The sequence below is a fragment of the Zea mays genome, chromosome 6, assembly GCF_902167145.1.
Source record: "Zea mays cultivar B73 chromosome 6, Zm-B73-REFERENCE-NAM-5.0, whole genome shotgun sequence".
NCBI lineage: Eukaryota > Viridiplantae > Streptophyta > Magnoliopsida > Poales > Poaceae > Zea > Zea mays.
The window spans coordinates 98,520,312-98,591,172 of NC_050101.1; the positions used below are offsets into that span (position 1 = coordinate 98,520,312).

A 70,861-nucleotide genomic window follows, 5' to 3' on the forward strand; every position below is an offset into this window, starting at 1 on the left:
TTTATCTATGGTAACTATTATAATTCAGTGCCATATGCATCTTCATGGTAATAGTCAAGTGTTCGTGCGTTGCAACGGCACATAAATTATTCGATAAAATGGTATTGTACAACGATTATATGAAAACAATCTTAATATCTTATAAATTCTTTGCTAAAAACCAATATCAAGATAATCTGAAACCTGACTGCTACCATAATTCCAGCAAAAAAAAGTGATAATGTAGTAGTCTTTATATCAAGATAATTATGTTTTAGCTAAACAATTACACAAACTATTATCTTTTTTATCTACTGCATAATACAATATAACTTGTTATAAAAAATATTTGGCGGTTAACAACCATATTGTTTGAATAGGTACCCTATATATTTTTATCATAACTTCAGGAAATTAAAAAAGATTGACAACACCCATAAGCTCATTTTATTCACCGAACTCATAGAAATCTGAAACCTGACTGCTACCATAATTCCAGCAAAAAAAAGTGCTTGCTGGCTCTTACCAATTCCCTCTAAAGCACCGATCTTAGACTTAATTTAAACTATAGTATTGGTGGACTTCACATCGAGTAGCACTGTTTTCATCATCCAAACATAGATCTGCAAAGACGATAAAAGAAACAGAAAACAATACTAAGTAACCTTCGGTCTCTCGTATAAAAATATATTGTGTCAAACTTTGCATTAAAAGAACACCAGAGTAAGAATGACGGTACATGTACAAAGCACAATAAAATAATAAAAACAAATACAGTAAGCACCACACATAAATCTTAATCCCTTTTGATATTACCCACTTAGCTTCACAATGTACAACAACGTTAGTACTTAGTACTCGAGCAACTCATACCACAATCCCATTTGATACTATAGCAATTACTACTAAGAATGCTGATGAAATCTTAGGGCTACTAAATGACTTCCAAGAACCAGTAAAAGTTGAGCCCTTAAACTGAAGTCTCACATAATCATTAACTACAAAAGTCGACAAAGCATCCTCCCTTTATTCTTTCAACTTAATCTCCTCTTCCCTGCTAGGCACCATCTCCAAGAGTTCGGTTCCAAGGCTCTCTGCCTGACCTGCTTCCAATAATGGTGAACAGTCAGAGGAAACTCGAGCAGCTTTGTAGGGATTCATGGTGCTCCCCGCAGCATCCTTCCTCTATGCACCTGACTTGAACTCAGCAAGGTACATGCCAAATCATCATGAGTAGAAATCAGATATCCAAGAGATACGTGTAGGGGGCGGGTAAAAAACATGGAACACAAATTTATATTTCAACCATGTACTACAGGAGACAGCACAGGATCATGCATCATACAGGCAAATTCATAGATAAGCAACCAACCTTACTAAAAACCAGCATCCTGTCACTCCCATTGTCTAGACAAATATCTACACACAGATCTTAAGTTTTGATCTCTACAAACCACAACTTGCATGGTCTAGATCTGCTAGCGATAACAGTATACCTGTGGTAGTCGCCCTTCATCTTGAGGTAGAATACCTTGGACTCGGTGACATTGGTTGAATGGAATCTATGGAACAGCAAAATCACAATGGAACACGTGCATATTGAGCCACATCCATTGAAAAATGAATGGGGGAGAAATGGCAAGAAGGATGATGACCTGAAAAATGAAGCATTACCTTTTGGTGATTTCTCTTGTGGGACTATCTCTGCAAGTTCAGACTTTGCAGGAGAGGCAGCTCTAAGGCTTTGTAAAGAGCACACCGCCGATGCTGAAAGTATATGGAACCGTTCAGTTGCGAGTGTCATAGGTTAAAGAGCACAATCTATCCAAAAAACACTGAAAAAGAACTCTAAAAAAGGAAACAAAACACACAAGAACCGAAGCCATGGTCCGAAGCACAAAAAAGGAATGTCAAATGGCACGAAGAAATTGAGGAGTATCTTGTGGAGATATCGTGTAGCCATGGTCCATATCATCAGAGGAGCCCATCCTGCGCTTGCCCGACCCACCAGCTAGCAGGCTGCCACCTGCCGCTGGCGTCGTCAGCCGGCAAGGGCACGGGCGGCGTGGAGCCATGAAATGACTTACAAAATATTAGCTTCAAAGAAAAGGACAAACTTCAAATATAAACATCACTGTGTGCTAAACACAAACTTCAAATATAAACTTGTATCAGTTTCTATTTTCTACTGAAGCTATGTTTGTGTTTAGAGAAACACAAACTTCAAATATTAACCTGTGGGAGGGGATGCGGAGCCTACCTGGAAATTGCCGTAGCAGAGGTTGGATCAATGGTGAAAATTTGACCTGATACAGCTTAAGCCAGAACCCTTTAGCTTCCTCTCACGCGGCTCTTCCAGATCCATGTGAGAAAAAAATGTGACAGGTCACATGCAAGTAAGGAAAAAACATACCATGTTTGGATGTGATTGAAGAGCACATTCCAATGCCACATGGGAAGCCTTGCGTCCCATCAAGCGAATAAAGTAGTAATACTATCATTTAGAGTAAAGACACAAGGCGGATCAGAAATTAGATTCAGTAATTAAAATTCATAAGAAAAAACTTTTGGTAGCATCTTCGGTAAAACTTGATTATATTTTTGCATATAAAACAGACATAAAACAATCACTTGATCATCGCTTCACAGTCATCATAGACTGCAGGGATAGACATGGGTTAGACACTACATTCTTACTTTTCCTAAACTATTAGGCATATCAACACAAATCTTACCGAAATAGGAGTCGCACCACATCGCCACTTGTTCACTGGATTCTTAAGATTTGTCACTGTAGTCATGTATCCGTTATCCGTTCAATCCGGCAGCTATGATGTGGTAGCACACATGCCCCAAAACCTGAGACCAATAACCCACGTGTTAAACCAACATCAATCAATATTCTTTATTAAATGAGCTGGTGAGGGACTTGCGTAGGCATAATCGCAATCAAACTTTGCAGGCAGTGCTCCCCTAGCTTGGTAGCCCAAGAAGTGACAGAATGCATTAAACTTCTTTCCTTTGTAAGTGTCCTCCTTCTGCAAAAATGGCTGAGAACATTATGAACTTACAGTGATAAAGATCTACTGTTTGCTTGTGTACAACAGAGTCCAAAGAAAGCATACCAAACGTCTGTTCATCTCAGTCTCAACTAACTGGGCTAGCAGCTTTTCAGTCTCAATCTGCACAAGTGCACAGAAAAAAAATCGAGGTCAACCAGAAGCAACAATTTAAAACAAAATTGATGGTTTACATTTCCATATTCTATTGTACCTAGGAAAGTTGAGCTGAATCATCAGATTCAGGATGTAGTAGTAGCTGCATTAGAGAAACAAAGATGTTGAAACAACTGAACTCTGATGTGAAGTACAAACATCCTAGAATTATCAAATGAAACAATACATACCTAATACTTAATTTTGTCATGCTCATGGTTGCTTGGATCTGATTATTTGAGACACTTGTGGAGAATATTCCTGAACTATATGCTCTGCTTTAGGTACGTTTACACGTCTTATGACTACCCATTTATAATTTTACTCACTGGAGCTATTTGTTTATAGGAAATCCATGGCTTCCATGGCAAAGGTGTTTCTGTTGAGAATATCTCTTCTCAGCTTTCACCATGCTTATATAGGATTTTCAAAAATGAACAAAAATAGAGCATGATCCTAATCTGATTTGATCCTTAAATTTTAGATCCCATTACGACCCCTACAAAAACTTAACCTTTGGTTTTAGGTGCAACACAATCTGATTGCTTGCTTCATCAAATTGGTTCTGTTCCTCTCTAGTTTTTTTAAGCTTCACTGTAGCAACTTTCAATTTAGTATTCACCTGTAATCTGAGTTTCAGAATCACTTTTAAAAACAAACCTCTCATGTAAACATTACCCTCTATGAATAAGTAAACCTAACTAACAAAGATTAATGTTCACAGCAAAATCTGTTGGTTGTCTCCACCCTGAACTGTTTAGCAAAAAAACAGCAATTTTGCCACTATGTAAGTTGCTGAAATATTTTGGAAGAAATATATTGAACGATAGATCTTCATGAAGGTGGAAATAGAGAGAATAGTATTGCCTTTTTCAGTTCTGCCTCGAGTTGATTCCTTTGCTCCTCAAGTCCAGAGATCTAAGCAACTAATTCCTTTTACAAAACTTAATTGATTAATCATCAATCAGACAGATTGCAGAAGCATAAAGGCAATTGCATGGACTAAGAATTGGAAAAGAAAAAACAATTGGAACAGCTTGCACATCCTGCTATTTTTTTTCTTTTGCAATTGCAATGATGGATATGAATGTCTTCCTTTTGTTTCAATGGGAAATCATGGGGTGTTGTATTTCTGTCAATATGGATGTAGAGTAAATCCTTGTTAACCCATTGACATATCATTTAGCTAATAAAAATTACTGTGGTGGTTTGCAGATGACAAGCTAGTAGCACAAAAATTACCTTTTCTATACCACTAACTTCATTTGTTTTGGTGACCCGGAAGATAAGAGATTCTTCCTTTTGTAGCCTGCATTGTAAAGCATAGACAATCAATTCACTTTAAGCAGAGAATGCTATTTCAAATGTTTTGAACCAAATAAATCAGTGGTTCTGAATTGAACAACAGCTTGTATTGCAAGAGTTAACAACATAACATATGTGTTTAATCGATATATAAGTATGCAAGCATGTTTATGACTGATACATGCTAAATTGCTGAGACTAAATACACAGCACAAAGAATGCTCAAGATATAAACCTATTTTCCATGATACGCTTTTCTACTTTTGCAGATGAATTTGCAAGGGATTTAGACAAAACCTTTAGTTTATCTGAAATTAGTGCATGGTGGGAATAAAAGGCTGCCAAAATCCCAAGGAAAAGGCGACAACACTTCAATGGGGGTGGTAATCTACACGTTTTGAAACATTTGGAAGGAAAGAAATAGGAGGATCTTCCAAAACAGCTCCATGGACGCAAGCCAGGTGGCCTCCAGAACCAAAGAAGACACTGATCTACATGGAAGGGTGCTTAGGTTTGGCGCCGAAGATGGAAGGGGATCTCCGAGGGGGCGCCGCGTGCAATGGAGCGGAGCCGGGGAAGGAGAGTGCGGGCGTCGTGGCGCCGTGCTGTTTGGGGAAGGGGCCGCGGCGACAGGGGGCTGCACCGGCGCGGGGAAAGGAGGCGGGCAACACGGTGACATACCAGAGTGCAGGGTGAGGGAGGTCGCTGTCCACGCCATGGGCGACGTCGGGGAGAATCGGTGCGTCGCTGATGAGGGAGCGGATGCGCGGACGGGACTGGGGTCTGGAGGGCAGCCATGGGGAGGAGGTGTTGGCTCGCCGCTAAGGGCTAGAGAAGGGAGGTCGCCGGTGGCCAGGAACGTGGACGGCTGTGGCTCGCCAGGGAAGGGGGCGCCGATGGTGGATCTCGCCGTGTAAGGAAGGGAAACTTGGCGGGTCTCGGGCGGGCGGGGGAGGAGGCGTAGGCACGGCGGAGATAGGGCGCATGGCGGCTGTCGCGGGGAAGCGCGAGCGCGGCGACGCTGCGGGACTGCGGGCGCGGCAGGACTGCTCGGCTGCGGGCGCGGATGCGAGGACTGCGGCGGGGACTGCGGGCGCGGGGATGGAGGCGGAGCGCGCGATGGCAGAACCAGGCGGTGTGCACGCCTACACTGCTAACATATAGAGTAGTAGAGATTTCCATCTATTACCTCATGAATTTAATATAAGCTTAAATATAAACTTTGAAAAGTTATGGAATGTCACATTTTAAAAAAATAGTCTACTTCATTACTTAGATTCCAATTCCTCAAAATGAAAAAAAACAAACGTGCCTTTATTGATTTCTTAGAAGCAGAGTAAACCTGCTTTTAAAAAAAACAGTGGAGCGTCTAGAATATCTTGTGGTCTGAGACAAATTCAAACATTTCGCTCCTTATATTTTTAGACGGAGCGAGCATGTTTTAGAAGTATATCATAAAATATACTTCATAGTGAATATTGTGGTATTTACTCGCTTGTTTCTAAATTATAAGCCGTTTTGTCTTCTCTAGATGCACAATATCTATGTATATACTAGAAAAACTTTAAAACATAAGGTATATAATAGAGAAAGTCATAATGGCTTACAACTTGAAGTCAAGGGGATATTATCGTAAACATCACTAGTGCTTCGTTTGGATGATGATATTGAAAGACATTGAATTGAATTGGATTTAATATCAAATCAGCCATAATATTAAAATGAGATTTAATTCTAATTATATTGTTTGGAATTACTGAATTAGAATTTAAAATTGTGTGGTCTAATTCCACACAATGCAGAGGGGTGATGCTCTGTAATGGGAGAGGAAGTTTTTAGTTTTAGTCTAATTCTAGGAAAATGGGTCTCCGATTACAAATCTTAATTCCATCTGCAACCAAACAACATAATTCTGGAAAAACTGATTTCAATTCCTAATTTTGTGATCTAATATCTACATCCAAACATGGTTTAATATTCCTTAAAACACTAGTTTAAATGAATAAGGTTTGACTTAGCATTATAACTAGAAGTGCGCCTTTTTTTATGAAAGGAATTAAGGAATTAACTTGTAAGATTTGTTTACTGTATTATGAGTATATAGAACCAATTTTGTATTTTTTAGGAGATATAGATACACCCGTAAAATGAATATACGTAGATGTGTAGTGTAGTCGTGTAGACAACAACGTTCTTTTTACAAAATTTTTACAAGATTATACCGCACTTCTAAAATTTTGTCAAGTCGTGACACTTTGCTTTGGAGCTCGCAAGTTTTTTTGGGTTACCATAATATTATCACTTAGATTTATTGAGATGCATGGGTCGAAAACGTGCTTTGCCTCCACATATAGCATAAGTGTCGGTGTTTCGGACCCGCGAGGACCGTCAATCGACTAGTGAATTTGTCGCTGCGTGTCCCTGCCCAGATGAGTTGATGCAAGATGGAACACAAGAAGGAGGATGGGGCTTATATTATCTTGCACCGGGGTGCTCGTAGTAGGGGTTACAAGCGTTGCGGGAGAGAGAGAGCCTAGCCCTGAGGTGAGCTGTCTGAGTTAGCCTCCACCGCGTCTCTCCTACTCTGCCTGCCTCTGCTCGCCCTGCCTCCTCTAGGAAGGCCCTGGACATCCCCTTTTATAGATACAAGTAGATGACCCAGCTGTACAATAGGGGTGTAGCTATGTGCTAACGTGGCCGGCGGAGAAGTGCCTGAGCCCTGTATATGTGTTAACGTGGCCGTCGGAGAAGTACTTAAGCCCTGTAGAAGCGTAGCTGACGGTGCGGCCCGAGGTCCTGCTGACGTTTCTTTGCTTTCGTAGAGAGTTGAGAACAACCAACGTCATGGACACACGCGGGGACCATCATTACCTGTTACCGAAGTAATCTAGATGGGACACTGGTCTTGTTCATTCGTAGCCTGAGGCAGCTAGCTAGGGATAGGGTAATGATGTATCCCCTGTGGCGTGGTCGGTCCGAGCCCGAGGCAGAGACTTCTCCTGGGGCCGAGGCTGAGGTCGGGCGAGGTTGTGACTCCTCCCGAGGCCGAGGCTGAAGCCGAGGCCCGTGGTCGAGCGAGGCGGAGACCTTCTTCCGGGGCTGAGGCTGAGGTCGAGGCCTAGGGTCGGGCGAGGCGGAGCTCCCTGTTGCGCCCGAGGCTGAACCCGGGGGAGGTCGTGACTTACTGTTGTCAGTTTTACCCTGGTGGTTGGCACAGTAGTCAGAACGGGGTGAATAGCGTTGTTTTCCTGTCAGAACGATCAGTAAAGGGGCGAAGTGACTGCGGTCACTTCGACCTTGCCGACTGACGCGCACGTGTCAGGATAAGGTGTCAGGCGATCCCCGCATTAAATGCGCATGCGATACGGTCGGTTGGTAAGGCGATTTGGCCGAGGTCGCTGCACGATAAAGTTTGCCCGAGCTTGGCTTCGGGTGAGCTGAGGGTGCGCCCACTGCCTGAGGAGGCCCTTGGGCGAGGCGTGAATCCGTCCGGGACTAATGTTCTTGCCCGAGGCTGGGCTCGGATGAGATCGCGTCCCTTGGTAGACGAGGCCTTGACTTGAACCGTGCCTGTCAGTCTTTACGGTTTGTTCTGAAGATGTTTTCCAGCCATGTTAAGGAGTATTAGGGGTACCCCTATTTACGGTACCCGACAGTAGCCCTCGAGCCTCGAAGGGAGTGTAGGTACTCGCTTGGAGGTTCTGCCAGATTTTTTGCAAGGGGATCAGCCTTTCTTGGTTATATTTTGTTCCGATGGGTGCGTGCGAGCGCACCCGTCGAGTGTAGCCCACGAGGCCTCGGAGGAGTGGTTTGACTCCTCTGAGGTCTTAATTCTTTTTGTGATGCCTCGGTCGGCCTTGTTGTTCCCTCATGCGGCCTGGTCGTAGCCCGGGTGCACGGTCAGGCTCCGAGTTTTTAAGCCGGTTTGTTGAAGTGGTCAACAGTTTGGCCATAGCCTGGTGCGAGAGCAGCCCCCGAGCCTCTGCACGGAGTGAGAGGACGATCAAGGACCGTCTCGACTTTTATTGTACGCCCCTTCGTCGCCTTTCCGCAAGGAGGAAGGGGGGAAAGCACCATGTTACCCTCGGAGGGCACCGAACACGGTGTTTCCAGTGAGTTGCTAACGGGTGATCCGAGTGGACGCCCGAGCCCCGTTCGATAAGGGTTGGCTAGTGGCCCAGAGGCGCGCTCCAAAAGTACCTGCAGGTGATTTGCTGGACCCGGACCCATTTGATAGGGTCCGAGGGCTCGGTGTCTCCCTCCGGTGGGATTCCATTACAAATCGTTCCCGCTGGTCTCGGAAATGTCCTAGGGTACCTCGGGAGCGTAGCCCGAGCCTCGGCCATGTAACGGACGTACCCAGGGTCATCCCTGACTCTGCGTGCTCTGGGGCGGCTGTCGAACCCTTCTGAGGGGCCAGCCTTCGAACCCCTGATCAGTAAAGGGCTTAGAGCCCGAGTGCTCTGGGGCGATTGCCGAACCCCGCAGGGCGCAACCTTCGAACCCCTGATCAGTTGGAGGGCTCGGGGCCCGTTTCCTTTGCTGAGAAGGATTTTTTTCGAAATATCCCCTTTCCCGATCCCTGTGGCAAGAGAGAGAGAGAGGAAAAGGATATGAATTTAAATAATGTGGCGCACCTTTTTTGACGCGGTCATCATGACAGAGGTGAAACGGCGCCCGCTTCACCTGCCAGAGGTGTCGCTTGCCCTGCCAATAAGTTAATGCGATGGGACGGGCGATTCGTGGGGCGTCTGTTGCGCGTGCGCGAGTCGTTCGAGGAACAGAAAAACCGTTTCACCTTCGAGTTTGAATTTCGCGACGGGTTCGGGCGAAGTTTTGGGTGGATCTCGCCCAAGCCTTTATATACCTGGAAGAGGGGCCGACGGTGGTTCTTTATCCTGCCATTTGCACTTGCCTTCTGCTTTTGTTTCCGCAACCTAAGAGAGTAGCCAGAAAAAATAAAACCGTCCACCTCATCCCCTCCGCCTCCACCACTTTCGTTCGACGATGGCCGACAAGGCGACCGTCGTTCCACCTCGCGACCCGTGGCCTTTCTCCACCGTTACTGTGGAGGATCTGGAGGCCCTTATTGCCGACGGTTTGCTCTGTCCTCTCTCCAGCGAGCCGCAGCCTGAGTGGATGTCCCCGGGGAGCGAGGCCGACCCGACTCCGCCGCCGGGGTACGTGGTCAGTTTCATCCCCTTTCATGAGCGAGGGTTTGGGATGCCGGCGAGCCGCTTCATGCGGGCGCTCCTGCACCACAACGGGGTGGAGCTGCATAACTTCAAACCCAACTCCATTGCGCAAGCGGCCATTTTCGTGGTGGTTGCAAGGGGTTTTTGGGGATTGACCCTCACTGGGACCTGTGGACCCATCTCTTCTCCGCGGAGTTCTTTGTCGCGTCGATGGATGTGAAGAAGGTCCACATAGCGGTGCGGGCCGGTGGCTGCACCCTCCAGCTGAGGTCGGGGCGTGCGCAGCAGTACATCCCTGCCTCCCTTGTATCTTCGAACAAGGGGTGGCAGAACCGGTGGTTTTATCTCCGGAACGACGACGGGATGCTTCCGTCGTTTTCTCAACGAGTGGTGATCGTCGCCGGCAATAACTAGCGCTGGGGGGCCACACACGAGAACCAGGAGAAGCTACAGGCTATTCTGTGTGCCTTGCAAAAGTTACGAGATGAGGGCCTTACCGCTGCGGGGGTCGTCGCCGCTATCCATCGCCGGAGGGTGCTCCCTTTGGCAGAGCGGTGGTTGCGGCTCTCGGAGATGAAGCCGGGGGTCGATTTGGAGGGCTCGTGGATGTCCTCAACCTCTCTCTCCACCGACGACCTCCTCAGGCGGGTAGCGGGTACGGTAGGGAGGCTGGATGCTGGCGTCCTTAGCCAGCCCTCGATGCGCCTCGACCATGGGTACGTGTCCCTGGTAAGTGTCCGATCCTTCTTCTGTATTGCGCTGAGTTTTTTACGTTTTTAGCTCTCACTGTTGGGATTTTCGTTCGTCCTCAAGGGTTGAGGAGTTTTAAGCTCTCCCTGCCACCGGTCCTGGAGGACGCGGCGGACCGAACCGCACGCAGACTCGCCGCGGAGAAGAAAAAGGAGAAGAAGGACGCGGAAAAGGCCCGGGCTCGCGAGCGGATGCGAGCTCGGGAAGCCTTGGAGAAGCGTCATCGGAGGCAAGCAAGGGATGGGCTCCCGTTGGAGCCGTCGCCGAAGACGCCTAACGACGATGATGATGACGACGATGATGATGATGAAGATGACGACATGGCGGCCCGACTTGGCCTCAGCTTGGACCCGAGGCTGGGCCAGGGGTCGCCAAGCCAGCCCCCAGGTGGGCTGACACCACCAGTGTTTGGGGCTGGGACACCAAGGTCCCGGTCCGAGGAGCGGAGGCAGGCCGAGGGGGTACTTGACCCCTTGGTCGAGATAATTGGGGTGACTCCGGGGGGTCAGGCCGAACCGCATGCCCCCCCCCCAAGAGCAGGTGCCCGCGCCGGCCGCACAGGAGGCCGGTCCCTCGGTCGTCGTGACGACGCCTGGGTAGGTTGCCCCCTCGGCGCCTCGGGCACCCAAGGTGGAAGCGGCGCCGAAGTCGGCAGCGGGGCAACCCTCAGCAGCGTCTGTGGAGACCGGGGCCCAAGGGGCCTCCCCGCAGGCACGATTGGCCTTGCCCCGGAGCGGGTAAGTATCTGAGGATACCTCTGTTTTGGTTTTTTCACTGTGTGTCTTGAATTGCCTTCTCTCTCTTTCAGCAAGCGAAGGCAGGGCTCGGCTGGTCTGGCCCCCACGAAGGCCCTTAAGACGTAGCTGGCTTCTGCAGCCGGTGCTGCGGCGTGCCACGCTGGATGGCTGGCCTCCGCACAAGGCGCTCTCCGGCGGGGGGCCCAGGCGTCGCGGGTTGCCCTGGGGCAAGCCTCCCAGGTTGACCCCCCTATTGGAGCGGCCATCATGCCGGGGGAGGCCGTTGACGCGGCCACGGCTCCGAGCCTGCCTGTCTTGTTGCCGACGCCGGCATCGATTCCCGCCAGGGCCATCGCCGATTCGCCCGCGGAGCCGCCCGTTGTCGTCGATGTCGGGATGGCTGAGGCGCCCCCGCCCCTGGTCATCCCCGACCTCCCCATTATCGACCATGAGGAGAGGACGACCGTCGTTGCCGAGGTCGGTGAGCGGAGGCCTACCACATTGGCCGAGGGGGCCCGGTACGTCGACTGCGGTGGTACCCGGTGCATCGACTGCAGGGGGACCCAACGCCTTGGTCGAGGGGCGCGCAGAACCGTGGCCCGTCTTGGGGAGCAGTGGCCTCATCCCCACGCAGCTTAATCCCAATGAGTGGTGTGGGCAGCCGCTCTCATTCTGGAGCCGCGACACCTCAGAGCCCCTCCTCTCCCTCAACGATGAGTTGGAGGAGCAGTCTCGGAATAATTTCCGTGAATATACCGAGGCGGCAATGAGGTCGCTGCGGTCGACCATGGAAATCCTTTCCAGGGACGTCCCCAGGGTTTTCTAGGTAAGGATTTAGACGTACACCTCGCGTGACCAGGGCATTCTTTGTGATATCCTATTTTCCTTCCTCAGGAACTTGCGGACATGAGCACCGCCAAGTCGTTGTTCATCCGCCGCAAGAGCAACGTCTGGGATTCGCTGCGGTCCCAGTGGGCCGCGCTTACCGAGGCCAATGAGCGCCTTGCCCAACGGAGCACCGAGGTGGCGGACCTTCGGCTGCTCTGTGATGAGCTAAAGTCGGAGGCAGCGGTGGCGCGGGCAGAGGTGGCGTCGGCACGAGCGGAGGCTTCATCGGCCTGGGAGCAGGCGGCTGCCCAGGCCGAGGAGATGCAGCAGCGGCAGCTGGAGCTTGGCCAGGTCATCGGCGAGCGGGACCAATCTCGGAGCCAAGCTGCCGAGGCCGTGAGCCGGGCTGAGGCCCTTAGGGGTCAGCTGGCTGAGGCTACGGAGCGGCTAGTCGAGGCGTCCGCTCGGGCCGGGACCCTTGCAGAGGGCTTGGCTGTGGCCGTCGGGTATGCCCAGTCCGCCCAAGCCATGGCCTCACAGCAGCGCGCCCGGGCCGAAGGTCTGTTCTATCCACTTTATGACTTTGTTTTTTGTCTCCATTCTTCACCTCGTGTCTGAAGAACATTGTCCGGCTGTCTGCAGGGTTCGAGACGGCTCTTAACGAGTCCGTCAAGAACTGCAAGGCGCTTGCCCGGACGACAGAGTAGAAGGAGGTCGACCGCACGGCCATGTCCGAGGCTGTCTCGGCTTTCTGTCGGGCCTTTGGCCTCGACGACGTCCCCTCGGGTAGCTCCCCCAGAGTCACCTGCTGGCCTTGGGCGACCATGTGCGCAGCAGACTCCACGGGGCGCTGCACCATGGCGTTAGGCGGGCCTTCGCCGTCCTCATTTCCCACTACGACGTGGATCTGGAGTGGGTCAGCGAGGGGTACTGCTTACCCGACGAAGAGGAGGCCACCTTAGCCGAGGTCTAGAGGCTTGACGCGGCTGTCGAGGGCCGAAGCGCGGCGTTGGCTTCCTCCTTTGAGGTGGAGATCCTTCCACCTGTGTCACCGTCCGAGGCCGGGCCAGATCCTGCTGAGGGTGGAAACGACGCCGAGGGTGCTGCTCCTCCCCCTGCCGATGTCTGAGCCTGCAGGAACAGTTTGTTTTAAGTATGCGTATGTTTTTTTGCGGCCGCTGAGGCCTAAACATTTTTATTGTGAGAGTATAAAGCTGTGTTTTCTTTCCTCTTGTTTCGTGTGTTAGGACTTGTTCGTCGGTAGCAGAATCACTTGTCCGAGCGTGAGTTACTTTTCGCGGAAGGTGATGAGTGAGGTATTTGTATCCCGGAGGCGTAGGAGTCTCTCGGCTCGGTCGGCCTTGCCGTTTAAGTGTTTCTCTCGTCGTTTTTAGGATTCCGTTATCGATATAGTCGAAAAGCACGAAAGTCGTTTTGGTAGAAAACTTTTCCGAGGAAAATTTTGACGCAGAGGGGGTTCCCCCCTTCTAGCCCCCGAGGGAGGTTCAGTTTTTGCTGAGGCAAGGCCGATCCTCCCTTGACGGTTAGACTTTATTTATACACGTAAAGAAAGCGAGATACATGAACGACTTGAAACATTTTAAGGGTAGAAGCGACATAGCTGTTGGATGTTCCAAGCGTTGCTGTAGACTTCGCCTCGATCGTTGGCCAGCTTGTATGTCCCGGGCTTCAAAATCTTGGCGATGATGAACGACCCTTCCCAAGGAGGAGTAAGCTTGTGGCGCCCTCGGGCGTCTTGTCGCAGCCGAAGTACCAAGTTTCCCACCTGGAAGCCTCGGGGCCGAACCCTTCGGGCGTGGTAGCGTCGCAGAGACTGCTGATACCGCGCCGAGTGTAGTAAGGCTACGTCCTGAGCCTCTTCCAGCTGGTCCAATGAATCCTCTCGACTGGTCGGGTTGTTTTGGTCGTCGTATGCCTTTGTCCTCGGGGAACCGTATTCTAAGTCCGTGGGTAGGACGGCCTCGGCCCCATAGACTAGAAAGAACTGCGAGAAACCCGTGGCCCGGCTCGGCGTCGTTCTCAGACTCCAAACCATCGAGGGTAGTTCTTTTATCCACCGCTTGCCGAACTTATTGAGGTCATTGTAGATCCTCGGTTTTAGTCCCTGCAAAATCATGCCATTGGCGCGCTCCACCTACCCATTCGTCATCGGGTGAGCCACGACGGCCCAGTCCACACGGATGTGGTGGCCTTTGCAAAAGTCCAAGGAACTTTTTCCTAGTGAACTACGTGCCATTGTCAGTGATGATGGAGTTTGGGACCCCAAAGCGATGGATGATATTTGTGAAGAAAGCCACCGCCTGCTCGGACCCGATGCTGGTTAAGGGTCGGACTTCGATCCACTTGGAGAATTTGTCGATGGCGACCAACAGGTGCGTGAAGCCCCCGGGTGCCTTCTGCAAGGGACCGACGAGGTCTAGACCCCATACGGCAAACGACCAAGTGATAGGTATTGTCTGCAGGGTCTGAGCAGGCAGGTGCGTCTGTCTCGCGTAGAATTGACACCCTCGGCAGGAGCGTACAATCCTAGTGGCATCGGCCACCGCGGTCGGCCAGTAGAAACCCTGTCGGAAAGTGTTTCCCACGAGGGCCCGAGGTGCTGCATGGTGACCGCAAGCCCTCGAGTGTATTTCTTGTAACAGCTCTTGTCCTTGGGCGACGGATATGCATCGTTGGAGAATGCCTGAGGGGCTGCGATGGTACAACTCTTTTTCATCACCTAGTAAAATGAATGACTTGGCGCGCCGAGCCAGTCGCTGAGCCTCGGCCTTGTCGAGGGGCAGTTCTCCTCGGAGGAGATATTCCAGGTATGGGGTCTGCCAGTTCAGGCTTGGCATAACCCCATTCTGCTCTCCCTCAACGCGCAGGGCCTCACCCTCGGCGGCTGAGGGTACCTCGGGCTGGGCCGAGGTCACCTCGGGTTCGGGCGCGTCGTCGAGTTTGACGGATGGTTGATATATGTCCCTGGAGAAGACTTCCGGGGGAACCGTCGTCCGTCCCGAGGCTATTTTAGCCAGCTCATCCGCAGTCTCGTTGTACCTTCGAGCGACATGGTTGAGTTCCAGCCCGTAGAACTTATCTTCCAAGCGCCGAACTTCGTCGCAATAGGCCTCCATTTTTCGATCGCGGCAGTGGGAGTTCTTCATGACTTGGTCAATAACGAGCTGTGAGTCGCCACGAACGTCGAGGCGCCGAACCCCTAGCTCGACGGCGATGCGCAACCCATTAACCAAAGCCTCGTACTCGGCCACGTTGTTTGACGCCGGAAAATGGAGGCATATCACGTAGCGCACATGTTTCCCGAGGGGTGAAATGAAGAGCAAGCCAGCACCCACTCCGGATTTCATAAGCGACCCATCGAAGTACATGGTCCAAAGTTCAGCCTGGATTGGAGTTGTCGGCAATTGGGTGTCGACCCATTCAGCCAGGAAGTCTGCCAAGACTAGAGATTTTATGGCCTTCCGAGGAGCGAATGAAAGTGCTTCGCCCATGAGTTCCACTGCCCATTTTGCTATCCTACTCGAGGCCTCTCGGCACTGGATGATCTCTCCCAGGGGGAAGGATGACACCACAGTCACTGGATGAGACTCGAAGTAGTGTCGCAACTTTCACCATGTCAGAATTACTGCGTACAGTAGCTTCTGGATTTGTGGGTAGCGGATCTTGGTCTCGGATAGCACCTCGCTGATGAAGTAGACCGACCTCTGGGTGAGCAGTGCATGCCCTTCTTCTCGTCTCTCGACTACGATCGCGGCGCTGACCACCTGAGTGGTTGCGGCTACGTAAATCAAGAGGGCTTCTCCCGCAGCGGGGGGTACCAAGATGGGCGCATTAGTAAGGAGTGCCTTTAAGTTTCCGAGGGCTTCTTCGGCCTTGGGGGTCCAAGTGAAGCGCTCGGCCTTCCTTAAGAGGCGGTACAAGGGCAATCCTTTCTCGCCAAGGCGTGAGATGAAGCGGCTTAGAGCCGCAAGGCATCCCATGACCCTCTGTACTCCTTTTAAATCTTTGATAGGTCCCATGTTGGTGATGGCTGCGATTTTCTCCGGGTTGGCCTCGATGCCTCGTTCGGAGACGATGAACCCGAGGAGCATGCCTCGGGGGACTCCGAAGACACACTTCTCGAGATTGAGTTTTACCGGTCAGAGAGGAGGTCAGAGGCTTTCCTTGTTTTGACAACGATGTCATCGACGTAAGCCTCGAGTTCTGCCGATGTGCTCTCCGTACACGTGGTTCATGCACCTTTGGTATGTTGCACCTGCATTCCTCAAGCCAAATGGCATAGTAGTATAACAATACATGCCAAAAGGTGTGATAAAAGAAGTCGCAAGCTGGTCGGACTCTTTCATCTTGATTTGGTGATAGCCTGAATAGGCATCGAGGAAAGACAGGGTTTCGCACCCAGCAGTGGAGTGCACAATTTGATCGATGCGGGGCAGAGGGTAGGGAACCTTTGGACATGCTTTATTTAACCCGGTGTAGTCCACGCACATCCTCCATTTCCCACCTTTTTTCTTTACAAGCATAGGGTTAGCTAACCATTCTGGATGGGATACCTCTTTGATGAACCCTGCAGCCATCAGCTTGTGGACCTCATCGCCTATGGCCCTGTGCTTTTCTTCATCAAAACAACGCAGGTGCTGCTTCACGGGTCGGGCACCGACTCGGATGTCCAGCGAGTGCTCGGCGACATCCCTCGGTATGCCGGGCATGTCCGAGGGACTCCACGCAAAAATTTCAGTGTTTGCGCGGAGAAAGTCGACGAGCACTGCTTCCTATTTGGGGTCGAGCTCGGAGCCGATTCTGACTTTCTTACCAGCGTCGTTGCCGGGGTTGAGAGGGACAGACTTAACCGCCTCGACCGGTTCGAAGTTGCCGGCGTGGCGCTTCACATCAGGTGCCTCCTTGGAGAGGCAATCCAGGTCGGCGATGAGGGCCTCGGACTCGACGATGGCCTCAGCGTACTCCACGCATTCCACGTCGCACTCATAAGCGTGGCGGTACCTGGATCCGACGGTGATGATTCCCTTGGGGCCTGGCATCTTGAGCTTGAGGTACGTGTAGTTGGGGACGACCATGAACTTGGCGTAGCACGGTCTTCCCAACACCACGTGATAGGTCCCCCAGAACCCGACCACCTCGAAAGTGAGGGTTTCCTTTCGGAAGTTGGAGGGAGTTCTGAAGCAGACTGGCAAATCGAGTTGCCTAAGGGGTAGGACACGCTTACCGGGGACGATCCCGTGAAAGGGTGCTGCACCGGCCCGGATCATGGACAGATCGACCCCCAAGAGCCCTAGGGTCTCGGCGTAGATGATGTTGAGGCTGCTACCTCCGTCCATGAGGACCTTGGTGAGCCTAGCGTTGCCGATGACGGGGTCGACGACAAGCGGGTACCTTCCTGGGCTCGGTACGCAGTCGGGGTGGTCGCCTTGGTCGAAGGTAATGGGTTTGTCAGACCAGTCTAGGTAGACTGGCGCTGCTACCTTCACCGAGCAAACCTCCCGGCGCTCCTGCTTGTGGTGTCGAGCCGAGGCATTCGCCACCTGCTCGTCGTAGATCATGAAGCAGTTGTGGACCTCCGGGAACTCCTCTTCCTTGTCGCCCCTTCTTGTTGTTGCCTTGGTCCTTGCCACCTTCTGCCGAGGGTCCCGCCTTATTGAAGTAACGACAGAGCATGTCGCACTCTTCAAGGGTGTGCTTGACGGGACCCCTGTGATAGGGGCACGACTCCTTGAGCATTTTGTCGAACATGTTGGCCCCTCCAGGAGGCTTCCAAGGATTCCTGTGCTCGGCAGCAACGACGAGATCCTCGTCAACAGCGTCGCATTTTGCTTGCGCCTTCTTCCTGGTCTTCTTCTTCGTGCCACACTGGACGGATGCCTCGGGGACGTCTTCCTTCTGTCTTCCTAGAGGCTGCTTGTCCTTCTGGAAGATGGCTTCAACCGCCTCCTGACCAGAGGCGAACTTGGTGGCTATGTCCATCAATTCGCTCGCATTGGTGGGAGTCTTCCGTCCCAGTTTGCTCACCAGGTCCCGGCAAGTGGTGCCGGCGAGGAATGCCCCGATGACGTCCGAGTCGGTGATGTTGGGCAAATCGGTGTGCTGCTTGGAAAACCGCTGGATGTACTCTCGCAGGGATTCCCTTGGTTGCTGGCGGCAGCTTCGGAGATCCCACGAGTTTGCAGGGCGCACGTACGCACCTTGGAAATTTCCAGCGAAAGCCTTGACCAGGTCATCCCAGTCGGAGATCTACGCAGGAGGCAGATGCTCCAGCCAGGCCCGGGCAGCGTCGGAGAGGAAAAGGGGGAGGTTGCGGATGATGAGGTTATCGTCGTTCGTCCCTCCCAACTAGCACGCCAGCCGGTAATCCGCGAGCCACAACTCCAGCCTTGTCTCCCCTGAGTACTTGGCAATGGTAGTTAGGGCTCGGAACCGGGCCGCGACGGCGCCCATCGTATGGCCTGGCTGAAGACTCGCAGACCTGGTGGTTCGGGCGAGGGGCTCCGAGCCTCCTCACTGTCGTAGCGTCCCCCGCGCCTGGGGTGGTAGCCTCGGTGCACCCTTTCCTCGAGGCGGGCTCGACGGTCGCGACAGTGTTGTTCGCTGCCGAGGCGGTCTGGGGCCGCAGGCGTCCCGTCCCGTGTGCGCTCAGTGTGGACCGGGGCCTCCCGCATGCGTCAAGAGGACATTGCGCGATGCTCCGAGGGGCACCCTTGCCTTCGGGAGGCAGAGCTTTCGGCTCGTCGGACGGCGGCATCTTCCAGGAGATCCTTGAGTTCGCCCTGGATACGTCGCCCCTCGGTGGTGGATGGCTCCGGCATTGTTCGAAGTAGCATCGTCGCTGCATCTAGGTTCTGGCCGGCCCCGCTGAAGGCCGGGGGCAGCCCTGCCCTGGCATCATCAATGATACGGCGCTGGACGTCCCAGGCCCGATGATGCGCTCCTCCGGCGAGTGCCTGGCCTGTCCACTCATGCTCGATGTTTTGTTGGAGCTGCACAAGCCGCCCCGTTTCTTCGTCGAGCTTGGCCTGCATCTCGCGGAGTTGCTCGAGCTGTGTGTCCTGACCCCTCGCAGGGACTCGGACCACAGCTAGCTCCTGCGGGATCTCAACATGAGACACAGGCACAGGGGCGTCGTCATCTTCTGGCATGCCGAGGTGGTCGTCTTCATCGTGATCCCCCTGATCGATGTGGAAACACTCGTGACTTGGGCCATAACCCTCATCGTCAAGGTTGTGGCCATCGTCAGAGCAACCGGAGAGGCAGTAGTCACATGCGGACATGAAGTCTCGCATGGCACTGGGATCACTGAGTCCGGAGAAGTCCCAACTGAAGTCGGGGTCGTCCTCTTCCTAGGAACCCGCGGGTCCGTAGGTTGAGATGGCCGTCAGTCGGTCCCAGGTTGACCACATATGGTACCCTGGAAGGTCAGGATATGCCCTCGCGAAAGCGCTCACCGCAGCGGGGTCGCTTGGTGGATCGAAGCTGAATATGAAGGGAACAAGGTGGAAAACTGATGTTACCTCCTGGTTGATGGACGGTGGTGAAGTCGCATTAAGGACGGAATGCACTGTTATCTCAGGTACGAGGCTAACGCCCAACAAGTCCTTCGTGAGGGTGCTGGCGTCATCAGTCCGCTTGGGGTTGGCACGTTGCTGGGAAGCGACACCCGTTGTTGTCTCAGGTGCGAGGACAACACCCGACATGTCCCCCGTAGGGGTGCCGGCGTCGTCGACTCGCTCTGGTCCGACAGCCGACGAGGTGCCGCCTCCTGCCTGGCCACGGTTGCCCTGTCTCCTCCTCCTCCGGCGAGGAGGGTGGCGGGGCAAACACGGGTGTTCCTCTTCCGCCACGGGGGGAAGTCGTCGTCGAGTTCGCCGCCGTCGGGCGGGCCGACGACCGTCGTTGTTGTCGTGCTGCGAGTGGAGGAGTACCATGTCGTAGGTGCCGTCGCGGGACATGAACTCAAGACTCCCGAAGCGGAGCACCGTCCCGGGCTGAAGAGGCTGCCGAAGATTGTCCATCTGGAACTTAACAGGAAGGTATTTGTCAACACGCAGCAGGCCCCTACCTGGCGCGCCAACTGTCGGCGTTTCGGACCCGCGAGGACCGTCAACCGACTAGTGAATTTGTCGCTGCGTGTCCCTGCCCAGATGGGTTGATGCAAGATGGAACACAAGAGGGAGGATGAGGCTTATATTATCTTGCATCGGGGTGCTCGTAGTAGGGGTTACAAGCGTTGCGGGAGAGAGAGAGAGAGAGAGAGCCTGGCCCTGAGGTGAGTTGTCTGAGTTAGCCTCCACCGCGTCTCTCCTACTCTGCCTACCTCTGCTCGCCCTGCCTCCTCTAGGAAGGCCCTGGACATCCCCTTTTATAGATACAAGGAGATGGCCCAGCTGTACAATGGGGGTGTAGCTATGTGCTAACGTGGCCGGCGGAGAAGTGCATGAGCCCTGTATATTTGCTAATGTGGCCATCGGAGAAGTGCTTGAGCCCTGTAGAAGCGTAGCTGACGGTGCGGCCCGGGGTCCTGCTGACGTTTCTTTGCTTTCGTAGAGAGTTGAGAACAACCGACGTCATGGACGCACGCGGGGAACTATCATTACCTATTACCGGAGTAATCTAGATGGGACACCGGTCTTGTTCCTTCGTAGCCTGAGGCAGCTAGCTAGGGGTAGGGTAATGATGTATCCCCTGTGGCGTGGTCGGTCCGAGCCCGAGGCAGAGACTTCTCCTGGGGCCGAGGCTGAGGTCGGGCGAGGTTGTGACTCCTCCCGAGGCCGAGGCCCGTGGTCGGACGAGGCGGAGACCTTCTTCCGGGGCCGAGGCTGAGGCCGAGGCCTGGGGTCGGGCGAGGTGGAGCTCCCTGTTGCGCCCGAGGCTGAACTCGGTGGAGGTCGTGACTTACTGTTGTCAGTTTTACCCTGGTGGTTGGTACAATGGCACAGTAGTCGGAACGGGGTGAATAGCGCTGTTTTCCTGTCAGAACGATCAGTAAAGGGGCGAAGTGACTGCGGTCACTTCGACCTTGCCGACTGAGGCGCGCGTGTCAGGATAAGGTGTTAGGCGATCCCTGCATTAAATGCGCATGCGATACGGTTGGTTGGTAAGGCGATTTGGCCGAGGTCGCTGCACGACAAAGTTTGCCCGAGCTTGGCTTTGGGCGAGCCGAGGGTGCGCCCACTGCCTGAGGAGGCCCTCGGGCGAGGCGTGAATCCGTCCAGGACTACTGTTCTTGCCCGAGGCTGGGCTCGGATGAGATCGCGTCTCTTGGTAGACGAGGCCTTGACTTGAACCGTGCCTGTCAGTCTTTACGGTTTGTTCTGAAGATGTTTTCCAGCCATGTTAAGGAGTATTAGAGGTACCTCTAATTACGGTACCCGATAATAAGGCCACTCCACCGGGTCGTATAAAATGTCGTGTAAAGTAATGTTTTACATTGAAAATTACACTGTTTTCAAAATAAAATTTAAAATAAGGATAAAATAAAGTGAGATAAGTCTGCCAAAGATAGTCTAATATAGCTCTTTTTTCCTTACAAAGACATATAAACGTGTATTGTGTCCTACGTACGGTACAAAGTAGTATTAAAATCACATAATGGTTTTGTTTCTCTCCACCACCACGTTTGGATTTTAAGAAACGTCAAGAATCTCCCGATTTTATTATCGCTTATCTATAACTTTAACGTGTCGACTATGTGAGAAACGAAAACATTCCAACGAACACCACAAATGAGCCCAGCAAAAAAAAACCGTTTTATTTAATTTTAGTAAGCTATGGGATTATAATATTTAAACTTTATATGTAGGCCGGACTTGATCGACATAGTCGAGGTTTGACATGCTTTAAGGTTAGACTAAGTCAGTGTTTCTATTTATTAAGTTGGCATGACATGATGTAAATTTTTTTACGACCTTTTGGCTCGAGCCATTCTATTTATCATGTCATCAATCTAATCCTTATTTGAAACTTTCACCTATCACATATCATATCTAATCTTTATTTCAAACTTTACTCTATATGATACAACCATGCAATTCCTCGGCACCTCCGCATCAGTCCCCCTCTTCGGTGTCGTCACCCGCGCACCTCCTCTGCCTCTCGTGGTCCCCGTCCTTCCCGCACCTCCGCCGAGACCCTGGTCCTGACGTCCCGACTGTTGCTCCTCATCGCCTCGCGCCCGCCCCTTCTTCACCCCACATGCGCGCGGCGGTCACGTCCACGGCCTTTTAAGTTTAGAGTTTAGGGTTTAGGGTACTTAAACCTACCTGTGATATGTATGTCTATCAAAAACCAACTATATGTCTATATCACGGTTTTAAGTTTTACATGTGTTATTTAAGTATGCACCATGCATTATAACTTCAGCCTTTAACTCAGTTGCTTTGTAAGCGACTTCTATGTACTTCTCCTCACCACTTTATTCGATCTAACAAAAACACTGCTAATTTTCTTCTTAGTCTTCACTTTTTCCCGTGCTGCATGAATCTATCAATTCCGACATTTTTGTTCCTACTTTTTTTATATTTTTTGCCGACATAAAGCAACGACCTGCCAGGTACAAAATCCTACCTCTTCTGTACGTACATGACTAAATGTTCATTGTGTACAATTAAGTTGTAAAGATGAGAGCTCAATTGCCGATCATATAAACTTGCACATGAAGCTAGTACATTATTACACTTCTTGTTGTGCTCGCTTTCCTGGTGACTGTGTTCATCGTTTACCTTTGTGTGTTTTGTTTCCAGGTGGAGGTTTAAGGAATGGTCGTGATCCATTTGCTCAGAGCATCTCCAACAATGCCTCAAACTAGTGTCTTAAATTGAAATATAGGGCTCTATATAGGAAAAATCACTACAATAGTGTCTCAATTCAACAATTTTTGTTAAAAAACTATAGGGCACCCTCTCAAGTGCCTCAAATATATTACACCGTAGTGGGCTGCCCTATAATCTAGATTTAGGGCTTTACTGTTGGAGCGGGGTGTTTTGTTGGTGCCCTAAATTCTATAAAATTTACTTATTTTTAAATTATAAGGCATTTTTATAAGTCACATTGTTGGAGATGCTCTCATGAGTTTGCCCCGGATTAACTTAGACCGCTGTACGTGCGCGCGCGCGCGCGTAGTCAATATTTGTCCCTGTCGTCCACGCATGTGCAAGCACAAGTCAGTGTACTCAATCCGTTGGATTTTTTCTTTTTCGACCGAGATAGAGCGAGCTCACTCGCCCCCGCATGCAGCTAGTAGCCAAAACGACGGACGGCCGGATTGCTGAATTGAATTTTGAAAGACATATCGTGAAAAGTACGGTTGCCAAAAACTTGACTTGCTATAGCGACGTGCAAGAATTTGAAGATGCAATATTGCATGTCCAGTCCAGCCACCCGATTTTTTTTGTTTTCTAACCATATTTTCGACTAAAATTTATATTTAAACCACTGGATGACTTATTTCATGATTTGGACCCTTAGCTCGGCGTCATAGGCTATGACGCCGAGCTAACATATATCGGCATCATAGCCTATGGCGCTGAGCTATGATGTGGCGGTGGCGGCCAGCGGCGGCTAGGACTGGCATGGCGCCGATGCGGCTTCCTAGCTCGGCGCCACAGATTTTGACGCCAAGCTAGTAAGTCCTATAAACCGATCGTTCTACTGGCCAAGAGGTGCGCCCTCCGTATTTCTCAACTTTCTCTCCATTTAAATCTTCTTAAAAACGACCAGATTCGAGTTAGAATACTTTGTATACACTACACGACGATTGATCTTTAGCGACCCTTATTAGGTACCAACTGTTGGTTGCTAAAGGTTAGGGACCGACGGTCAGTCGCTAAATCCTTTTGTAGCAACGGTCGGTTGGTCGCTAAAACTCTAGAAATTTAACAACTTATGGTTGGTCGCTATAGATGTTGTCGGGAACTAGCGGTGGGTCGCTATAGAGCAAGGATCACTATCAAATCAAATAGCCTGAACGTATCTATAGATGTTAGTGACTAAAAATTAATTAAAACAAGTAAATATTGATAGCTAAATTGCATGGTGATTTATTTATTTTAATCTTTCTTGTATGTTTATTTCATGGTTTGTTTATGTATGGACATGACTATAGTATGCATATGTGTTCTTTGTGCTTATATGATATTAGATTCGAGTTGAAAGTCGTTTCAAATGTTTATTATTTATTTGCATTCGTAATAATTTATTCAAATGCTTATTATTTATTTGGTAAATTTTTATGATTTTTTGAGTAATTTAAAAATGCATTTCGAAATAAATACATAAAAAGAAAACCCTTCCTTACCCTAAAGCCTACTAGGGGCCCATCTACCTAACCCTAGCAGCCGCGCGCTCCCTGGCTTCTCTCCCAGCCGTCGCCGCCTCTATCTCTTCCTACGCTTCCTTCTCTCCACCGCGGTCCCGCACCACGGGCACCACCACCGACCGTTGCCTCGCCCCCACGGCCTACGCTGCCACCGCGGCAGCTGCGGCTGAGGCCCCGCTCCCCATGACGTCGCACTTCGGCCGGGCCACGCGGCAACCCGGTGGCGCGCGTCTACGCCGATGCCAACGCCCAGCGCCCCAAGGAGTACTGGGACTACGAGTCGCTCGACATCCAGTGGGGGTAGGCACACGGAGCTCGAGCTCGGCTTTACACTGTGATCCCCAGATTTGAATGGTGTAAGGTTTTATTTCTGATGCGTCTGTCCGTGCAGGAAGCAGGATGGGAACGAGGTGCTGCGGAAGGTGGGGAGGGGGAAGTACAGCGAGGTGTTCGAAGGGTTCTGGGCCGGGAGTGATGAGAGATGCGTCATTAAGATCCTGAAGCCCGTTGTCGGCGTTTCGACCCCGGGGGGTCCCTAGACCGACGAGTAAATTGTCGCTGCGTGCCCCAGCCCAGATGGGTTGGCGCGAGACGGGACACGAAGGTGGGAAAAACCTCGGCTCCGTGTTATCCTGCGCCAGAGTGGGTGCGCTTGCAGTAGGGGTCACAAGCGTTCGCGAGGGAGAGAGGGAGTCCCGCGCGACCACCCTCTCTTATGAGGACCCTGTACCTTCCTTTTATAGATGCAAGGAGAGGGTCCAGGTGTACAATGGGGGTGTAGCAATATGCTAACGTGTCCGGCAGAGAGGAGCCAGAGTCGTATGTACATGCCAACGTGGCTGTCAGAGAGGTGCTATAGCCCTGTGCACGCGATGTCGTGGCCGTCGAAGGAGCGCTTGAGCCCTGTAGAAGCACAGCTGTCGGGGCTGCCGGGACCTTGCTGATGTCTCCTTGCTTCCGTAGGGGGTTTGAGAACCGCCGTCGTCATGGACGCATGCGGGGAGCCATCATTACTTGTTTACCAGGGCGAGCCTGGATGGGACGCCAGTCTTGTTACCCGTAGCCTGAGCTAGCTAGGGGTAGGGCAATGATGTACCCCCTGTGGCGTGGTCGGTCCGAGCCCAAGGTCGGGTGAGGCGGAGACTCCTCCTGAAGCCGAGGCCGGGGTCGGGCGAGGACGCGATTCCTTCCGAGGTCGAGGTTGAGGCCGAGCCCTGGGGTCGGGCGAGGCGGAGACCACCTTCCGAGGCCGAGGTTGAGGCCGAGCCCTGGGGTCGGACGAGGCAGAGACCACCTTCCGAGGCTGAGGCGGGGGCCGAGCCCTGGGGTCGGGCGAGGCGGAGACTTCTCCTGAGGCCGAGGCCCAAGGTCGGGCGAGGCGGAGCTTCCTGTGGCGCCTGAGGCTGGACTCAGCTGTTGTCAGCCTCACCCTGGCAGGTGGCACAGCAGTCGGAGCGGGGCAGGCAGCGCTGTTTTCCTGTCAGGTCGGTCAGTGGGAGGGCGAAGTGACAGCGGTCACTTCGGCCCTGTCGACTGAGGACCACGCGTCAGGATAAGGTGTCAGGCGATCCTCGCATTGAATGCTCCTGCGATACGGTCGGTTGGCGAGGCGATCTGGCCAAGGTTGCTTCACTGTGAAGCCTGCCCGAGCTGGGCCTCGGGCGAGTCGAGGGTGCGCCCGTTGCTTGAGGAGGTCCTCGGGCGAGGCGTGGATTCGTCTAGGAGTACTGTTCCTGCCCGAGGCTGGGCTCGGGCGAGGCGAGATCGCGTCCTTGAGTGGACAAAAGCCTTGACCTGAATCGTGCCCATCAGTCTCTGCGGCTTGCGCTGATGGTGATTACCAGCCGAGTTTAGGAGTGTTGGGGGTACCCCTAATTATGGTACCCGACAGTAGCCCCCGAGCTTCAAAGGGAGTGTTGGTACTCGCTTGGAGGCTTTGTCACACTTTTTTGCAAGGGGACCGGCCTTTCTCGGTTTTATTTTGTTCCGGTGGGTGCGCGCGAGCGCACCCGCCGGGTGTAGCCCCCGAGGCCTCGGAGGAGTGGCTTGACTCCTCTGAGGTCTTAATGCCCTTCGTGATGCCTTGGTCGGTCTGGTTGTTCCCTCATGCGATCTGATCGTAGCCCGGGTGCATGGTCAGGTTCTGAGTTCTCGGGCTAGTTTATTGACGCTGTCAACGGTTTGGCTGGAGCCGGGTTTACGAGAGCAGCTCCCGAGCCTCTGCACAGAGCGAGAGGACGATCAAGGACTGACTCGACTTTTATCATACGCCCCTTCGTCGCCTTTCCGCAAGGAGGAGGGGGGAAAGTGCCATGTTGCCCTCGGAGGGCGCCGAACATGGTGTCTGCAGTGAGTTGCTAACGGGTGATCCGAGTGGACGCCCGTGCCCCGTTAGATAAGGGTCGGCTAGTGGCCCAGAGGCGCGCTCCAAAAGTACCTGCAGGTGATTTGCCGGACCCGGTCCCGTTCGATAGGGTCCAAGGGCTCGATGCCTCCCTCTGATGGGATTCCGTTACAGAATCGCTCCTGCTGGTCTTGGAAATGTCCTAGGGTACATCGGGAGCGTAGCCCGAGCCTCGGCCATGTATCGGACGTACCCAGAGTCATCCCTCGCTCTGCGTGCTCTGGGGCGGCTGTCGAACCCTTCGAGGGGCCAGCCTTTGAACCCCTGATCAGTAGTGGGCACGGAGCCCGAGTGCTCTGAGGCGGCTATCGAACCCTTCTGAGGGGACAACCTTCGAACCCCTGATCAGTAATGAGCCTGAAGCCCGAGTGCTCTGGGGCGGCTGTCGAACCCCTGATCAGTAGGAGGGCTCGGGGCCCGCTTCCTTCGCGGAGAAGGATCCCTTTCGAAATATCCCCTTTCCCGGTCCCTGTAGCAAGAGAGAGAGAGGGGAAGGAGAAAAGGATATGAATTTAAACGACGTGGCGCACCTTTTTTGATGCGGTCATCATGGCAAAGGTGAAACGTCGCCCGCTTCGCCTGCCAAAGGTGTCGCCTGCCCTGCCGCGGAGTTAATGCGACGGGATGGGTGGTTCGCGGGGCGCCCGTTGCGTGAGCCGTTCGAGGAACGGACGTTTCGCCTTTGAGTTTGAATTTCGCGGCGGGTTCGGGCGAAGTGTTGAACGAATCTGGCCCGGGCCTTTATATACCCGGAGGAGGGACCGGCGGTGGTTCTTTACTCTGTTGCTTACCTCCTGCTTTGGTTTCCGCAACCTAAGGGAATAGCCAGAGAAAAGAAAACCGCGCACCTTGTCCGCTCCGCCACCACCCCCTTTGTTTGGCGATGGTCGGCCGGGTGACCGTCGTTCCGCCGCGCGACCCGTGGCCTCTCTCCACCATCACGGTGGACGATCTGGAGGCCCTTGTCGCCGATGGTTTGCTCTGTCCCCTCTCCGGTGACCCACAACCGGAGTGGATGGTCCCTCCGAGCGGGGCTAACCCGACCCCGCCGCCGGGGTATGTGTTGAGTTTCGTCTCCTTCCATGAGCGGGGGTTCGGAGTGCCAGCAAGTCGTTTCATGCGGGCGCTCCTGCATTACTACGGGGTGGAGCTGCACAACTTCAATCCCAACTCCATTGCGCAAGCGACCATCTTCGCGGCGGTTTGCGAAGGCGTTTTGGGGATTGACCCCCACTGGGATCTGTGGACCCATCTCTTCTCCGTGGAGCTTTTTGCCTTGACAACGGGAGAAAAGAAGGTCCACATGGTGGTGTGGGATGGTGGCTGCACCCTCCAGTTGAGGCAGGTGCGCGCGCAGCAGTACATCCCTGCCATCCTTGTGTCTTCGAACAAGGGGTGGCAGCGCCGGTGGTTCTACCTCCGGAATGACGATGGAAGGCTCCCGTCGTTTTCTCAACGAGTGGTGACTGCCGCCGGCAGCAACTGGCGCTATGGGGCCACGCGCGAGAAACAGGAGAAACTCCAGGCCCTTCTGGAGGCCTGGCAGGAGTTACGAGATGGGGGGCTCACCGCCGCGGGGGTGGTTGCCGCCATCCACCACCGGAGGGTGCTTCCCTTGGCAGAGCGGCGGTTGCCGCTTTCGGAGATGATGCCGGGGGTCGACTTGGAGGGTTCGCAGATGTCCTCGGTCTCCCTCTCTGCCGATGACCTCGCAGGCGGGTAGCGGGCACGGTAGGGAGGCTAGACGTCGGCGCCCTTACCCAGCCCTTGATGCGTCCTGAGCGTGGGTGCGTGTTCCTGGTCAGTGTCCGCTCCTTCTCCTATCTTGTGTCAGGTTGTCTTTGATTCTCACAGTCGGGATTTCCGTTTGTCTCCAGGAGTTGGGGTCTTGCAAGCCTTCCCTGCCACCGTTCCCGGAGGACGTGGTGGACCAAGCCGCGCGGAGGGTCGCTGCGGAGAAGAAGAAGGAGAAGAAAGACGCGGAAAAGGCTCGGGCTCGTGAGCGGATGCGGGCTCGGGACGCCTTGGAGAGGCACCGGCGGAGGCAGGAGAGGGACGGGATCCCGAGGGAGCCGTCGCCGGAGACGCCTGATGACGACGATGACGACGATGATGACGAGGACGACGACATGGCGGCCCGCCTTGGTCTCAGCCCGGACCTGAGGCTGGGACAGGGGTCGTCGAGCCAGCCCCCGAGTGGGCTGGTGCCGTCGGTATCTGGGGCCGGGACATCAGGGTCCCGGTCCGAAGAGCAGGGCAGGCTAAGGGGGTACTTGACCCCTTGACCGAGGTAGTTGAGGTGACTCCGGGGACTCGGGCCGACCTGCCTGTCTCCCAAGAGCGGTCGCTCGTGCCAGCTGTACAGGAGGTTGATCTTTGGGCCGTCGTGACGGCGCATGGGCAGGCCGTCCCTTCGGCGCCCCGGGCGCCCGAAGTGGGAACGGCGCCGAAGCCGGCAGCGGGGCGAACCTCGGCGGCGCCTGCGGGGACCGAGGCCCAAGGGGCCTCCCCGCAGGAACGACTGGCCTTGGTCCGGAGCGGGTAAGTATCTGAGGATACCTCTGTTTTGGCTCCTTCTTCGTGTGTCCTGATCCTGCTTTACCTTTTCCTCCCAGCAAACGGAGGCACGGTTCGGCTGGTCTGGCTCCCAGGAAGGCCCTTAAGACGGTGCCGGCTTCTGCAGCCAGTGCCGCACCGCGCCACGCCGGTTGGCTGGCCTCCGCACAAGACGCCCTCAAGAGGGGGGCCCAGGCAGCACGAATTGCCATGGGGCAAACCCCCCAGGCCGACCCCTCCATCGGGGCGGCCATCGTGCCAGGGGGGCTGCTGGCGTGGTCGCGGCCCTGAGCCCACCTGACGCGTTGCCGGCGCCGGCCCCAGCTTCTGCCAAGGCCGTTGTTGTTTTGCCCGTGGAGCCACCCGTCGCCGCCGATGCTGGGATGGCCGAGGTGCTGCTGCTCGAGGTCGTCTCCGACCTTCCCAGTCTCGGCCATAAGGAGGGGGCGGCCGCCGCTGCCGAGGTCGGGCCAGATCTCGCCGAGGGTGGAGACGGCGCCAAGGGTGGAGATGAAGCCGAGGGTGCCGCTCCTCCCCCGGGTGATGCCTGATTCTGCTGGAGCAGTCTGTTTGGAGGATGCATGTGTCTTTCGTGGCTATCGAGGCCTAAACACTTTGTTGTCGTGTTATAATGCTACGTTTCTTTTCCTCTCGTTTCGAGTATCCGGACTTGTTCGTCAGTAGCAAAAATCGTTTATCCGAGTAAGAGTTACTTTTCGCGGAAGGTGACGAGTGAGGTATCCGTATCCCGGAGGCGTAGGAGTCCCTCGGCTCGGTCGGCCTTGTCGCTTACGTGCGTTCTTACTCGTTCTGCTACTGATATAGTAGGAAAGCACGAAAGTCGTTCTGGTAGAAAACTTTTCCGAGGAAAATTTTGACGCAGAGGGGGTTCCCCCCCTTCTAGCCCCCGAGGGAGGGTCGGGCTTTGCCGAGGCAAGGCTGACCCTTCCTTGACAGTTAGACTTTATTTGTGTATGTATAGAAAACGAGGTATATGAATGACTTGAAAACATCTTAAGGGTAAAAGCGACGTAGCTATCGGATGTTCCAAGCGTTGCTGTAGACCTCGCCTTGATTGTTGGCCAGCTTGTATGTTCCTGGCTTCAAGATCTTGGCGACAATGAATGACCCCTCCCAGGGAGGAGTAAGCTTGTGGCGCCCTCGGGCGTCTTGCCGTAGTCGAAGCACCAAGTCTCCTACTTGGAGGTCTCGGGGCCGAACCCCTCGGGCATGGTAGCGTCGCAGAGACTGCTAATACTGCGCCGAGTGTAGCTGAGAGCACCTAGAGGGGGGGTGAATAGGTGATCCTGTAACACTTAGAACTTAGGCCACAAAAAACTTGGTTAAGTGTTAGCACAATAACCGCCAAGTGGCTAGAGAGGAATCTTCAACAAAACACAATAACCAACAAGATCAATCACAGAGATGGCACGGTGGTTATCCCGTGGTTCGGCCAAGACCAACGCTTGCCTACTCCACGTTGTGGCGTCCCAACGGACGAGGGTTGCAATCAACCCCTCTCAAGCGGTCCAAAGACCCACTTGAATACCACGTTGTTTTGCTTGCTTTTTCTCAATCACGTTTGCGAGGAATCTCCACAACTTGGAGCCTCTCGCCCTTACACTTGAAATTCACAAAGAACACGGAGCAAGGGAGGGATTAGCAACGCACACAAGACACAAGAATCAGAGTGTCAACACGCACACAAGTCGCAACAAGAGCTCGCAACACAACTCAATGAGTTCACAACTCCACTAGAGCTCTATATGCTATCACAATGAAACGAATGCGCGAAATCGATGTCTTGGTGCTTAGGAATGTTGTAGGAATGCTTGGTGTTCTCCTCCATGCGCCTAGGGGTCCCTTTTATAGCCCCAAGGTAGCTAGGAGCCGTTGAGAGCAATCTAGGAAGGCTGATCTTGCCTTCTGTCGACTGGTGCACCGGACAGTCCGGTGCACACCGGACATGTCCGGTGCACACCGGACATGTCCGGTGCCCGATTTCTTTCCATAAACAGCGCAGTCGACCGTTGGTCAGCCTGAGAGCCGTTGGCGCACTTGACATGTCCGGTGCACACCGGACAGTCCGGTGCCTGCTTCTAGCCGTTGGCTCGGCCACGTGTTCCGCGCAGATTGCGCGGCCGACCGTTGGCCCGGCCGAACGTTGGCTCACCGGACAGTCCGGTGCACACCGGACAGTCCGGTGAATTTTAGCCGTACGCCGTTGATGGTTTCCCGAGAGCGACGAGTTCGCCTGTGAGCGGCCCACCGGACAGTCCGGTGAATTTTAGCCGTACACCACCGTCGAAGTCCCGAGAGCAGCCTTTTCCCTCGAGCCAGCCTGGCGCACCGGACACTGTCCGGTGCACCACCAGACAGTCCGGTGCACCCAGACTGGGCAGATTTTGGCTGCTCGAGCCATCTCTTCTCCAACTTGATTTCTTCTGTTTCCAGCACTTAGACACAATACATTAGTCCATAAAACAATGTACTAAGTCTGAGAAACATACCTTTATCCTTGATTTGTACTTTGTCCACCATTTTACAATTAGGCACCTGTGTTGGGCACTAAATCACCAAAATACTTAGAAATGGCCCAAGGGCACATTTCCCTTTCAATCTCCCCCTTTTTGGTGATTTATGCCAACTCAACATAAAGCAAGTAGAACAAGTACAAAATCACTTCAAATAAGAATTCAATTTATTTTGATTCAAATTTGAGATATATGGATCACTCTATGCCACCACTTGGTTTGTTTTTGCAAATCAAACTCAAATTCCTATCTCTAAGTCAAAACCACTTGTAGAGACATAAAGAGAGGTTTTCCAAAGAAATTTGATCAAGGATTTCAAAAACTCCCCCTTTTTTCCCATAATTAACACTTCTCCCCACAAGAGGCCAACTTTTGACATAAGAGACAATAAAAGAGTTTTGACAAACCAAAAGCTCAAGTGGTAGCTGATCCATTTATCGCTTTGGCCTTTATTTTCTCCCCCTTTGGCATGAAGCACCAAAACAGGATCAATCTTGGCCCTTTAACCCCATTGCCTCACCAAAATCTTCAAATGAGAACACAAAGGCAATAAGAGTATAAAGATGAACTTGGAAAAGTTACTCTTTTCATCGGAGTGCAGTGGAAGTCTTGCATGGTCCAAGTCCACGTTTTCCCTTTCAATCCTCCTTTGAGACTAAAACAACCAAACTCAAGTACATTGTTAGTCTCAAGGGGTCAAGTTGTAGCACAGCTCCCCCTAAATATGTGCATCACTTGCAAAAAGGACTTGTGAGGTCCAGGGAGTGTTTGTACAACTTGAGCACCATAATAAGCAACAAAATGCAGAATGAACATGATCAAGGGCATAAACACATGTATGCTACAATTCAATCCAAGTTCCGCGAATCTAGGACATTTAGCTCACTTCGCAGCCTGCAAAAGGTCTTTTCATCTAAAGGCTTAGTGAAGATATCAGCTAGCTGGTTCTCGGTGCTAACATGAAACACTTCGATATCTCCCTTTTGCTGATGGTCTCTCAAAAAGTGATGCCGGATGTCAATGTGCTTTGTGCGGCTGTGCTCAACAGGATTTTCCGCTATGCGGATAGCACTCTCATTGTCACATAGGAGTGGGACTTTGCTCAGATTGTAGCCAAAGTCCCGGAGGGTTTGCCTCATCCAAAGTAGTTGCGCACAACACTGTCCTGCGGCAACGTACTCGGCCTCAGCGGTGGATAGGGCAACGGAAGTTTGTTTCTTAGAGTTCCACGACACCAGGAATTGGCACGTCCCCGATGTACTCTTCCTATCGACCTTACATCCAGCATAGTCGGAATCTGAATATCCAATCAAGTCAAAGTTAGACCCCTTTGGATACCATATCCCGAAGCAAGGCGTAGCGACTAAATATCGAAGAATCCGCTTCACAGCCACTAAGTGACACTCCTTAGGATCGGATTGAAATCTAGCACACATGCATACGCTAAGCATAATATCCGGTCTACTAGCACATAAATAAAGCAAAGAACCTATCATGGACCGGTATGCTTTTTGATCAATGGACTTACCTCCTTTGTTGAGGTCGGTGTGTCCGTCAGTTCCCATCGGCGTCTTTGCGGGCTTGGCATCCTTCATCCCAAACTGCTTTAGCAAGTCTTGCGTGTACTTCGTTTGGGAGATGAAAGTGCCGTCCTTGAGTTGCTTCACTTGGAACCCAAGGAAGTAGTTCAACTCGCCCATCATCGACATCTCGAATTTCTGCGTCATCATCCTGCTAAACTCTTCACAAGACTTTTGATTAGTAGAACCAAATATTATGTCATCGACATAAATTTGGCACGCAAAAAGATCACCATCGCAAGTCTTAGTAAAAAGAGTTGGATCGGCTTTCCCAACCTTGAAAGCATTAACAATTAAAAAGTCTCTATGGCATTCATACCATGCTCTTGGGGCTTGCTTAAGTCCATAGAGCGCCTTAGAGAGCTTACTGTAACACTCAAAATTGTCTACAAGGAATAAAGAGTGAATTCCCTATTGTATGTGCCTTATTTGCATCATGAAAAGAGCATACATAAAAAAATTAAGAGTGATTAAATTTAACGAATGACACTAAAATAAAACAAAGTGCACTCGATGGAGTTTTATATGTTTGTGCATTAAATAAAAATAATAATAATATAAAAGGGGCTAGAAATTGGATTAAACCCTAAATTGAAGATTAGGGTTTGAAAATAAGAAGAGAAATGATATGAAAATATAAATAATATAAACATATTTCTAAAGTCTGTATTTTTCATTCCATAATATGATTTAATAACAAATTTGCACAAGGTTTGAAACTAAATTCAAATTCAAATTTAAACCTAGAAGAGAAGAAGAAAGAAAACAGAAAAATAAAAAGAAAAAGGATAAAAGGGCTACATGGGCCGACTGCTTCATTTTCGGCCCAGTGCACCCACACCGCCCGCGCGGCAACTCTGAGCTTGGCGCCGACAAGCGGGCCCAGCTCGTCGGTCACTGGCGCGCGCTCAGCCCACTCCGTGCGGCTGCTTCGCGGGGCCCGCACGTCATTCTTTCGCGCTTGCACCGTCTTCGCTGTCGCCGTGGTGTGGGCCCGAGTCGTCAGGATGGTCTCCCTCCTCTGGTTGTGGAGCTTGGGTCGTAACGACCGGGTGGAAAGTTCGCCTGGACTGCGCGCCCGGGCTTGTCGCCATCGTGTGATGCCTGTACCTCTGTCGCGGTGGACCCCACTCGTCATGCTTATCTCCCTCAACAAACCGCTCGGCATCCCGGGATTTTCGAGCTCCACGGCTCAACCACCCGCGCGATTCGCGGTTGTGCTCAACGTACTCCGAAGCCGCCGCCGCCCGGATCGCGCGGAATCTAGCTGACCGTTCCAACAACCCGGCCGGAATCCCCTCGCAGCAGGGTATAAAGAGGACCGAACCTTCCCCCCCTCATCAGCCATCGAGCCAGATCTCACCATCGTTGACTCAGTAGGAGAGATGGGGGAGCATTGGAACGCCGCTTGGTAGAGCTGTTGCGACGCCGTGCCCAGGGCCTCGGATTCATCCTCCCCGGTCACTTTGGTGCTTCGCTTGGACACGCCGAACAGGTTTGGGGCCTCGGCGGGCAGAATCGACTACCGTCGCGCCAAGTAATTTCTCTCTGGAATCCTCCTCCGCCGTAGAACCAAGCCGCATCGTGGGCAGCACCGCCCGCATCAACCTCTTCGGTAAGAAACCCTCAGTTGAGTCCACCTTAACCTCTTCTTCGCGTAGCACCATCAGGAACGAAGGTTGGTGGTCGGAATCGTGTGCGGGCCGCGCGCTGGCCATGGCGCCGCCGCACTGGCGCTTAAACGCGGCTGGGCGCCACCACAACTCGGGTTGGAGAAGGGAGAATGAATGCGCGGCGTTGATCTTTTAATTAGCGGCCACGATTAGTTGGGTTGCTGGTTCATCCGGATCGGATCGGTGACCGTCGATCTGGAATGGGCGGTGAAGATGATGCACCGCATAACGATTCGGCCGGGTAGATCGGCGCCGTAGATCATTGATCGTGGGGCTGTGTGAGAATCGCGTTTCATTAAATCTAGTCCATCGGATCTAATCCATCGGCCCTGATTTGAGAATACCCCTTCGTCGTGCGCTTCTTTCAAAAGAGACCTTATGTTTTACTGGAATAAACCCGCCATCCACGAGAGCTGTGCTCTGTGTCTGCGGAGTTTTACTCCGTAGCCCCTGCGTTTTCCATTTATTGAGGCCCAGTCCAGAACCCATTTAATTTGAATAAAAGAATTAGAAATGGATTTTTAATATGAAAATAATTACTATAACTTGATAAATTCATAGAAAATCCATTTTTAGTCCAAATTACTTCATTCCAGTTGCTAAAATTCTGTAATATTATTCTCTTTCACTTAGAGTATCTGTTTTGACATGAAAACAGTAAGAAAATTTATTACTCACTTAATCCTATTTTAAACACATAAAACCTTAGGAAATTCGTATCTCCTCCGTTTTAATTCCGATTCGATCCGTTCAAGTTGCGTTAGTCTCGTAGCTTCGCATAGATTATTTTTACGCAGTGTATTCTTATGTTTGGTGTGATGTTAATTTTGCCTATACACTGTTTGTTTGTAATGCTACGACTAGCGTGAGGACACGTGTCATCAGAAGATCATCCTGGTACCTGGAATCTCAAGTCCCAGGCAAGTTGTGCCCTTGATCACTTCTTTTTACCCAGCCATGTTCTGATTAATCATAATGATCTGCATAGGTTAATTTTGATGGGACCCAATAGGTTACCCTAGTTTGATTATCTTTATACCTTGTTACCACTGAACTTTTTGGGTAGTACTTGCTAGTGCTTTATGTGGTTTTGGGTATGAAGATACATTACTCATGATTATACTTTTGTTATCCGTTGTTATTTATCGTTCATGATAAGATCATTATGTTAATTGGAACATGGAGCGACCACCCGGGAAAACAGTGCTACCACAAGGGTTTAATGGGACGCCCTTGGCTGATTAATTAGGAAAGCTAGTGGAGGACTACCTTACCCGAAAGGGGCAAGGGCAGTAGGGGAGTGGTCAGTGTAGGGAGGCCCTCGGGAGGATTTTGCTGCGATGGCGGTCCTGCAAGGGATTCCTGCATTGGAGCTTCCTATAAACTGTAGCGGGTTTTCTGAAGCTAGTGGAACTTTGTAAAGGCCTCGTAGTGTTACCCTGCCTCGCCTCCTCGGTAGAGGTGTATGGGAAGTCGCGATCCCTTGGCAGATGGGTAACATGACTTGTGGGTAAAGATGCGCCACCTCTGCAGAGTGTAAAACTGGTATACTAGCCGTGCTCACGGTCATGAGCAGCTCGGACCCTCACATGATTAATTTATGGAACTTAAATTCAATTTGTCATATGCATTGCATCGCAGGTGATGATGTTACTTCTGTTCTACTATTTAATTGGGTTGGTATTTACTTATACTTAGTAATTGCTAATAAAATTTTGACCAACTTTAAAAGCAATGCTCAGCTCTAACCATCCTCTTTGGTAAGCCTTACACTTCACGTGAGCTCCCATCTTTGGCGAGTTCATGCACATTATTCCCCACAACTTGTTGAGCGATGAACGTATGTGAGCTCACTCTTGCTGTCTCACACTCCCCCCACAGGTCAAGAGCAGGTACCACAGGATGAGGCGCTTGAAGGATGCTGCGATGAGTTCGTGAGAGATCTAGGCCGTCGTCTCCCAGTCAACTTTGGGTTGCTGGACCGTTGTCTCCATATAATGTAATTATTTATTTTTGTATAGAAGTCCTGTTATGTAGTAAAGTTGTGACATTCGATCCTGTGCCATGATTCATCATATGTGTGAGACTTGGTCCCAGCACACCTGGTGATTATGTTTACGCCCGGGCTTTGGACCCCTAAAATCCGGGTGTGACAGAAGTGGTATCAGAGCAATGTTGACTGTAGGACGAAACCTAGATAGAACTGGACAACCAATACTTACTCACCTTTGCTACTCTAATTCTTTTCTAAACTTTTCTTAATCTTTTCTCATCTATTTCCGCTTACTCTGATTAATCTTACCTTTTCATTCTAAAAACAATTGTGGATTTCACACTTTGAAATCCTAAGCCTAAAGTGACCTTTAGGAATAGGAGACCTACTCTTAGGAGCAAATAAAAAAAAACTATTTTTATAGGTATCTATACGCTTGTTTGTTCTTGTGACATTTGTCTGATTTGGATCTTTGATTGAGTGTGATGTGTTGCGGAGTAATGTCACAATTCCATCTGCATATACATAAAGGCATAAGAAATCATAATATCACTAGATAAACTAAGAATATCCTCCATTAAAATATATCTAGCTTCATATCCTTCTTATCTTAAAAGATATTTTCTTACCTTAATAGATTTATCTTATCTTAAAAGAATCTATCTTATCTTATCTTATCCTAACCACTTTGCTTATCTCACCTCGGAGTAACAATCATGATCCAATCCAAATTAATTAGATCTTATCTAGTCAAGCTGGTCATACCAATCTAATCTAGACCCCATCTAACCTAATATGATCTAATCTAAAGTGAGTTACTTAATGGACCAGTTAATACTTGTGAAATACATTAGACCCTGCTCCTATAAACAAGTTTGAGATCCTAGATCAACTCGGCCATACCCAACAACTTGACCTACATAATAGATCTATCTTAACCTCCTGTTCCAAACCCGGATGGAGACACCAAAGAGTAAGAAGGAGGAGATCAACCTCGACATGGAAGAATAGGAGTCAAATCAGATCTCGAGATGATTCAAATTTACCACCTTGGACGGAGTCTTCCCTTACCAAGTTCTTCTTACCATCAGCTAACCTCACTCTAACCATCTCTCTTCTTACCTGTGTGTCTAAACATAGAAGATACCCATGCATTTCTAAGTACTTGCTAAATAGTATTTTAAAAAGAGAAAGAGAGAGACTTTTAATTTTTGAATCAAATAGGAACTACAATCTCAATTACAAACCAAACTTGGTATAATTTTTTTTCTTACAAATCTCGAGGACGAGATTATTTTTTTAAGGGGGTAGGATTTGTAACACTCAAAATTGTCTACAAGGAATAAAGAGTGAATTCCCTATTGTATGTGCCTTATTTGCATCATGAAAAGAGCATACATAAAAAAATTAAGAGTGATTAAATTTAACGAATGACACTAAAATAAAACAAAGTGCATCTCGATGGAGTTTTATATGTTTGTGCATTAAATAAAAATAATAATAATATAAAAGGGGCTAGAAATTGGATTAAACCCTAAATTGAAGATTAGGGTTTGAAAATAAGAAGAGAAATGATATGAAAATATAAATAATATAAACATATTTCTAAAGTCTGTATTTTTCATTCCATAATATGATTTAATAACAAATTTGCACAAGGTTTGAAACTAAATTCAAATTCAAATTTAAACCTAGAAGAGAAGAAGAAAGAAAACAGAAAAATAAAAAGAAAAAGGATAAAAGGGCTACATGGGCCGACTGCTTCATTTTCGGCCCAGTGCACCCACACCGCCCGCGCGGCAACTCTGAGCTTGGCGTCGACAAGCGGGCCCAGCTCGTCGGTCACTGGCGCGCGCTCAGCCCACTCCGTGCGGCTGCTTCGCGGGGCCCGCACGTCATTCTTTCGCGCTTGCACCGTCTTCGCTGTCGCCGTGGTGTGGGCCCGAGTCGTCAGGATGGTCTCCCTCCTCTGGTTGTGGAGCTTGGGTCGTAACGACCGGGTGGAAAGTTCGCCTGGACTGCGCGCCCGGGCTTGTCGCCATCGTGTGATGCCTGTACCTCTGTCGCGGTGGACCCCACTCGTCATGCTTATCTCCCTCAACAAACCGCTCGGCATCCCGGGATTTTCGAGCTCCACGGCTCAACCACCCGCGCGATTCGCGGTTGTGCTCAACGTACTCCGAAGCCGCCGCCGCCCGGATCGCGCGGAATCTAGCTGACCGTTCCAACAACCCGGCCGGAATCCCCTCGCAGCAGGGTATAAAGAGGACCGAACCTTCCCCCCCTCATCAGCCATCGAGCCAGATCTCACCATCGTTGACTCAGTAGGAGAGATGGGGGAGCATTGGAACGCCGCTTGGTAGAGCTGTTGCGACGCCGCGCCCAGGGCCTCGGATTCATCCTCCCCGGTCACTTTGGTGCTTCGCTTGGACACGCCGAACAGGTTTGGGGCCTCGGCGGGCAGAATCGACTACCGTCGCGCCAAGTAATTTCTCTCTGGAATCCTCCTCCGCCGTAGAACCAAGCCGCATCGTGGGCAGCACCGCCCGCATCAACCTCTTCGGTAAGAAACCCTCAGTTGAGTCCACCTTAACCTCTTCTTCGCGTAGCACCATCAGGAACGAAGGTTGGTGGTCGGAATCGTGTGCGGGCCGCGCGCTGGCCATGGCGCCGCCGCACTGGCGCTTAAACGCGGCTGGGCGCCACCACAACTCGGGTTGGAGAAGGGAGAATGAATGCGCGGCGTTGATCTTTTAATTAGCGGCCACGATTAGTTGGGTTGCTGGTTCATCCGGATCGGATCGGTGACCGTCGATCTGGAATGGGCGGTGAAGATGATGCACCGCATAACGATTCGGCCGGGTAGATCGGCGCCGTAGATCATTGATCGTGGGGCTGTGTGAGAATCGCGTTTCATTAAATCTGGTCCATCGGATCTAATCCATCGGCCCTGATTTGAGAATACCCCTTCGTCGTGCGCTTCTTTCAAAAGAGACCTTATGTTTTACTGGAATAAACCCGCCATCCACGAGAGCTGTGCTCTGTGTCTGCGGAGTTTTACTCCGTAGCCCCTGCGTTTTCCATTTATTGAGGCCCAGTCCAGAACCCATTTAATTTGAATAAAAGAATTAGAAATGGATTTTTAATATGAAAATAATTACTATAACTTGATAAATTCATAGAAAATCCATTTTTAGTCCAAATTACTTCATTCCAGTTGCTAAAATTCTGTAATATTATTCTCTTTCACTTAGAGTATCTGTTTTGACATGAAAACAGTAAGAAAATTTATTACTCACTTAATCCTATTTTAAACACATAAAACCTTAGGAAATTCGTATCTCCTCCGTTTTAATTCCGATTCGATCCGTTCAAGTTGCGTTAGTCTCGTAGCTTCGCATAGATTATTTTTACGCAGTGTATTCTTATGTTTGGTGTGATGTTAATTTTGCCTATACACTGTTTGTTTGTAATGCTACGACTAGCGTGAGGACACGTGTCATCAGAAGATCATCCTGGTACCTGGAATCTCAAGTCCCAGGCAAGTTGTGCCCTTGATCACTTCTTTTTACCCAGCCATGTTCTGATTAATCATAATGATCTGCATAGGTTAATTTTGATGGGACCCAATAGGTTACCCTAGTTTGATTATCTTTATACCTTGTTACCACTGAACTTTTTGGGTAGTACTTGCTAGTGCTTTATGTGGTTTTGGGTATGAAGATACATTACTCATGATTATACTTTTGTTATCTGTTGTTATTTATCGTTCATGATAAGATCATTATGTTAATTGGAACATGGAGCGACCACCCGGGAAAACAGTGCTACCACAAGGGTTTAATGGGACGCCCTTGGCTGATTAATTAGGAAAGCTAGTGGAGGACTACCTTACCCGAAAGGGGCAAGGGCAGTAGGGGAGTGGTCAGTGTAGGGAGGCCCTCGGGAGGATTTTGCTGCGATGGCGGTCCTGCAAGGGATTCCTGCATTGGAGCTTCCTATAAACTGTAGCGGGTTTTCTGAAGCTAGTGGAACTTTGTAAAGGCCTCGTAGTGTTACCCTGCCTCGCCTCCTCGGTAGAGGTGTATGGGAAGTCGCGATCCCTTGGCAGATGGGTAACATGACTTGTGGGTAAAGATGCGCCACCTCTGCAGAGTGTAAAACTGGTATACTAGCCGTGCTCACGGTCATGAGCAGCTCGGACCCTCACATGATTAATTTATGGAACTTAAATTCAATTTGTCATATGCATTGCATCGCAGGTGATGATGTTACTTCTGTTCTACTATTTAATTGGGTTGGTATTTACTTATACTTAGTAATTGCTAATAAAATTTTGACCAACTTTAAAAGCAATGCTCAGCTCTAACCATCCTCTTTGGTAAGCCTTACACTTCACGTGAGCTCCCATCTTTGGCGAGTTCATGCACATTATTCCCCACAACTTGTTGAGCGATGAACGTATGTGAGCTCACTCTTGCTGTCTCACACCCCCCCACAGGTCAAGAGCAGGTACCACAGGATGAGGCGCTTGAAGGATGCTGCGATGAGTTCGTGAGAGATCTAGGCCGTCGTCTCCCAGTCAACTTTGGGTTGCTGGACCGTTGTCTCCATATAATGTAATTATTTATTTTTGTATAGAACTCCTGTTATGTAGTAAAGTTGTGACATTCGATCCTGTGCCATGATTCATCATATGTGTGAGACTTGGTCCCAGCACACCTGGTGATTATGTTTACGCCCGGGCTTTGGACCCCTAAAATCCGGGTGTGACACTTACACACGTGGTCGGGGTACCGTTCATCCTCAAAGCCAGGGGGTTGCTCCATGTACACCTCCTCCTTGATCGGCCCGTTGAGGAAAGCGCTCTTCACATCCATTTGGTATAACCTGAAAGAATGGTGAGCGGCATATGCTAGCAAGATACGAATTGATTCTAGCCTAGCCACAGGAGCAAAAGTCTCCTCAAAGTCCAAACCTGCGACTTGGGCATAACCTTTTGCCACAAGTCGAGCCTTGTTCCTTGTCACCACCCCGTGCTCGTCCTGTTTGTTGCGGAACTCCCACTTGGTTCCCACAACATTTTGCTTGGGACGAGGCACTAGCGTCCAAACTTCATTGCGCTTAAAGTTGTTGAGTTCCTCCTGCATGGCCAACACCCAGTCCGGATCTAGCAAGGCCTCTTCTACCCTGAAAGGCTCAATAGAAGAGACAAAAGAGTAATGCTCACAAAAATTAACTAATCTTGAACGAGTAGTTACTCCCTTGCTAATATCACCCAATATTTGGTCGACGGGATGATCCCTTTTGATCGTCGCTCGAACTTGGGTTGGAGGTGCCTGAGGTGCTTCTTCCTCTTCAACTTGATCATCCTGTGCTCCTCCTTGATCATGCGCCTCCACTTGAGGTACCTGTTCGTCATCTTGAGTTGGGGGATGCACCATAGTTGAGGAAGACGGTTGATCTTGCTCCAATTGTTCCTGAGGTCGTACATCTCCAATCGCCATGGTGCGTATCGCGGCCGTTGGAACGTCTTCTTCATCTACATCATCAAGATCAACAACTTGCTCTCTTGGAGAGCCATTAGTCTCATCAAATACAACATCGCTAGAGACTTCAACCAAACCCGATGATTTGTTGAAGACCCTATACGCCTTTGTATTTGAATCATAACCTAATAAAAACCCTTCTACGGCTTTGGGAGCAAATTTGGAATTCCTACCCTTCTTCACTAGAATGTAGCATTTACTCCCAAATACACGAAAGTACGATACATTGGGTTTGTTACCAGTCAGCAGCTCATATGAAGTCTTCTTGAGGAGGCGGTGAAGGTAGACCCTGTTGATGGCGTGGCAAGCCGTGTTCACGGCTTCCGACCAAAAGCACTCGGGGGTCTTGAACTCTCCAAGCATAGTCCTCGCCATATCTATGAGTGTCCTGTTCTTCCTCTCTACCACACCATTTTGCTAAGGTGTGTAGGGAGCGGAGAACTCGTGCTTGATCCCCTCCTCCTCAAGGAACTCCTCCACTTGAAGATTCTTGAATTCGGACCCGTTGTCGCTCCTTATCTTCTTCACTTTGAGCTCAAACTCATTTTGAGCTCTCCTGAGGAAGCGCTTGAGGGTCCCTTGGGTTTCAGACTTATCCTGCAAAAAGAACACCCAAGTGAAGCGGGAAAAGTCATCAACAATAACTAGACCATACTTACTTCCTCCTATGCTCAGATAGGCGACGGGTCCGAAGAGGTCCATATGTAGCAGCTCCAGAGGTCTTGACGTGGTCATCACATTCTTGCTGTGATGTGCTCCTCCCACTTGTTTACCTGCTTGACAAGCTCCACAAGGTCTATCTTTTTCGAAATGAACATTGGTTAGACCTATCACGTGTTCTCCCTTTAGAAGCTTGTGGAGGTTCTTCATCCCCACATGTGCTAAGCGGCGATGCCACAACCAGCCCATGCAAGTCTTAGCCATTAAGCATGCATCTAGACCGGCCTCTTCTTTTGTAAAATCAACTAAGTAAAGTTTGTCGTCTAGTACACCCTTAAAAGCTAGTGAACCATCACATCTTCTAAAGATAGACACATCTACATTTGTAAATAAACAGTTATATCCCATATTACATAATTGACTAACAGATAGTAAATTATATCCAAGACTCTCCACTAAAAACACATTAGAGATAGAATGCTCATTTGATATTGCAATCTTGCCTAAACCTTTCACCTTGCCTTGGTTCCCATCACCGAATATGATTGAATCTTGGGAATCCTTATTCTTGATGTAGGAGGTGAACATCTTCTTCTCCCTCGTCATATGGTTTGTGCATCCGCTGTCGATAATCCAGCTTGAACCCCCGGATGCATAAACCTGCAAGGCAATTTTAGGCTTGGGTCTTAGGTACCCAACTCTTGTTGGGTCTTACAAGGTTAGTCACAATTTCCTTAGGGACCCAAATGCAAGTTTTATCACCCTTGCATTTTGCCCCTAATTTCCTAGCAACTATCTTCCTATCCTTTCTACAAATAGCAAAGGAAGCATTCAAAGCATGATAAATTGTAGAGGGACCATTCATAACTTTCCTAGAAGCATGAACAAAATTTTTTCTAGGCACATGATGAACATTTTTCCTAGGCATATCTCTACCATGCATATAGGAAGAACTAGGAGCAAACATAGCATACGAGTCATGTGAAAAAGCATTGCAACTCCTATGAGACTGTCTTCTATCGTTGTACATAAAAGCATGATTCTTTTTAGTGCTACTTGCCATAGGAGCCTTCCCTTTCTCCTTGGTGGAGATGGGAGCCTTATGGCTTGTTAAGTCCTTGGCTTCCCTCTTGAAGCCAAGTCCATCCTTAATTGAGGGGTGTCTACCAATCGTGTAGGCATCCCTTGCAAATTTTAGCTTATCGAAATCACTTTTGCTAGTCTTAAGTTGGGCATTAAGACTAGCTACTTCATCATTCAATCTCGAAATTGAAACTAGGTGTCCACTACAGGCATCAATATCAAAATCCTTACACCTAGTGCAAATCATAACGTGTTCTACACAAGAATTAGATTTATTTTCTACTTCTAATTTAGCATTTAAATCATTGTTAACACCTTGTAAAGTAGAAATGGTTTCATGACAAGTAGATAGTTCATAAGAAAGCATTTCATTTCTTTTAACTTCTAAGGCATAGGATTTTTGTGCCTCTACAGATTTATCATGTTCATCATACAACAAATCCTCTTGCTTTTCTAAAAGCCTATCCTTTTCATTCAAGGCGTCAATCAATTCATTGATTTTATCAATTTTATTTCTATCTAGGCCTTTAAATAGACATGAATAATCTATTTCATCTTCATCACTAGATTCGTCCTCACTTGAAGAAGCATACGTAGAGTCTCGAGTACATACCTTCTTCTCCCTTGCCATAAGGCATGTGTGACGCTCGTTGGGGAAGAGGGATGACTTGTTGAAGGCGGTGGCGGCGAATCCTTCATTGTCGGAGTCGAACGAGGAGCAGTCCGAATCCCACTCCTTGCCAAGATGAGCCTCGCCCTTTGCCTTCTTATAATTCTTCTTCTTCTCTCTCTTGTTCCCTTGGTCCTGATCACTATCATTCTCAGGACAGTTAGCAATAAAATGACCAAGCTTACCGCATTTGAAGCATGAGCGCTTCCCCTTGGCTTTGGTCTTGCTTGGCTGTCCCTTGCGACCTTTAAGCGCCGTCTTGAATCTTTTGATGATGAGGGCCATCTCTTCATCATTAAGTCCGGCTGCCTCAATTTGTGCCACCTTACTAGGTAGCGCCTCCTTGCTTCTTGTTGCCTTGAGAGCAAGGGGTTGCGACTCGTTGATCGGACCATTCAAGGCGTCGTCCACGTACCTCGCCTCCTTGATCATCATCCGCCCGCTAACGAATTTTCCAAGGACTTCTTCGGGCGACATTTTGGTGTACCTGGGATTCTCACGAATATTATTTACCAAATGAGGATCAAGAACGGTAAAGGATCTTAGCATCAGTCGGACGACGTCGTGGTCCGTCCATCGCGTGCTTCCGTAGCTCCTTATTTTGTTGATAAGGGTCTTGAGCCGGTTGTATGTTTGTGTCGGCTCCTCGCCCCTTATCATCGCGAACCGTCCAAGCTCGCCCTCCACCAACTCCATCTTGGTGAGCAAGGTGACGTCGTTCCCCTCATGAGAAATCTTGAGGGTGTCCCAGATCTGCTTGGCGTTATCCAAGCCGCTCACTTTGTGGTATTCATCCCTGCACAATGAAGCTAGAAGAACAGTAGTAGCTTGTGCATTCTTATGAATTTGTTCATTAATGAACATGGGACTATCTGAACTATCAAAGTGCATTCCACTCTCTACAATCTCCCATATACTAGGATGGAGAGAGAATAGGTGACTACGCATTTTGTGGCTCCAAAATCCGTAGTCCTCTCCATCAAAGTGTGGGGGCTTGCCGAGTGGAATGGAGAGCAAATGTGAATTTGAACTTTGCGGAATACGAGAGTAGTCAAAAGAAAAGTTCGAATTAACCGGTTTCCTTCTCTCGTAGTCGTTGTGGTCATCGTCCTTTTGGGAAGAAGTAGATTCATCGCTGTCGTCGTAGTAGACGATCTCCTTGATGCGCCTTGTCTTCTTCTTCTTCCCTTCCTTCCGTCTATGACCCGAGCCGGAGTCGGTAGGCTTGTCGTCCTTCGGCTCGTTGACGAAGGATTCCTTCTCTTTGTCGTTCATCACGATACCCTTCCCCTTAGGATCCATCTCTTCGGGCAGTTAGTCCCTTTGTGAAGAGAACGACTCTGATACCAATTGAGAGCACCTAGAGGGGGGGTGAATGGGTGATCCTGTAACACTTAGAACTTAGGCCACAAAAAACTTGGTTAAGTGTTAGCACAATAACCGCCAAGTGGCTAGAGAGGAATCTTCAACAAAACACAATAACCAACAAGATCAATCACAGAGATGGCACGGTGGTTATCCCGTGGTTCGGCCAAGACCAACGCTTGCCTACTCCACGTTGTGGCGTCCCAACGGACGAGGGTTGCAATCAACCCCTCTCAAGCGGTCCAAAGACCCACTTGAATACCACGTTGTTTTGCTTGCTTTTTCTCAATCCCATTTGCGAGGAATCTCCACAACTTGGAGCCTCTCGCCCTTACACTTGAAATTCACAAAGAACACGGAGCAAGGGAGGGATTAGCAACGCACACAAGACATAAGAATCAGAGTGTCAACACGCACACAAGTCGCAACAAGAGCTCGCAACACAACTCAATGAGTTCACAACTCCACTAGAGCTCTATATGCTATCACAATGAAACGAATGCGCGAAATCGATGTCTTGGTGCTTAGGAATGTTGTAGGAATGCTTGGTGTTCTCCTCCATGCGCCTAGGGGTCCCTTTTATAGCCCCAAGGCAGCTAGGAGCCGTTGAGAGCAATCTAGGAAGGCTGATCTTGCCTTCTGTCGACTGGTGCACCGGACAGTCCGGTGCACACCGGACATGTCCGGTGCCCGATTTCTTTCCATAAACAGCGCAGTCGACCGTTGGTCAGCCTGAGAGCCGTTGGCGCACTTGACATGTCCGGTGCACACCGGACAGTCCGGTGCCTGCTTCTAGCCGTTAGCTCGGCCACGTGTCCCACGCAGATTGCGCGGCCGACTGTTGGCCCGGCCGACCGTTGGCTCACCGAACAGTCTGGTGCACACCGGACAGTCCGGTGAATTTTAGCCGTACGCCGTTGATGGTTTCCCGAGAGCGACGAGTTCGCCTGTGAGCGGCCCACCAGACAGTCCGGTGCACACTGGACAGTCCTGTGAATTTTAGCCGTACACCGCCGTCGAAGTCCCGAGAGCAGCCTTTTCCCTCGAGCCAGCCTGGCGCACCGGACACTGTCCGGTGCACCCAGACTGGGCAGATTTTGGCTGCTCGAGCCATCTCTTCTCCAACTCGATTTCTTCTGTTTCCAGCACTTAGACACAATACATTAGTCCATAAAACAATGTACTAAGTCTGAGAAACATACCTTTATCCTTGATTTGTACTTTGTCTACCATTTTACAATTAGGCACCTGTGTTGGGCACTAAATCACCAAAATACTTAGAAATGGCCCAAGGGCACATTTCCCTTTCAGTAGCAAGGCCACGTCCCGAGCCTCTTCCAGCTGGTCCAGCGAGTCTTCTCGGATGGTCTGGTTGCTTTGGTCGTCGTACGCCCTTGCCCTCGGGGAACCGTATTCTAAGTCTATGGGCAAGATAGCCTCGGCCCCATAGACTTGAAAGAATGGTGAGAAACATGTGGCCCGACTTGGCGTCGTCCTCAGACCTCAGACCACCGAGGGTAGTTCCTTCATCCACCGCTTGCCGAACTTGTTGAGGTTGTTGTAGATCCTCGGTTTAAGTCCCTGCAGAATCATGCCGTTGGCACGCTCCACCTGCCCATTCGTCATGCGGTGAGCCATGGCAGCCCAGTCCACACGGATGTGGTGATCCTCGCAGAAGTCCAGGAACTTCTTGCCAGTGAACTGGGTGCCATTTTTGGTGATGATGGAGTTCGGGACCCTGAAGCGATGGATGATGTTGGTGAAGAACGCCACCGCCTGCTCGGACCTGATGCTGGTTAGGGGTCGGACCTCGATCCACTTGGAGAATTTGTCGATGGCGACCAGTAGGTGCGAGAAGCCCCCGGGTGCCTTCTGCAAGGGACCGACGAGGTCCAGACCCCACACAGCAAACGGTCTAGTGATGGGTATTGTCTGCAGGGCATGAGCGGGCAGGTGCGTCTGTCTTGCGTAGAATTGACACCCCTGGCAGGAGCGTACAATCCTAGTGGCGTCGGCCACCGCGGTCGACCAGTAGAAGCCTTGTTGGAAGGCGTTCCCGACGAGGGCTCGAGGTGTCGCATGGTGACCGCAAGCCCCCGAGTGTATCTCTTGCAATAGCTCCTGTCCTTCAGCGATGGATATGCATCGTTGGAGAATGCCTGAGGGGCTGCGGTGGTAGAGCTCCTTTTCATCACCCAGTAAGACGAACGACTTGGCGCGCCGCGCCAGTCGCCGAGCTTCGGCCTTGTCGAGGGGTAGCTCTCCTTGGTGGAGATATTGCAGGTACGGGGTCTGCCAGTTTCGATTAGGCGTGACCCCATTCCGCTCTCCCTCGACACGTAGTGCCTCACCTTCGGCAGTCGAGGGTGCCTCAGGCTGGGCCGAGACCTCCTCGGGCTCGGGCGTGTCGTTGGTCTTAACGACGGGTTGATGTATGTCTCTGGAGAAGACATCCAGGGGAACCGTTGTCCGCCCCGAGGCTATTTTAGCCAACTCATCCGCAGTCTCGTTGTACCGTCGGGCGACGTGGTTGAGCTCTAGTCCGTAGAACTTGTCTTCCAGGCGCCGAACCTTGTCGCAGTAGGCCTCCATCTTCCGGTCGCGGCAGTTGGAGTTCTTCATGACTTGGTCGATGACAAGATGCGAGTCGCCACGAGCGTCGAGGCGCCGAACCCCTAGCTCGATGGCGATGTGCAACCCGTTAACCAGAGCCTCGTACTTGGCCACGTTGTTTGACGCCGGGAAATGGAGGTGCAGCACGTAGCGGAGGTGCTTCCTGAGGGGTGAGATGAAGAGCAGGCCCGCACCTGCTCCTGTTTTCATCAGCGACCCATCGAAGTACATGGTCCAGAGTTCCGGTTGGATCGGAGCTGTTGGTAGCTGGGTGTCGACCCATTCAGCCACGAAGTCTGCCAAGACTTGGGACTTGATGGCCTTCCGAGGAGTGAACGAGATTGTCTCGCCCATGATCTCCACCGCCCACTTTGCAATCCTACCTGAGGCCTCTCGGCACTGGATGATCTCCCCCAGGGGGAAGGATGACACCACAGTCACCGGATGAGACTCGAAGTAGTGTCGCAACTTTCGCCGCGTCAGAATTACCGCGTACAGTAGCTTCTGAATTTGCGGGTAGCGGATCTTGGTCTCGGATAGTACTTCACTGATGAAGTAGACCGGCCTCTGGACGAGCAATGCATGCCCTTCTTCTCGTCTCTCGACCACGATCGCGGCGCTGACCACCTGAGTGGTTGCGGCTACGTAGATCAAGAGGGCTTCTCTCGCAGCGGGGGGCACCAAGATGGGTGCGCTTGTAAGGAGCACCTTTAAGTTTCCGAGGGCTTCCTCGGCCTTGGGGGTCCAAGCGAAGCGCTCGGTCTTCCTTAAGAGGCGGTACAAGGGTAGGCCTCTTTCACCGAGGCGCGAGATGAAGCGGCTTAGAGCCGCAAGGCATCCCATGACCCTATGTACTCCTTTCAAGTCTTTGATAGGCCCCATGTTGGTGATGGCCGCGATTTTCTCCGGGTTGGCCTCGATGCCCCGCTCGGAGACGATGAACCCCAGGAGCATGCCTCGGAGGACTCCGAAGACACACTTCTCGGGATTGAGTTTTACGCCTTTCGCCTTTAGACACTTGAATGTCGTTTCAAGGTCAGAGAGGAGGTCGGGGGCTTTCCTCGTCTTGACTACAATGTCATCGACGTAAGCCTCGACCGTTCGGCCGATGTGCTCTCCGAACACGTGGTTCATGCACCTTTGGTATGTCGCACCTGCATTCCTCAAACCAAACGGCATAGTAATATAGCAGTACATGCCAAAAGGTGTGATGAAAGAAGTTGCGAACTGGTCGGACTCTTTCATCTTGATTTGGTGATAACCTGAGTAGGCATCGAGGAATGACAGGGTTTCGCACCCAGCAGTGGAATCCACGATTTGATCGATGCGAGGCAGAGGGTAAGGAACCTTCGGACATGCTTTGTTTAGACCAGTGTAGTCTACACACATCCTCCATTTCCCACCTTTCTTTTTTCACAAACACAGGGTTGGCTAACCATTCGGGATGGAATACCTCTTTGATGAACCCTGCAGCCATCAGCTTGTGGATCTCCTCGCCTATGGCTCTACGCTTTTGTTCATCGAAACGGCGCAGAGGCTGCTTCACGGGTTGGGCTCCAAATCGAATATCCAGCGAGTGCTCGGCAACATCCCTCGGTATGCCAGGCATGTCCGAGGAACTCCACGCAAAAACCTCGGCGTTCGCACGGAGAAAGTCGACGAGCACTGCTTCCTATTTGGGGTCGAGCTCGGAGCCGATCCGGACTTGCTTGGAGGCATCGTTGCTAGGGTCGAGAGGGACGGACTTAACCGCATCTGCTGGTTCGAAGTTGCCAGTGTGGCGCTTCGCATCAGGCACCTACTTGGAGAGGCACTCCAGGTCGGTGATGAGGGCTTCGGATTCGGTGAGGGCCTCAGCGTACTCCACGCACTCCACATCGCATTCGTACGCGTGTCGGTATGTGGATCCGACGGTGATGACCCCGTTGGGGCCCAGCATCTTGAACTTGAGGTAGGTGTAGTTGGGGACGGCCATGAACTTGGTGTAGCATGGTCTCCCCAGTACTGCGTGGTAGGTTCCTCGGAACCCGACCACCTCAAACGTGAGGGTTTCCTTTTGGAAGTTGGAGGGAGTCCCAAAGCAGACGGGCAGATCGAGTTGTCCAAGGGGCTGGACGCGCTTCCCGGGGATGATCCCGTGAAATGGCACCGCATCGGCCCGGATCGTGGATAGATCGATTTGCAAAAGCCCGAGGGTCTCGGCGTAGATGATGTTGAGGCTGCTTCCTCCGTCCATGAGGACCTTGGTGAGCCTGACGTTGCCGATGACGGGGTCGACAACGAGCGGGTACTTTCCTGGGCTCGGCACGCGGTCGGGGTGGTCGCCTTGGTCGAAGGTGATGGGCTTGTCGGACCAGTCTAGGTAGACTAGCGCCGCCACCTTCACCGAGCAGACCTCCCGGCGCTCCTGCTTGCGGTGCCGAGCCGAGGCGTTCGCCACTTGCCCACCGTAGATCATGAAACAGTCATGGACCTCGGGGAACTCCTCTGCCTTGTTGCCCTCCTTCTTGTCGTTGTCATGGCCTTTGCCACCTTTCGCCGGGGGCCCGACCTTATGGAAGTAGCGTCGAAGCATGACGCATTCCTCAAGGGTGTGCTTGGCGGGACCCTGATGATAGGGGCACGACTCCTTGAGCATCTTGTCGGACAGGTTGGCCCCTCCAGGAGGCTTCCGAAGGTTCCTGCGCTCGGCGGCAGCGACAAGATCTACGTCGGCGGTGTCGCGTTTCACTTGCGACTTCTTCTTGCCTTTCTTCTTCGTGCCGCGCTGGGCGGACGCCTCGGGGACGTCTTCCTGCTGGCGTCCCTGAGGCTGCTTGTCCTTCCGGAAGATGGCCTCGACCGCCTCCTGACCAGAGGCGAACTTGGTGGCGATGTCCATCAACTTGCTCGCCCTGGTGGGAGTCTTGCGACCCAGTTTTCTCACCAGGTCGTGGCAAGTGGTGCCGGCAAGGAACGCGCCGATGACATCCGAGTCGGTGATGTTGGGCAGCTCGGTGCGCTGCTTCGAAAACTGCCGGATGTAGTCCCACAGGGATTCCTCTGGCTGCTGGCGGCAGCTTCGGAGATCCCACGAGTTCCTAGGGCGCATGTATGTGCCCTAGAAGTTTCCAGCGAAGGCTTTGACCAGATCGTCCCAGTTGGAGATCTGCGCAGGAGGCAGATGCTCCAACCAGGCCCGGGCGGCGTCGGAGAGGAACATGGGGAGGTTGCGGATGATGAGGTTGTCATCATCCGTTCCACCTAGCTGGCAGGCCAACCGGTAGTCCGCAAGCCACAGTTCCGGCCTTGTTTCCCACGAGTACTTGGTGATTGTAGTCGGGGCTCGGAACCGGGTCGGGAACGGCGCTCGTCGTATGGCCCGGCTGAAGGCTTGCAGACCAGGTGGTTCGGGCGAGGGGCTCTGATCCTCCCCACTGTCGTAGCGTCCCCCATGCCTGGGGTGGTAGCCTCGGCCTCACCTTTTCGTCGAGGCGGGCTCGACGGTCGTGGCGGCGGTGCTCGTTGCCGAGGCGACCTGGGGCTGCAGGTGTCGTGTCCCGCGGGCGCCCGGTGTGGACCGAGGCTTCCCACATGAATCAGGAAGTCGTGGCGCGATGCTCCGGGGGGTACCCTTGCCTTCAGGTGGCAGAGCTCTCGGCCCGTCGGACCGCGGCATCCTCCAGGAGATTCTTGAGTTCTCCCTAGATACGCCGCCCCTCGATGGTGGATGGCTCCGGCATCGCTCGGAGTAGAATTGCCACTGCAGCCAGGTTCTGGCCGACCCCACTAGAAGTCGGGGGCAGCCTTGCCCTGGCATCGTCAGCGATGCGGCGCTGGACATCCTGGGCCTGATGACGCGCTTCTCCGACTAGTGCTCGGCCTGCCCACTCCCGCCCGATGTTTTGCCAGAGTTGCACAAGTTGTCCTGCTTCCTCATCGAGCTTGGCCTGTATCTCGCGGATTTGCTCGAGCTGTGTGTCCTAACCCCCCGCAGGGACTGGGACCACAGCTAGCTCCCGCAGGATGTCAACGCGAGGCACAGGCCTAGGAGGATCGTCGTCCTCCAGCATACCAAGGTGGTTGCCTTCGTCGAGACCCCCTAGATCGACATGGAAACATTCGCGACTTGGGCCACAGCCCTCGTCGTCAAGGCTGTGGCCATCATCGGAGTAATCGGAGAGGCAGTAGTCACATGTGGTCATGAAGTCTCGCATGGCACTGGGATTACCGAGCCCGGAGAAATCCCAACCAGAGTCGGGCTCGTCATCTTCCTCGGAACCCGGGGGCCCATAGGTCGAGACGGTCGTCAGTCGGTCCCAGGTTGACCACATATGGTACCCCGGAAGGTTAGGATATTCCTTTATGAAAGCGTCCACCAAAGCGGGGTCGCTTGGTGGGTCGAAGCTGAATCTAAAAGGCACAGGGTGGAAAGCGGATGGTACCTCTTGATCGATGGACGGTGACGAAGTCGCGTAGGGGACAGACTACACTGTTATCTTAGGTACGAGGCTAGCGCCCAGCAAGTCCTCTGCGAGAATGCTGGCGTCATCTGTCCGCTTGGGGTTGGCACGTTGCAGGGAAACGACACTCGCCGTCGTCCCGGGCGCGAGGTCAACGCCTGACATGTCCCCTGCTGGGGTGCCAGCGCCGTCGACTCGCTCGACGACCGGCGAGGTGCTGCCTCCTGCTTGGCCACAGTTGCCCCGTCTCCTCCTACGGCGAGGAAGGTGGCGGGACAGACGGCGGAGGGAGGAGTACCATGTCGCTGTCACGCGACAGAGGGAGGAGTACCATGTCGTAGCTGCCGTCGAGGGACATGAACTCGAGACTCCTGAAACGGAGCAGCGTCCCGAGCTGAAGAGGTTGCTGGAGACTACCCATCTGGAACTTGACGGGAAGTTGTTCGTCAACACGCAGCAGGCCCCAACCTGGTGCGCCAACTGTCAGCGTATCGACCCCGGGGGGTCCCTGGACCGACGAGTAAATTGTCGCTGCGTGCCCCAGCTTAGATGGGTTGGCGCGAAACGGGACACGAAGGGGGGAAAAACCTCGGCTCCGTGTTATCCTGCGCCAGAGTGGGTGCACTTGCAATAGGGGTTACAAGCGTTCGCGAGGGAGAGAGGGAGTCCCGCACGACCACCTGCTCGTATGAGGATCCTGGACCTTCCTTTTATAGATGCAAGGAGAGGGTCCAGGTGTACAATGGGGGTTGTAGCAATATGCTAACATGTTCAGCAGAGAGGAGCCAGAGTCCTATGTACATGCCAACGTGGCTGTCGGAGAGGTGCTGTAGCCCTGTGCACGCGATGTCGTGGCCGTCGGAGGAGCGCTTGAGCCCTGTAGAAGCACAGCTGTCGGGGCTGCCAGGACCTTGCTGACGTCTCCTTGCTTCCGTAGGGGGTTTGAGAATCGCCGTCGTCATGGACGCATGCGGGGAGCCATCATTACTTGTTTACCAGGGCGAGCCTGGATGGGACGCCGGTCTTGTTACCCGTAGCCTGAGCTAGCTAGGGGTAGGGCAATGATGTACCCCCTGTAGCGTGGTCGGTCCGAGCCCAAGGTCGGGCGAGGCGGAGACTCCTCCTGAAGCCGAGGCCGGGGTCGGGCGAGGACGCGATTCCTTCCAAGGTCGAGGTTGAGGCCGAGCCCTGGGGTCGGGCGAGGCGGAGACCACCTTCCGAGGCCGAGGTTGAGGCCAAGCCCTGGGGTCGGACGAGGCGGAGACCACCTTCCGAGGCTGAGGTGGGGGCCGAGCCCTGGGGTCGGGCGAGGCGGAGACTTCTCCTGAGGCCGAGGCCCAAGGTCGGGCGAGGCGGAGCTTCCTGTGGCGCCTGAGGCTGGACTCAGCTGCTGTCAGCCTCACCCTGGCAGGTGGCACAACAGTCGGAGCGGGGCAGGCGGCGCTGTTTTCCAGTCAGGTCGGTCAGTGGGAGGGTGAAGTGACTGCGGTCACTTCGGCCCTGTCGACTGAGGACCACACGTGAGGATAAGGTGTCAGGCGATCCTCGCATTGAATGCTCCTGCGATACGGTCGGTTGGCGAGGCGATCTGGCCAAGGTTGCTTCACTGTGAAGCCTGCCCGAGCTGGACCTCGGACGAGTCGAGGGTGCGCCCGTTGCTTGAGGAGGTCCTCGGGCGAGGCGTGGATTCGTCTAGGAGTACTGTTCCTGCCCGAGGCTGGGCTCGGGCGAGGCGAGATCGCGTCCTTGAGTGGACGAAAGCCTTGACCTGAATCATGCCCATCAGTCTCTGCGGCTTGCGCTGATGGTGATTACCAGCTGAGTTTAGGAGTGTTGGGGGTACCCCTAATTATGGTACCCGACACCCGTGAAGAAGAAGAAGGTCAACTTTGCTTTTACAATGCTCTGTTGTGGTGGTTGTCACATTTCTGGCAACCAGCGCTACGGATGGAATCATAAATCAGACACAGGGACTGCCTTGTAGGGCCACATTGGACTACACCAATGTCTTCCAGTCTCAGCTGATTCTGTGTTAGGCTTGAGGATTATCTAGGTGGCTAGTTGCTTCTACTACTTATCCACTTAGGACGCCAAAGGGAATGAGGCAGTGTGGTTTGGAGACATTGTAGCTTCAAATCACTCTCATATAGCCATGTCATCTTGCACGCACGTCTGTATAGGAGTTTGTCCATGCAAAATTGTGATTTTCTTTTTATTTGATCCATTTTAGGCTTACACGATATGCTTTTCAGCTATAGAGATATTTTGATTTTTATCTTTTTTTCCTTCTATTTTGCTTAGATTTGTGCGACATCATAAGGGTTCATGTGGATGTCTTTTATGATGATTCAGATAAAGAGGGAAATAAAGATACTTCAGAACTTATATGGAGGGCCTAACATTGTAAAACTACTTGATATTGTCAGAGATGATGAATCAAAGACACCTAGTCTGATCTTTGAACATGTCAACTACACTGACTTCAAAGTACTCTACCCTGCGTTATCTGATTATGATATCAGATACTATATTTTTGAATTATTGAAGGCAAGAATCTGAACCTCAAAAGTGCTCATATCTCTTGCTTATGTGGTCTTGTTCATGGTTCAGCTATTTCATTTTTTGTTTCTTTTTCGTGATATACCTGTTTGATTCTGAGGACCTTTGCAATCAATGTAAAATTAAATTCTATTATTTTCTTGCAGGTCACTGACCTTAGAAATTTTATGAGTTCCATTAGGCTGATAAGTATGCTTTGATTTATGTTATTTTAGCTAATATAGTTTATAAATATAAGGCATACCGTAACAGAGGTAAACCTCTTAATGTCATGCAACTTACTTGGTGTAACTTGTTAGCCCCTTTGATCTTATTGTGCACACAAAAAAAGATAACTAATTTTATGAGATAGTTCCTTGCCTTTGTTTGCAAAAGTCTTTGGCCGATAAGCTGGTGTTGACTAATCATTGTATCTTGATTAGTGAATATTAGAATATGGTACCTCTGCATCTGTTTGGAGCTTTAGATGCTCTCTATTGAGTATTGAGTCACTTATGGAACAACAATTGAACCTGCAGAAAATAATGTAGATGACTTACAATACCTTATTTTCTTGAATATCACAGTTCATAAATTATTATTAGATTATGATTAGTCATCGACATATACTCCCTCTGTCCACAAAAGAATGCAACTATGACATTTGTGCCCGTTTAAGTAGTTCAAATTTGACCAAGTTTACAGTGAATAGTATTTACATTTATGTCTTCAAATCAGTTTATTATGAAAGATTGAAAGTATATTTCATATGATCTAATGATATTTATTTTGTACCATAAATGTTAGTATTTTTTCATACGATTATGGTTAAACTTTAAAGCATTTGGTTTCTCGAAATGCGAAAATTGCATTATTTTGTGGGTGGAGAGAGTAATACCATTCCTGTAAACCAAATTTAGATATGCATGATCAAGTCAAATTCACATGATGGGCAGAATTTGAACGACAATATAGATGTTTAGAGTCTGGACACAAAAAACAAACTGATTCCTTTATGTATCTAGACAAGCATCGTAAAGACCAAACAGATGCATAGCATGGTGCTATGATGTTTTTTTCATGTTCAGTTTGTCATGTGACCTAATATGGGCTAATAAGTTCAGTTTTCTTGAGGATAGCTAACTGTTTTACAGTTTTGCAACTTCAACGTTCAACCATTTTATTTCTGTCAGGCTGCATTGGACTTGATGGTCTTAACTTTTCCAGGTATTTGTGTAGGCACTAGATTACTGATTACTGATAGCGCAAGAACAACTCGGTATGGGAGTGTAAAGGTTGGGAGGAGGCATGGACATAGGCTGGAAATGCCTTTGGAATTATTGAGAGCTTGGGGAGACACGACCTATGTGGTGAAGGGAATATGTGAAAGGCCGATTGCTCACTCGTCGCTGGAGAGAGAGATTTGTCTTGTTGGGGTTAAACAAATCATGTTACTTATTGCAATTATCATGTTAACATACCATCTTCTTTGGTCGTTTCTGGTGCTAGCATACCTTCTGGTTAACATATCATGTTACTTATTGCAATTATCACTTGTCTTGCAGACAGGCAATTGAAAAAGAGAATTGATCTTTTTTATGGGCGAAGTGTTGAAGATGGCTTTGGTGAAGGAAATGTCTTGTTAGCATCAAGTAAGTGGCGACATCACAACCCCTACAAGCTTGTGCCTTAAAACAAGAGGATACAAGAAGTTGGAGTGCTTTTGTGAAGGCTTTTACGAATCACTTGAAGAGTTAGTACTTTTGTGAATGATTTTGTAAAGTGTTTGCAAATATGTGCAAAACATAATAACATGTGTAGGTTTTGTGAATGATTTTGTTGTGGTGCTTGTTGTTGGTTTATGTGATGTGGATCTATCATTGTGCAATACTAATTAAATTTGTATATCTATGTGATTATGTGTATAAAAATTGGTGATTTGTGATGCTTTTGTATATATAACAGTTGTTGAATGCTAATTAATGGTATATTATCATTATTAACGACTATAACTAGGAGAAACTTTCTGTTGGTTGCTAAATGTATAGTATAACGACTCATGATTGGTTGCTAAATCTATAGTACAACAACCCACAGTTAGTCGCTAAATATACAATATTAGCAACGGACGGCCGATCGCTAAAAAGATGTCGGTCGCTAAAGCCTTTAGCGACGACACTTACAGCGACCATCCTTATGGGTCGCTAAAAGTTTTTAGCGACCAACCGTAGGTCGCTGATGGTCATTTTAGCAACCAACCGTAGGTCGCTGTAAGTGAATCGTCGTGTAGTGATACCAAGGTATGATGTCTCACTGATTCGTTTTATATAATGGGTTGTAATTTTTCGATTATTAGTTTTGATTGTTGCTCCTAGGATATATAGTTCATATGATGACTACAGTTTATTAGATAGTTTGTGAAATACGATTATACAGTTTATTAGATACTTGTGTTAATATATAATTGTTTATTAGATGAAAGACATGTATCGGGAGGCGTTGTGGCAGAAGAGAGGTCGTCCTCGGGAGTTATATCCAGATGTATCTAGTAAGGATGCTCCTGTTCCTCCTGATCTTCCTGTCCCTAACTATGACTGTGGCAGACCGGCTTGGGTATGTCAATCCAAACATGCATGCACAACTGCTCACTGCTTCTACCTTTGTGGCGGTTTTAACGTACATAGCTTATGACTTATGAGTTAATAATGTTTACTAGATGTGTATTGATGCTTCGCTCTATTTTTTTAGGAGCACTTGAGGTGTTTCTTTTTCCAGTGGATCGATAGTCCTGATAAATTTGACCCTCGATATCTTCTTTTCGCTAATTGGTCGTGTGGTAGGACTAGTCATGAGCGTTTTAAGCGTTTGATTCCTCCTCCCCGAATCCTCCACCAATGACGGATGCAGAGAAGGAGGTAGCAACAGAAAGACGAATGGAGTCACCACCACGATGTGATTGCGGAGATCGTGTTGTCACCGACGAGGACACTGCGAAACACTTCATGTGTCCGAACATTGATTACGTGAGTGCATAACAAATGTCCAAACTTTTGTTATTTTTTGCACAAATTTACTAAATTATTCTCCTGCGGCCATACGGGTGGTGTAAGTGTCATTTCTTAGAGTGGTTGTATGGTCTTATGTCCCATTGGCCAGAGCGAGAGGCAAAGGAAAAGAAAAAAATGAGTGGGTGGAAGAATTGAAGTCTGATCCAGTACTCTGCAAATGTGGTATTGAAGGTAAGTTTGGATTAATTCCTTCTGAGCTTGGTGTTAGCTATTTTTGTGAACATATAGTATATTACGATGAGGTTGGTATTTATTTTTTGTTTGCATCAGCTAAAATGTTACACCCATACTTACTGGCTTTTATGTAGGAGACGAGGAAATGCGGTTGGAAGAGATACGACGCAAAGAAGAGGTGAAGCATAAAATAAAGTCCAAGAGACTAATAGGGCAGAAGATGTGTTGTGGATCTCAGCTTGTCGATTCGTACATTAACGGTCGCATACAGGACATGCGTAGGTTCGCGAAATCAATGAGTTTTGACAGATCGATGCGTGCAGAACAGAGGAGATTGAAGGCGGCAAATGAGAAGAGAGCACATGATGCAAGGGAATGGGAGGCGGCTAGAGCCGAGAATTAGATGTTGGGGAATCTTGCTGATCGTCTCAGTGGAAGTGAGTGAGATAATTGACATGATAGTTTCGCTTATACAATTTATTTATCCTAACTTTGCAAACTTATTTGTCTCATTACATTTGCAAGAATTGGATGTGCCGTGAACTATCTCGCGGATGAGGCTCGTGCAAGATACGTTCAGGAAAAATGGCGATGGTGGAGCTGATGGAGGAGAAGGACGACACATCAAGGTTGAGTGAGCTTATCGCTCTCGCTGAGGCAGGATTACATGTTGCATTGGCTCTTTTTCCTAGTACCACATTTGTCCCAACGATGCGCTAGATCAACAATGTATATCGGACCGGTGTACGTTGGCCACTGTGACTCGTCAAGAAATGGCTCAAAATGAGGGCTCCAGGTACGTACTAAGCTCCCTACACTGAATTCCCAAGGGATCCTGCTCTCAAATGCAAAGTTGTGATGACGTGCGGCGGCAACATAATGAGAACATGGAAAGTGGTACCGTCTAGGTTTACCACAACCACACGATAATGCATCATGTAACACAACATGTGTCCTCGAAGGCCGCACTTCACCGTCGAAAATTGTGCCACCCATCGTTGTTACCTCGTATTTTCCCAACTTCTCATGAAAGCATTGTACCTCATGTTTATTGGCCCGTTCATTTGCATTATTAAGATGTGTTATTGGTTTAGGTGCCCATCTCTGACCTCACGTCTACATTGCCTTGGCCTGTGCGTGTCTATCATTAAACCACACCACGAGCCTATAGAAAGTGAATGTTATAACATTGACTGACATGCCACGTATACCCTTCAGCACACTAGAAAGCACGAAAGAAGATCTCTCTACCATTCCTCCACTCGTTAGGTTTAGGGATGTACTTGTAATGCATGCCTAAGTTTTTTTGCTTTCATTGCATTGAACAATGTTGGCAACTTGTCGTAACCCTCCTCCCAATCCCTGTATATCATCTTCCATGCTCGTTGCTTTGACCTCCATGCTTTCCCATACTTGATCCTGTAACCAAACATCTCCCAAGTCATGGTAATAATTGACTTCACCTTCAAGTTCGGCTGACCCTTCATTGTCCCCAATAGCCTTTTCACAACTAGGGTAGATGTCAACTTATGATGCTTAGAGCTCAGCTCTGTCTGGGCACAAGTGTGCGGACCTACAATTTTTATGATCTTAAACTTTCCAGTTTCCTTCTGCCTACAAACACATACCCTCCAATTACAATCCGACACCTCGCACACAACTGTGTAACATCGCTGTGGATATGAGTGTCTCACCTTGAACAACCTCTTACGGTTCACAGAATATTCCTATAGCCATCGTCTCAGTGTAGGCAAGTCCTTGAAAATCAAGCCTACCTTAATCTCAATGTTGTTGGCGTTATTCGGAGCCTCTAATAGCTCATCATCCTGTCCTTCTGCGTATGCAACGTTGGAATGACTTAGACTGCTAAATTCATGTACTGTAGGGTCACGCTCCGGACACAAACGTCTGATGAGTTCAATTTCTTGCTTGGTCATTTCTTGAACCGGACGATCATCATCAGAAGCTAAGGCCCGTTCAGCCTCATATGGCTCCTCCTCATCCTCAATATGAACATCAACACTAATTGAGGCCCTGCATATGTGGTTCATATTCGATGATAGGGGCACAGGAACATAAGCACCATTATCTAGTTGTGGAACTCATGCATCGCGTGGACGGAGCAAATACTACATTAAAAAGTCTAATCAAACGAATTAATGATGGATATGAATAACGTGTTAAAGACACTTACTAGGATGATCCTGGATTGGATCCTGGGTCAATGGGATCTCCCGGGGGTACCACCAGATTCGAAGCCCCACAGACGCCAAGAACTAGACGAGAAATCTCAACCCCGTCCGGGGCCGATTGAGCATCTGGCACAACAACCACTTCTATTGAAAACTCAGGCAAAGGAGCTTCACTACGAGATGCATTTGGCATTTGTGGAAATAACCCCACTGTAGCATCACAATGACTAAAGGATAACTTTCGAACGACCACAACCAAACATGGAGGAACGATCATCTTCACAATTTTGACATATTTCACCTCGTCATCTTCCAAGCCAATGGAGATCAACCGTCGGACAACTGTCCCAGATGCAACATGGGACATCAAACCCTCAACTGATATGCTAGGGTCGTTTAAATTGCAACTAATCTCCTCACAAGCTCGAGCAAAAATTTGGCCAAAAGAGGGTCTTTCATCGAACATCACAGTCACCTTCTTCATACCACAAAAACTAACATTCCCATAAACATCTTCCTCCACGCTTCCTCCATGGTATAGTGTCACTAAGGTGTCCATCTACTGCAAACACGGATTACTAACTCAATAATGCCTAAATACTTACTAAGTAATAAATAAGTAATAGCTACTTATTAACTAATAACTATATAATAACTGTTAAATGGCCACAACAAACAAAATTACATAATCTATGAATAATTTACGAAAACAATGTATACCTGAGACCGCGAACGAGTCAAGCTAACGGTAGCGAAGGTCGTAGAAAAAAATTGTGCTGTCAGTCAAAAAATCGGCAGCATCTCCCCTATACAGTAAGGTTTCTAAAACATGCAAAGATACAACAACATGATGGCCGCCATACACACTAACTAGAACAAAACAAATATATAATATGAGGCTAAACATATGATAAACAATATGCTAAACATATGCTAGCAATTTACTATGTAATCACTAACTATATGGTAAGTTAAACTAAATGGTAACCTTATACTAACTTTCCTCCATATACTAAAAATGTGCTAAGTAACTAAAATTTGAAAAAAAAAAATACCTCAAACGGCGGGCGTCAGAGTGGCCGGAGGAGGAGTGACTGGGATGGTTGGAGCGGGTGGTCGACAACGCGGTGACGCAAGACGGCGACCGGCGAGGCTGCTCGGGCCGGCGGGGCGGCGCGGGCCGATGGGGCGGAGATGGCCGGCGTTGGGCGGCGAGGTGGAACAAGGGCGACCCGGCGGAGAAAGAAAGAAACGGAGAGAAGAAAGAGAGAGCACACGCCCAGATATTTTGTCCGAGTTCGGTGCCAATATCTATGGCGCCGAGCTCGGGCCACGTCGGCGCCACGCCAGCACCATTGATTCAGCGCGGCCCCAAGGTAGGTGTTAAGATCTGTGGCGCCGAGCCGTGTTAGCCTATAGCGCCGAGCCGTGTTAGCATATAGCGCCGAGCATTGGGTCCAAATCTTGAAATAAGTAATCCTCGGCTCTAAATACAAATTTTCGTCGAAAAAAGATTAAATAACAAAAAAAAATCGGTCCAGCCAGGCAGCGACCGCCCGGCGGCTGGCTGCCAAACTGTTCTTGCTTCTGACCCCGCCCAACGCAAGAGATCGCCGTGCCCGGCCCCGGCCGTATTCATCTCTCCATCTTGCTAAATTTGTCCGCATGGAGCCAAACATTTTCCAGGTCGATCCGGTGGGGCCCTGGGCTCATCGATCGTGTGGATAGGGGCACACAGCATCTCCTAGGGTTTTCCATGCCGCCGGCCACGATTTTCCACGCGCGCCCCCCTACAAATGCACCACTCGTGCACCGATTCAAGCAGAGCAATAGCGCATCGCCGAAGCAAAAGTACGTATCGTCTAGCATCAGTAGCATCCCCACATGGCGAAGTCCGCTGCCGCTGCCATTCTGCTCGCCGCCGCCCTGCTCGGCTGCCTTGTCTCGGCGTCGCTCGCCGACCAGGGCACCGCCACCTACTACACCGTCTACACTCGTGCGTCTCTGATCTCTCTCTCTCTGTATATCTCATGAGTCATGACCATCTCTGCATGCATGGCATCAGCTAGTGCGTGCGCGTGCGTGTGTGTATTGTATACTGAAAACACATGACATGCGCATGCAGCGTCGGCGTGCTACGGGAACCAGGACGAGGGCACGCTGATCGCGGCGGCGAGCGACGCGCTCTGGAACGGCGGCGCCGCGTGCGGCACCATGTACACGGTCACCTGCGTCGGGGGCACCAACGAGACCCCGAACCCCTGCAACCCCGGCGCCTCCGTCACCGTCAAGATCGTCGACCGCTGCCCGTCGCCCGGCTGCCAGGCCACGCTCGACCTCTCCCAGCAGGCCTTCGCCATCATCGGCAACCTCGGTGCCGGCAAGATCGTCATCGACTACAGCCAGTACGTACGCATGCAGCGAAATTATTTAAAACTTTTAATTTGTTTCTTTCTTGTTTTGTCCGACAGAATCTAGCTTGTTTTACAACTTTAATTAATTTGTTGTTGGTGACTAACTAATCTTTTGCTGTTCTATCTGCTTCAGGGCGTAAGATACATGCATGTTGTGGGAAGCACGAACTACGTATATACATGCAAAAGCTTCATTCAAGCTTATATATATTATTCGGGGATGAGTTAGTAAATACTAAGCAATAACAAATCATGTCGTATTAGTCTCAAGCTACGACTATACAATCCTAGTGCAAACAAGTGATTTGTTTGCTGAAATAATGACCTGCACCATACGAGTGTGCGTGTATAATCGTACCTTTGGAGAAATAAATAACCGGGCAGTCGGGGCTTATCTAAAGCAAAACAAGTTCTATATATCTTGCACCACAACATTTCATATCGTATAATTATAATTCACAACCTCAGAGAGTAATTCTTTACTGTCAGTTTAAACCGCATTAGAAAGCGAACAGGGCAAAAGAAAAGTAAAAGAAAAAAAATGAGATTAGTGTGACTATCCTATTACACATGGTCCGTTGAAACCGACAGTGGTATCAAACATTACTATCGGTTAGTACCTGTTGACACCAATTTGGTCACCAAACACTAAAATAAACCGTTTGATGGTATTGACACCTTTAAGATAATATAGGGTCGAATAAAGTTGAAGATCTTTAGAGCATTGAGTCACCTCTCTGATGACCACCACATATTTTAGACCAAACAACATTGAACCCTACGATCTTCTCGTGATGAGCAATATCTTTAGTTTGGCTCCGCCAGGTGAACGGTAGCGGCGGTCCGAGATGGATCATGGGGTCGCCTGTCGGTGCTCGCTGTGGCAGCGTGGACTGTCCGCGGCTCTGGGTCAGACGGTCCACGACCTGGCGACAGAAGCGACTTCTTCCCTGTGTGTTGTCCGGACGGTCCACGATGGCACAGGGTTGTCTTCTTCTCCTCGTAGGACCTAGACCGTGCCCCCTGGGAAAGAGACCTTAGGGTGCTCCGGGTCAGTAGGTCACCTGGGGCGTCCCCAGACGAGGTAGAGTCGCTTATGAATTAAGAAATTAATTCGAGAAAGAGATCTTGAGTGAAGTAGACGAAGTAGATCTTGCCCCTCAGGAGGGGTAAGATTCTAGGGTCATCTTAGGGTCGATAGGCCACCCGACGTAGAGTCCAATATGGGTGAAGGTGGATATCTGGAATGCTACAACTAAAACTACGTTACATCTACTCCACGATCAGAATATTCTAGGGTTCTCAATCGGTCGTACCCCTTTATATTTATAGCGAAGGAGGTTTGGACCTGTTCCTAAGCGATAACCAACAAATATTACGTGATTAGATGGATAACCACGCATGAGATAGGATAATCGCTCGAGTTATTCTAATCGCGGGGCATGCGAATTGTCCGGACCCAAGAGCCGGACCGTCTGCCACTTTTGGTGCTCAACATTATCATCATCCATAGTGGTATCCTTGTTGTCGGAGAGGAAATCTCCGGCCAGGTGGCGGAGTGCACCCGCCCTAAATCCTAAGATGAGGAGGGTCTAAGCATTTTGCCTGTTATGCGAGATGGATGGACGAACACAAGAACACGCGAGGGTTTAGAGTGGTTCGGGCCGTCGGAGCATAATACCCTACTCCACTATATGTTGGATTGCTGTGGAAGCTTGAGAGTCTGAGTGAACTTGTGTTGTAACGTCGCATGCCTCCCCCTTTATAGCTGAAGGGGGACATGCACAAAGGTACTGAGCCCCGACATGTGGGCCCAGGGACAAAATGTATATAGCACTTGGAGCTACTAATGTTCGCTGCTGGGGTAATCTTCTCGTGCCCTGACACCCGAGATCTGCGTATCCTCGACGTGCCGGGGAAGCTTCTTGTACAAGGGACGATATCCATAGTGCGCTGTATAGCACGGGCGCACTGTTTGGTAACAGACCTAACAGGCGCGCCGCCTGCAAGGTTACCCTGACGCCATCTGCCAGCAGAGTGGACAGGACACATTAAATGCTGAGAGGGCACATCGTCTGTCAGCATGGTGGCAGGTGGTGCGTCCTCTCCGTATTAAATGCAGAGACTGTGCGGCTTTAGGGGCCTTACATCAGGCTCCGCCCATTGGCTTATGTCACGGGTCACAAGCCACGCGGCAGCAGCGGGTCTCCGCCTGAGCGGGGAGCGTAGGGCAAGGCCTGGACACGTGCCAGCGCCGGACCCTTACTCATGTCGGGGTTCCCCCCATCCCGGGTCCTTGTTGTGGTTCGGACCTTACTCGGAGGGACCTGGGGCCCAACGAAGGGACCCGGCATACCTTTTTGGGAGTCTCAGACTGTAATCAAAGGCTCGGGCTATGCGTATAGGGGTCCGGTGTTCCTCCGCGGGGGTCCGGACCCGATAATGCACCCTGGGGTGTATTATCTTTCCTTGCCACGTGGTACCCCTGAACCTACCCATGTGGTGGGGTCGGGGTGCCGTTCTCCGCGCGGCGTCTTTATACTATAGTATAGGGTACCCCTGATTGAGGGTACTGACACTCGTGATCGCTGCCATTTAAGGACTAAAAGATTTGCTCAAAGATCATATTACAACCAAATTAATTGACCTAGATACAAACTAAAATATCTAGACTTAGAGTCTTAGACAGAGGTCTATAAAAATATTTTCCTTTCTAATAGGCACACTCAATTATAACTTTAATAAGTTCAGAGCATCTTCAAAAGTCTTTCTAAATTTCACTCTCTAAATTATTATTTGAAAATTCATTTGCATAAAAACCACTTTCTATATATTTTTGGTTTTTCAATATCTATTTGCACTCTAGAGAGCCATGAACGTTTTCTATTTTTAGCTAGCGAGAAAGCCGAAATCAGGATTCACCAAATTAGTGGGGCCTAAAAATGGTTAGAATCGATTAGCGATTAATCACGATTTATCGGCGTAAACCGTTGGAAACGGCCAAATCCTAAATCAAACCATTCTTTGAATCCACTTAGTTTGACATCATATTATTGACCGATATGGCTGATTAATCAGTTCTAGAACCGATAAACCAATAACAGATTAGGTAAACCCGAACCTTTTGTTTTTTTGAAAATAAAAGCAAGTTTAGGTCACAACAATTGAACAAAAAATGTCCTAAATGTTCTCACAAGTCCAATAACAATATTTAGCACTTCAAATACATTATATGTCATGGTTTTATATTTCACAAATAGCATCGAAGATACAATGACCCTCTCGTGAAGATCATCCCACAAGTGTGCATTCCACTAATCATGTGTCATATTATACTTCTCCGATGAGGACAACATAATACCTTGCTCACACATCTATTGCGCCTTATACTCTTCCTAAGTCTACTGGTCCACGCAGAAGTTGTACTCCGCGAGCCCACCAACATTTGGTAATACTCAAGCCCTCCCATTGCTACACACACCTCATGGATTGCCGAGTCACTTCACCGACCGGATAATTCACACAGGGAATAAGGGATGAGGACGAACCTAGTCTTTCACAAATAGAATCGGGTCCAATACGCTTGTTGTAGGCCTTAATGTCCCATCCCAACAAGCCTTAATGTCCCATCCTGTGAATGTGATCCTATGCACCTCAGGTGCGCTGCGATCTTGGTCTTGTGTAGCGCATTAGTACTGGGACTCTCCTAAATAGCTATAAATTTTTTGTTAGATATCAAACCACTAATTTATTGAGAACCAAATGTAATGATACTTGTGAAATGTATCAGCGGTGGCATCTCAGACTCATAACCACCACCAACAACATCTCTACCACCACCACTACCACTAGGGCCTTTAGTATACCATTAGGGTTGAAAACGAATGGGTAAACTCCCATCTCGACTTGTACTGTCCATTTGATCTGATCGTTTTCGTATTTGCGAAGAATATGGAAATGGGAAGGAAATGAGAGAGGATTTATCTCGTTCATTTTTGTCGGATCCCGTTTTATCTGAATTGAACACTATCGGTGTCACACCCGGTTTTAGAAGGCAAACCGAATGCGAACCATGTACGTGCCAGGATCAGCAATTCACGTACACAGCAGTTACATAACTGGACATCATCACACAGTGCTCAAATAATAACATAAAACGGGAATAATAGTCGATTACATCATATGTCTGAGACATCCACATAGTCTTTACAATAATCGAAGTGCGGAAAAGAAACGTAGATAAATGCGGCCTTCATAGGCAGCCGACTGGGGGTTGCCGCTAACCCACACCTAGAACTCGTCGTAGTCTTGGAACTCCTGGAAGTCTCCTTCCACGGCTTCATCTTCTCCTGAGCGGTGGTTGCAATGTGGACAACCTAGGGAAGGGGGGGTTGGTGTGTAGAGCAAGGGTGAGTACACATCAACATACTCAGCAAGTGTCCTGTTTGGCTGTAGTGGACTAGCTTTATGTGGGGGTAAGTCAAGCAGTTGCTTTTAGTTGGTCAGATTATTATTACTAATAGAGAAAGCCAGGTTTTAGATTTAGCCCACGTTATTAACCCAAACGTACTCCTTTCCAAATAGAAAGAGTACCACTTACCATTACCAGAGTCATTACCAAAAACCATCAACCTCGTTGCCACCTGTAATCCGAACATCTCTGAACGAGTACCACTAATCACTGGAGCTCCCTTGGCCGCTCATAACCGCGAGCACGGCTGATATATCAGTTTTCAAACACTTTGCAGAGGTTGTGCACTTTACCCACAAGCCGTGATTCCCTTTCTGCCCGGAGATCATGACTCTCCATTGATCACTACCAAGGTGACCCAGCAGGGCATCACTACGTAGCCTTTATAAAGATTCCCCGGGGCTGTAGCCGCCCATTAGGTTTCCTAAATGTACCGCACTCCTCCCCAAGGGACAAATCAACCTTGGCAGAGCGAGCCGCATACACCGAGCCCCATTGACGGCACGACGGCTAAGCGAACTACACCTCGGTTCCTCTAATTACTCAGCTAAGGGTGTCCCACTCCACCCTCATGGTTGCACTGTTTTCCCGGGCGGTCATCCAATGAACAGGTCCTTACGGAGAGGCACTCGAGAAACCGCTCGAGTCCCCTTAAATGCCACAAGTATGATATCATAAATAAGAGGGAAAACAGCATATCATAGATAATTCTCATCATGTTCATTGATTAGAGTTGAGCAATAGCATGAGACTAAGCAATAATAATCCAACCCAAATAGGTAAACAAGGACATGGATAACAAAAGCTAGTCGATCCTTAGGTATAACTGTGAAATGCGGGAGGTGAATTAAAGAATGTATAGGACAGAGATAGGTCAAGGGACACTTGCCTCCACCAACCGACTGCTGCTCAAGGGCTTCTCCTGTGAGTTCTTCGGGCTCTTCAACCGGATCGTTCTCTATGCAGACGCAAACATATATACATCCACACATTTAATACAAAAGAACAGTACACCATACAATAGAATGCAGTAAATAAACAGACGTTCCACGTGGGCTCGCAATTAAGGTTAAGAGAGAAAGAGAAAAAAGACAGTCGAGAAACAATCACATTACATTATTATAAATTAAACCACTCGCTTAATAGAAGGGAATTAATTTGGACACTACATTTTAGCATAAAGTAAAGTCAAGTTCCACATTTAATCATTATAAACAATTGAAGATGAATGAAAGGGAGTGGTCACACGACAAGATGTACGACATAACATTTAGATTGAATTAAGAAGTAAATGTCTCGCCGCGTGACAGAGCGTGCAACAAGACACTTGCATTACTTATAAAGAGACGTTAAGCATCGCGCGACGAAACGCACGACGACATACGTCAACAGAGCTGAGTTTAAAGTGGAACATCGCGCGTCTGGACGCGCGACGTCGCACCTTAAACAACCTGAAATTAAAATAGATCATCGCGCGACGAAGCGCGCGACACAGCACATTAACAGAATCCGAAATTAGACAAATTCGTCGCGCGACGAAGCGCGCAACGCAACACTTTAATAAATATAAATTAAAAGAATCGTCGCGCGACGAAGCGCGCGACGCAGCACGTCGACTACACAAATTAACATCGATTAAAACGGGGTTAAGCGCAGTGCGACTACGGTCGCACGCGCGAGAGCGCACTACGCGTGCCGAAGGCACGCAAACTATGCAGACGCGCGGGACGCGAGTCACCGGGGCACAGGCGCGGGCAGGGGCACGGCCGAGGGCGGGGCGCGGGGCCGGGCACGGCCGCCGGGCGCACGACGAGGGCGCAGCCACTGGGGCACGGCCGGGGACCGGGGCTCGCGACGGGGCGGGCTCGGCGGGGCGAGGGCGCGTAGGCAGGGGCCGAGCCGCTGGCGCCGGGCGCGGGGCCGGGGAGGGCTCGCCGGGCGCAGGGAGGCCGCCGGGGGGGCGTGGCGTGGCTCGCCGGGGCTGAGGCCGGACGTGGGGGGAAGGGGGAGGGCTCGCCGGGGGGGGCGCGGTGGGGCGGGGCTCGCCGGGGAAGGGCGCGGCGGGGCGGGGCTCGCCGGGCGCGGGGGAGGGAGGGGCTCGCCGGGGCCGAGCGCACGCGGGGCGGGGCTGAGGCCGGGCGCGGGGACGCCGGGGCAGCGCGGGCGCGGCCGCGGGAGGGCACGCGGGGACACCGGGGCGCGGGGCGCGTGAGCCGAGGGCGGCGCGGGGCGCGCGGGCCGAGGGCGACGCAGGGCGCATGGGCCAAGGCAGCGGCGCGGCTAGGGCGCGGGACGCGCGTGAGCAAGGCGCGGGACGCGCGCGACCAGGGGAAGAATAAGGGAGGGGGAGGGAGAGAGAGAGAAGGGAAGGGGAGGGGAAAAACTCACCTCCGGGGATCCAAATTCTGGTGATCTCGACTCCAAACCCTAGGGCACCACGGGGAGAGAGAGAGGTGGAAGAAGGAGAGGGAGGTTACTGCGCGTGAGAAATCAAATGAGTCAAACGGATCTGGGGAAGGGGGGGCACGCG

At 50.4% G+C, this 70,861-nt stretch overlaps 3 protein-coding genes across 3 annotated transcripts; 2 read left to right on the forward strand and 1 right to left on the reverse strand.

Moving 5' to 3' along the window:
- Positions 1-3,334: 3,334 nt before the first annotated feature.
- LOC118472307 (anther-specific proline-rich protein APG-like) lies at positions 3,335-10,408 on the reverse strand. The gene is made up of 3 exons (XM_035960288.1): positions 10,331-10,408; positions 5,181-5,649; positions 3,335-4,503 (listed from the first exon to the last, which is right to left on the reverse strand). The coding sequence occupies exons 1-3, from the start codon at positions 10,406-10,408 to the stop codon at positions 4,442-4,444; spliced, it is 609 nt and encodes a 202-aa protein (XP_035816181.1). The 3' UTR covers positions 3,335-4,441.
- Positions 10,409-11,448: 1,040 nt separating this feature from the next.
- Positions 11,449-57,707, forward strand: LOC103629618 (casein kinase II subunit alpha-like). The gene is made up of 5 exons (XM_020540010.2): positions 11,449-11,699; positions 24,563-24,652; positions 24,744-24,867; positions 55,351-55,356; positions 55,827-57,707. The coding sequence occupies exons 1-5, from the start codon at positions 11,449-11,451 to the stop codon at positions 56,031-56,033; spliced, it is 678 nt and encodes a 225-aa protein (XP_020395599.1). The 3' UTR covers positions 56,034-57,707.
- A 5,580-nt stretch (positions 57,708-63,287) lies between these two features.
- On the forward strand, positions 63,288-64,216 carry LOC103629617 (EG45-like domain containing protein). Its single transcript, NM_001154816.2, has 3 exons — positions 63,288-63,442; positions 63,572-63,851; positions 63,994-64,216. The coding sequence occupies exons 1-3, from the start codon at positions 63,331-63,333 to the stop codon at positions 63,998-64,000; spliced, it is 399 nt and encodes a 132-aa protein (NP_001148288.2). The 5' UTR covers positions 63,288-63,330; the 3' UTR covers positions 64,001-64,216.
- Positions 64,217-70,861: the final 6,645 nt, after the last annotated feature.

What these genes read in the sequence shown, in the direction of transcription:
- LOC118472307 (XM_035960288.1), bottom strand. Translation starts at nt 10,408, where the DNA reads ATGGTCGAGGCGCATCGAGGGCTGGCTAAGGACGCCAGCATCCAGCCT. An exon ending in CCCGCTACCCGCCTGAGGAG is followed by an intron (nt 5,650 to 10,330) that starts GTCGTCGGTGGA and finishes ATATGTTAGCAG; the next exon opens with TGTAGGCGTGCACACCGCCT. An exon ending in CTCCCTCACCCTGCACTCTG is followed by an intron (nt 4,504 to 5,180) that starts GTATGTCACCGT and finishes TTTACAATGCAG; the next exon opens with GCTACAAAAGGAAGAATCTC.
- LOC103629618 (XM_020540010.2), top strand. Translation starts at nt 11,449, where the DNA reads ATGCCGGGGGAGGCCGTTGACGCGGCCACGGCTCCGAGCCTGCCTGTC. An exon ending in ACATTGGCCGAGGGGGCCCG is followed by an intron (nt 11,700 to 24,562) that starts GTACGTCGACTG and finishes GGCCGGGCCACG; the next exon opens with CGGCAACCCGGTGGCGCGCG. An exon ending in TCGCTCGACATCCAGTGGGG is followed by an intron (nt 24,653 to 24,743) that starts GTAGGCACACGG and finishes CTGTCCGTGCAG; the next exon opens with GAAGCAGGATGGGAACGAGG.
- LOC103629617 (NM_001154816.2), top strand. Translation starts at nt 63,331, where the DNA reads ATGGCGAAGTCCGCTGCCGCTGCCATTCTGCTCGCCGCCGCCCTGCTC. An exon ending in CTACTACACCGTCTACACTC is followed by an intron (nt 63,443 to 63,571) that starts GTGCGTCTCTGA and finishes ATGCGCATGCAG; the next exon opens with CGTCGGCGTGCTACGGGAAC.